This window comes from Eptesicus fuscus, chromosome 2 (genome assembly GCF_027574615.1).
Source record: "Eptesicus fuscus isolate TK198812 chromosome 2, DD_ASM_mEF_20220401, whole genome shotgun sequence".
In the NCBI taxonomy this organism is placed as follows: Eukaryota; Metazoa; Chordata; class Mammalia; order Chiroptera; family Vespertilionidae; genus Eptesicus; species Eptesicus fuscus.
In genome coordinates, this window is record NC_072474.1 from 598,943 (window position 1) to 670,422 (window position 71,480).

At 46.2% G+C, this 71,480-nt stretch overlaps 2 protein-coding genes across 4 annotated transcripts in view; both read left to right on the top strand.

Moving 5' to 3' along the window:
- The first annotated feature begins 1,410 nt into the window (after nt 1–1,410).
- On the top strand, nt 1,411–30,243 carry HEXA (hexosaminidase subunit alpha). 3 transcript variants are annotated; one of them, XM_008151376.3, is made up of 14 exons: nt 1,411–1,712; nt 19,334–19,426; nt 20,328–20,393; nt 21,908–21,954; nt 22,649–22,759; nt 23,660–23,761; nt 24,248–24,380; nt 24,980–25,160; nt 26,130–26,216; nt 26,468–26,540; nt 27,251–27,434; nt 27,608–27,698; nt 28,324–28,428; nt 30,037–30,243. In XM_008151376.3, the coding sequence occupies exons 1-14, from the start codon at nt 1,460–1,462 to the stop codon at nt 30,098–30,100; spliced, it is 1,590 nt and encodes a 529-aa protein (XP_008149598.1). In that variant the 5' UTR covers nt 1,411–1,459; the 3' UTR covers nt 30,101–30,243. The 3 variants fall into 3 exon arrangements, with proteins under 3 accessions (XP_008149598.1, XP_054581113.1, XP_054581115.1); XM_054725140.1 differs by lacking the exon at nt 1,411–1,712 and adding an exon at nt 17,018–17,069; XM_054725138.1 differs by lacking the exon at nt 19,334–19,426.
- Nucleotides 30,244–65,050: 34,807 nt separating this feature from the next.
- The window catches only part of CELF6 (CUGBP Elav-like family member 6), a 48,215-nt gene continuing 41,785 nt past the window's right edge, over nt 65,051–71,480 (top strand). The window contains exons 1-2 of the mRNA XM_054725143.1: nt 65,051–65,312; nt 68,942–69,024. Coding sequence (XP_054581118.1) covers nt 65,051–65,312; nt 68,942–69,024 — 345 coding nt within the window. The remainder of the gene's footprint in view (nt 65,313–68,941; nt 69,025–71,480) is intronic.

The following is a 71,480-nucleotide window of genomic DNA, read 5'->3' on the forward strand; positions in this document are numbered from 1 at the left end:
TTCGGATCTATTTTATTCATCAGTTTATTTTGTTCATTAGATTCCACATATGAGTGAGATCATGTGATACTTATCTTTCTCTGATGGGCTTATGAGGATTTTAGCATCTATGTTCATCAGGGATATTGGGCTGTAATTCTCTTTCTTTGTCGTGTCTTTATCTGGTTTTGGAATTAGGATAATGCTGGTCTCATAAAAAGAGCTGGGAAGTGTTCCTCCCTCTTGGATTTTTTTTTTTTTTTGAATAGTTTGAGGAGTGTAGCTGTTAGTTCTTTGAATGTTTGGTAAAACTCCACTGTGAAGCCATCTGGATCAGGCTTTTGTTTGCTGGAAGTTTTTGTTTTGTTTTGTTTTGTTACTGCTTCAATTTCATTATTTGTTATTGACTGTTCAGGTTTTCTGATTCTTCCTGATTCAGTTTTGGAAGACTGTTTTGCTAGGAATTTGTCCATTTCCTCCAGATTGTCCAGCTTGTTGGCATGTAGTTGTTCATCTGAGCCCTTTATTTTGAAAGGTTCATTTTCCTGATCTTCACACTTTTTCTAATACTAAAATAAAACTTTATGATTTAAGAAACTTATGTACCAACCAAATAATGCCACACAATAGCATTATTTTATTCTCCTTTTTTAGTCTGTGACTCAACCAAAGTCTGATAATATAACGGTGAGAAGGGAAGACAGTGTCCCTGCCTCAGGTCTCTGGGCTCCCAGTGACCAGCCCTCAGCCTCTCTCCATCCGCCCCGGGCTTCCGACACCCACCATTCCCGGTCTACAGCCTCCTCCTTCCCCCCTGCTGAACCTCAGCTCTCCTCGTCCAAGTTTAAAAAAACCTAACTGGAGTCTTATTCATCCAACTACCGGACGTGAGGGTTCTAGAATGCAGATATCGGGTGGTTTTCGGTTGCACACAGAACCGGTCCGGGCCTTGGACTTCTGTGCACGCTGCTGTGGGGCCAGGCCCGGGCTTCCCGCCGGCATTCTCCACACGGAGCCGACCGTCCACGGCTCCCACGGCGGCGGTGCGGGGCGTGCGACCCCGGGGGTGCGGGCCGGAGGGAGCTGAGGGGCCGCTCCGCGGAGATCACAGCCGGCGGAGAAGAGCCGAGGAGCGGGGATGCAGCCCCTCGGGCTGGCCCTGGGAACACGCAGCCCCTGTCCTAACGGAGACCTGACGTCCCCGGTCCCCGGTCCCCGGTCCGGGAGGGCCGCGCCCGCCGCCCGCCCCAGCCCCCGGCATCCCAATCGCACTGCGGCTCCGACCCCGCGTCTGCTCCCCGGGACGCGCACTCCCCTCGGGATTCGGCCGGGAAGGCCCGTCAGGACCTTCGGACCGGACCGCGGGGGGGGGGGGGGGGGGGGGGGCCCGCACCCGGTCACGTGGCACGCCGGGCGTCACGCGGGCGCCGCTCAGCGGACGGCGTCACGGGCGGCCCGCGGGACCGAGGCGCCGCGGCCCATGGCAGGCGCCGAGCTCTGGCTGCCGCTGCTGCTGGCGGCGGCGTGCGCCGGGCCGGCCGCGGCCCTGTGGCCCTGGCCCCAGTCCGTCCGGGCGTCCGACGGCCGCTACCCCGTCTCCCCGCGCCGCTTCCAGTTCCGCTACCACGACCGGTCGGCCGCGCAGCCGGGCTGCTCCGTCCTGGACGAGGCCTTCCAGCGCTACCGCCGCCTGCTCTTCGGGGCCGAGTCCGGGCGGCGCCCTGCGCGCACAGGTGAGCCGGCCCCCGCCCCCGCCGCAGCCCCGGGTCAGTCCACGGTGCCCTTCACCGCCCCGACTCCCCCCTCCGGCCGTGTGTCACCCAGAACGCCTGCTGAGGCCCCGGTCCGGTCCGGTACCGGCCCACCGACACCCCGGGCCAGCAGGCCTCTGAGCGGATCCCTCCCAGTGCCCAGGTCCCGGGTCCCCGTGAGCTGTGGCCGGAGCGGGCAGACACCCGGCTGACACCCGAAATTGGTAGAACAAAACGGGAGGGACGTACGACCTGCGCAAAAGCGCAGGACAGCGCCCGACGCAGCAGACGAGGGGAATCGCGGAGCACCTCCGTGGGATGGGCCCGGGCCGCCCCCGTGTGCGGCGACCGCCCCCGTGTGCGGCGAGGACCGCCCTGGGCCGGAAGGAAGGCGCCCCGGCCGGCCCCAGAGGGCGCGGTGGTCTCCCCGGGGCTGGGCTGTCTGCGGTGAGGCAGGGGCTCGGGGTGGAGATACAGTGGGATTGAATGAAAAGTCAGGAGTGCTTTGGATATTGGCTTTATCAAAATTAGCAGGGGTTAGCAATTTTCTTTAAGGCAGCTGCTGAAATGTGTTTGAGGATTATTATTTTAAAGCAAATTAATGAGTGCAGTCATCAACACGAAGGAATCAAATTCTATTTTATGCATATAAAATTTAGAGTTCTGAACATCTGGGCTCTAGTTCTCTGGTGGTGAGTGTAGGTGTTTACGAGTGGAAACCATATTTTGGTTGGGCCATATGGTAACATCATTTTGAGTGATAGTTCACCTGTGCTTAAATTACTTTCACACAAAAATTTCATTTGATAGAGAATTAAAAGCCTGTAATTAAACAGATGACAGTTAGAGAATGACAGAGTCTTGGCCTCAAGGTGAAATGCATTAGGCTGGGAGGATAAAAGGCCTGCTATGGTTGTGTGGTATAACACGTATTTCTCTCATTACTTTGTGACAAATATTAGAATGCCTTACACAGGATTGGCACTCAAAGTATGTTTAGTTTTATATAGAACAGTTAGGGCCTGGCTTGTGCAAAAAAACATAGATCCGTCATGTAATTGTTTGTGCCTGTCCCAGTGGTGGGCACTATGGATGTTATAAGAAAAGTAGAAGACCTAGGTTCAAGCTTTGCAGTCCAAGTGGGGAAATATGAAGCAAAAGGACACAATGTATTATAAAATGCTCAAAATGTGGTAATTAGGATGTTTACTACTATTGTATAAATTAGGATAATCCTGTACTTCTAAATTAAGCCTTTACCTCCATTACAGTAGAGCTACAGTTTAATCAAGAAAATAGAAACCATGGTTATGTGACAGTAGGATGCTGTAAATTCCTAATGAAATAGATTTGGAGGCAGATAAGAAATTAAATAAAGTGTTTATTTCATATTATTACCTTTTTGTGAATGAATTTACTCTGCTAGTTGAGGAGTTCTTATCCATTGAAAGATAATAAAAACTGGTTTGGATGAACATTACCAAAGACATATGAGTAACTTCTTTCTCTGTTGTTCTTCCCATGGAGCCTTCCCTTTGAAACACAGTTTTCTGGGGAGGCTTTCAGATGACTTGAGCTATAATCCTATTTCTGGGGAGGGGGTAGGAATTGATGGAGGGGAAAGTACCATCAACAAGGCCCAAACAAAGGTATATTTCTCCTGGGGGCTGATTTTAGTAAAGAAAACAACATAGGCAAGTTAAATCTTAACTAGCTGCTTTTCATCCCGTTCCTCCAAATAACTTCCTTGTAGTTGTAGGCCAGTGTTTTTCTTAATGCAGCACAACTTCTGGTTTTGATCTGAACCTCGAATTCAGTGAGATTCATACTTCCCTTTTCTGAAAAACAAGTCTAGTACTGAGTTTCCATTCTGTTCTGAATTCACCTTCAAGGGTTAGCCATAGCCCTCCAGCTGCTAAGTGATCTGTGGAGATGTTGAGGATTTGCTACCTGTCATTGAGGGGTGTTTCTGTCAACTGGAGAGTGTGTGCTACATATTGTTAAACCTGTTAAATGGAGTTATTTTAGGCTGTAGATATCTATTTCTGTGTTTTGTTATTAAGCCACATCATGTTTGCAAATCAAAGATCTGATCATTTGGGATGACACCCATCTAATGTTGCCCAAATACTTTTTTGGGTGATTAATGGAGCTGATAAAGCCCTAATTTCTCAGGATAAGTGGCTAAATCTGATTATGTCATTTGCCTGCTGTCTTCTTTGCTTTCCCTGAAACTAGTTGATTGAAGCCATAGTATTTAATGGCTGGAGAGAAAGAATAATGCTGATTAGTTTTCTCCACTCTAATTGGACTAGTAGCTGTGTACGCTTTAACCTTTCCCATAACAAGGACAAGGCCAAGTTAATAATGATTAACTTGATTTCCACTAAGTTTCTTCTTTTAAAAGCAAAAGAGGAAGAAAACAACATAGAATTCTATAGTAGAATTATTTTTCTTGTGAAGGAGAATAGAGGGACACATAAAGGAGGAGAAATAATAAGATTTGGAAAGGAGACAGGTAGAAGGATCTAGTTTTTAGGAGCAGAATAATTGTTGTGCCTCAATCAGCCTCTCCCTGTTTTTTTTCTTTACTACTAGTTTGTAATGCTTTTTCGATAACCCTGGATAGCACTGAGCCCAGGGAGCTCTGCTTGATCAAGATGCGTGTGGTAGTCTGGACCTGGTTAGTGAAAAATTAAGTCTTATTTCCTTGAGCCATTGTTGCTCCCCCTGCCTTGTATTTTCTGCTTGAAGACTGTATACAGTGGAGTACTTGATCTGGAGCATATTCAGGAATCAGCAGAGAATGTTTACTAGTCACTTATTTAACTACTAGAGGCCCGGTGCATGAAATTAGTGCACGGGTAGGGTCCCTAGGCCTGGCTGGTGATCAGGACCAATCTGTGGGGCAAGGGCAGGGCAATTGGGCTCCCTCCCTGCCCCCCTGCTGGCACCCGCCTTGGCTGGCCGGGGGCCTGTGGGCGGGGGGCAGCTCCTGTGTTGAGCATCTGCCCCCTGGTGATCAGTGCACGTCATAGCTACTGGTCATTCCACTGTTCGGTAGATTTGCATATTAGGTTTTTATTATATAGGATGTGCCCACAGGCAACCTGCCTAATTTCCAAGCAGCTACTGCTGCGTTTAAAAAAATAATCTGCTTATGTTCCAAACATTTCTGAAGATAACAAGGAGATAGGGATGAATGTCTTTCCATGTAAGTAGAAGGAAGAACTCAGTGATTGTAAAATAAAACAAAAATAACAAGTCAGTCCTAGTTGTCCCTCCTGCCCTTTCACCCCACTTCCTCCCACCAAACGAGGGAAGCAGGGCATTGTAGGGTCTTGCCTGTCAGTACCTTCTTTTTTTGGTTTGTTTTTGTTTCTAATCGCAGGTATAGGCTTTTTTTCTTTTTTTCTTAGAGCTGTACAGCCTCTTTCTGGGGCTTGTTGTCCATATATTAGCCTGTTAAAGGCATAAAACTAGTCCTTTTCCTGTTGATTATACAAAAGGAAAGTTTTACTGCCTAACCAATGCTTCTTTTAGAAATGAAGGAGGTCACTGATATGTTTCTGCGTTTTGGTAAATTTCCCTTTCTGGCCCTGGAAATAAGTGATAAGAGTAGAGTCAGTGTGCACCATCAAGAGGTTTAACCAGTTGGAGTAAGTAGGACCTTTCTCCCACTTTGTGGGGCACCGACAGCAAGTCAGCTGAGGAGAGGAGGTTGTGTCTGTGGACGTGAGGTAGGTTTTTGTGGAATGGTTTTCTGTGATCTGCCTCAAGGTTTATGGTCTGTAGTTCATTGTCATAGAGAAATTCTCTTCTCTATTCCTGGTTCTAGCTAATAAGATCTGTTATTGGGTCAGGAACTTCTCTCTTTCATTTCCTTTGCTTCTGTTTTAAGCTGCAGTTATTGCTTAACCAGCAGTCGCCAACCTTTCAGACCTCATGGATCACCAGTGGTCTGTGGACCACGGGTTGGTGACCGCTGGAAGCTTCCTGGCCATGCACTCTATCCTGATCTCCACCAATAGTGGTGTGCTGTCATTGTGGCCACACTTGAGGTTGGTTGGGGTTTGGCTATAGTGTAGAGCTCTTTGCTTTGGACATGTGTGCTCAGATGTAGAATTTGGGCATTTGCCAGCTCAGGTGTCAGTAAGTAGTCTCCCCTTCTTTTGTAAAGCTTTAGAATGGGAACAAGGGAAATGGCTTACCAGGTACACTGAAAACTTTTAAATTCTGTCCTGTTTGACTTTGTTCTGATGGTAACTTGTACTGGGATCCCACATTAGTAGCTTTGATCTTTTGATTGGGGCCACAGTCCTAGTTTGAGGCAGATTCAGAGTACCAAGCTTATGTTCCCCTTATATGTTTGTCATACAAGGTGGCATCACACAGCCATGGAGCCTTCAGGCTTCTGAAAGAAGTTCATGAAACACTCCTGGGGAAGTTGCTGCTAATGGTATGGTTATCCCACAAGGCCCCCAGTCCCTGACTTACGGGGAAAATGGAAGTAGAAAATGGAAAGAAACTAGCATTTATTGAATGTTTGGCACTTGCTGTATATTATGCCCTTCATAACAATTCTGTGAGATTGGTATTATCTCCAACTTCAAAACTGAAACTCACAGAGGCTAAATGATAGGTCCAGGGTTACACAGCTGGCAGTAGTGGAGCAAAAATTCCAGTCAGGCCTGTCTGACTACAGATATTGTGCTCTTTTTACTGTGCAGTCGTGGGGTAATCAACTCATAAGTATCTTCATCAAGTATTTTACCAATTAGAGATTTGAATCACACTTCTAACATCTAATTATTTAATCACTAGCACTCAGGCTATGAGTATTTTGATACCTGGCCCATCATGATCAATATTCCAGGAGTATTTCTGGCTGGCTTCTTTCCTTCCATCCATTAGGATTGTAAGCAACTATAGTTTTTAGTACCAGTAGGATTTTAAGCAACTATAGTTTGTCAGTAGCTCTGGTGCAAAGAATATTGATTGAACTGCCCCCATCCTTAAAGAATTCACAGTCTCTGGGAGTGGGAATTCAGGCATACAAAGAAGTGTGATTTTTGCTGGTAATTGAAGTATAATGTGCTTTGGGAGCACCTGAACCAAGTGTGTGGGCATTTGTAGGTACATTTTGAGAGGCTTCCATAAAGATCTGTCTAATGAGATCTGAAAGTAGGAGTTGGTGGAGATGGAGGTAGTAATCCACATAAAAAGAACTGCATGTGGGAAAAGCCTCCAGGAAAGAAGCTTTCATGCCATATTAAAGGAACTCGAGGTCAGTATGGTTGAAGCAAACAGTTCCAGGGTGAGCCAGCAATTTCTGAAGCTAGAGAAGTAGACCCAAATCATCTGAGAAACACTCCAGATTTATGATGTAGCAATTTGAATGTCTTCTGCTGCCATTTACAAAGATATGGAAAACAACAGGAAGGGAAGGGAGGGAGGATGGAATGAAAAGAGACAGATACTGATTAAGAGGTGAGAAGTGGGGTGAGAAGAATAAAAAGTGAGTTTGATTTTGGACCTGTTAAGTGTGAAGTGTCTAGTTTCTAGCAAACAGCTACATGGAACTGAAGCTTGAGAGAATGAGTTGGAGCACTCCCAGGGCACAAGAATTTCCAAAAGGTGACCATGTGGGGTGGGGGTAAGGAGGAAAAAGGTGTTGGATAACTGCTAAGCCAGAATGTGGGTTAGTTCTTCTTCTTGAGTAGTAAAATCATCTGGGATAATAGCAAGCTTTAGGATGGGGAGGAAGATCCAAAGTCTTGGGTAAATAAAGAAGTAACCAGGAAGTTGCAGACTGTTGTGACAAGAAGAGGCCCAAGATTTTACAGCTGGATGGCATGAGCCACAGAAGAGCATTTTTTTTTTAACATATATTATTGATTTCAAAAAGGAAGGGAGAGGGAGATATAGAAACATCAATGATGAGAGAGAATCATTGATCGGCTGCCTCCTGCACACCCTCTACTGGGGATTGAACCCAAAACCCAGGCATGTGCCCAAACCCGGAATTGAACCGTCACCTCCTGGTTCGTAGGTCGATGCTCAACTACTGAGCCACACCAGTCAGGTGTGTTTTTATTTTGTTTTTACTTGATGCTAGAGGGCCTGACAGCAACCCCAGATCCCAACCTGAGGATGTGAGAAGGAGCCATCTCAGAATGACTTGTAGGAATGGTAGCATTCCTAGGAGAGCCAACTTCCATTAAGGAGGAAGTAGAAAAGACTGAGGAGCGGGTGACATGTAGTACAGGTGGTTTGTGGAGGAGAGCAAACACTTAGACAGGAATGGGAGTGTGGGTCCAAAAATGAGCAGAGGCAATTATATATTGGGCAGAGTGACAAAAGGTGATAGAAATATGACTTCCCTGCCTGTAAGTTTGCCAAGAAAATAAGTTCCAGAAATAAGTAAGAGTTCATATATACATGAAAACTTAATATGTGATACAGAATGAATGTCCAATTAAAGGTGAAAAGATAGATTAGTCAATAAATGGGTAGGGATTGCCTATTATCCATTTGGAAAAAAATTAAATCTTTACCTCATATCAATCACAAAAAGAAATTCCAGGTAGGTTAAAGATCTAAAGATAAAAGGTATGCCATAAAAATATTAGAAGGAAATAAAGGAGACTATTCATATACTCCTAAGGGTAGAGGAGGACTTGCTAAGCCAGCAAATAAAGGAAACCATAAAGGAAGAAATGAACAGATTTCACTGCATAAAAGTAAAACAAATAACCCATAAGATTAAAAAATAAAAGTCATGCCCTGGCCGGTGTGGCTCAGTGATAGAGTGTTGGCCGGTGCACAGAAGGATCCTGGGTTTGATTACCTGGGTTGTGGGTTTGTCCCCGGCCCTGGTTAGGTCACGGGTGGGAGGCAACCAATCTGTGTGTCTCTCTCACATTGATGTTTCTCCTTGTCTTTCCTCTTCCCTCTCTCCCTCCTTCCCATTCTCTCTGAAAATGAATGGAAAAATATCCTCAGGTGAAAATGAACATGAATGAATGAATGAACGAATGAATGAATGAATGATAGAATAAAAGTCAAAATAGAGTGAATATTTGTAACTTTAGAAGACAAGTTTAAAATCTAGAAAGACCTTTACAAATCAATCAAATAAAATTAACCAAAAAAAGTACAAAGAATACGGACAGTAAATACAAAGCAGTGCTCAAATTTATTCATTATTAAAGAAATACAAATTTTAAAACGATACGTTTATCAGGCTGGCATTAATGAAAAAGCATTGAGACAGTCTAGTTTTGGAAGGATGTGAAGAGATGGGATCACATATGTTGGTTCAGATGTAAATCAGTGCAGTAATTTAGGAAGAGTAATTTGGCAGTATCAAAACAAAAATATTTCATATCTTTGGCTTAACATTTTCACTTCTAGGAATTTTCCTACAGAAATCTCACAACCACTTTTTAAAAAGGCTACACACAACTATTTACTAGATATTGTTTATTGTGTCAAAAACTTAGAAGTATGTCCAGATGTCAACAAAGAGGAAAGAAATTAGGACTCTAAATCTTTTTTTTAAATATTTTTATTGATTTTTTTATAGAGAGGAAGGGAGAGGGATGGAGAGTTAGAAACATCCATCAGCTGCCTCCTGCACAACCCCTACTAGGGATGTGCCCGCAACCAAGGTACATGCCCTTGACCGGAATCGAACCCGGGACCCTTCAGTCCGCAGGCCAACGCCCTGTCCACTGAGCCAAACCAGTCAGGGCAGGACTTTAAATCTTTAAAGTATATCTCAAAAATGGGATTCTATTCAGCATCTAAAAATGATGTAGTTTTATATATGTTGATATTAAAAAGATCTGCAGGTCATTTTGGTAAGTGGAAAAAAGTTACTAATATCTATTAGGCTCTCTTTTTGTTTTAAAAATTAATAATCTATGTCTTTTCAAAAATTGAAAGACTGCAAAATGTTAACCAGGTTATCTCCTGGAATGTATAATTACAGGGAGATGTTTTCAATGGGGTCATAGGGGAAGAGGAGGAGAATACATCTTTTAAAAGTAGAGGGAAAAAGAAAACTTTTAACTACAACTTTTACAAAAGAAGATGGAAGGAAGAGCATCCAAGATTCATCTGTGGTCTGGACCAGCTGCACTTCTGAGTAGTAATTAGACGTCTCTGGAGGATGCACAATCTTGGGACGCGGGAGGATGCACCATGGTCCAAACTGAATTCAGCAGCACTATGGAGGGGCTCCGAGCTCAGGGCAGCTGGTTTCTCAGACTCCTGCTTTACTGGGATAAGAAGTTTGACAGGGTGGCCTTGCCTTTTTCCCCAACCACGCCAGTGTACTTTTGCACTAACTGCTTCCCAGGCTTTGGAGTTCCTCATCCCCTCTTGATGGCCTGGCAAACACCACCTTGGGGTTCAAGGTTCCTGGTCAGACGTTCCCTCCAAGGTTAAGCCTGCTTCCCTTTTTGGAGCTAGCTGTGATATCTACAGCAGTCCTTATCGCACCGTTTTGTAATTGTTGTTTGTATTTGTCTCTCCCACGAGTCTGTGAGCTCCCCAAGGGCAGGGACCAGGGCTTGTTTTTCTTTTTAACGGCCCAGCACCTAGCACAGTTCCTGATGCACAGTAAGTGCTCAGTATATTTTGGTTGGAATGAAAAAATGAGTGGGAAATGAATTATTTCAAGGGTTTTTATTAGGTTGAGTATCTGGAAAGGAAGCCTGGATGTTACGTATATAAAGGAGTTGGGGGAGGGGAACAGAGTGTGCGTGGAGAACCAATAACATTGGCACCAACCCAGGCAAGTACAAGGAGATGTAGGGCAGGGTAGCCCTGGAAGAGTGGGAAGGTGCCAAAGGCTGGGTTGACTTTCCTAGTTTCCGCTCCAGAAACCAAACCAAATGCCAATTTTTAACCAAAATGAATGTGTTTTCTCCATGCTGCTAAGATTCTGTGAATTAAACACATCAATATGATAGAAATGTTTTGATTGAGGGCGGAGAAGGGCTGGTGGAGGGAGAGGCTATTGTGCATTGAGGTAAAGACAGAGTTTCTTGATACCTTAATGTAGCAATGAGTTGTCCTGTCTAGAAAAGTGAAAAGTCATGAATCTTTAGATGTATGGACCCCTTTTCAGAGAAGTGTCTAAAAAGGTACTTTCTGTATGCCTGTATATCTTCTTACCATCTCCCACCCCAGTCCCCAAAATACTAGGTTTGGGTGTATAAAAGTAATCTCTACATTAACTGTTGTCATTTATACCTGATTATCATGTAGCCTAATCATTATGCATATATAACATTAAGTATGCATTTTTAAATTCTAGCATCATTCATTATTTTCAGGAAATATTTATTGTGTCAGGTGCTGGGAATACAAAGACACTGAGATTAGTCCCTGCTGTTGAGGAACTCACAGCCTCAGTGAGGAAATGGACAAACAGCGTATATTAAGATAAATGTATATTAATATAAATGTCATGGAAGATGTGTGTATGTATTGATTCATGATCACATAGGGAGGTTTCTTAGGATAGGGTGGGGGCCTAATAGCAAAGCTTTATAAAAGGAAACCCAGCGCTGTTTCTTAATCAGGTGAGATGTGGAACAATGCAAATTTGTTTCACTTGGAAGAAGCAATGTGTGCAAAGAAAAGTATGGAGAAAATTGGGGGTATTCAGGGTTCTGTAAAGAGTTCATTGTGCTACTGTGAGAGTTTCTATACAGAGTTTCTACAACAGGAAAAGACACGGCTGGAGTTTATTGTCATCCAGTGGATTCTGGACTTTATCCTGAACGCTATGGGAGCCATTGGAGGACTTTGAGCAGAGATTGTCATAATCTGATTTTCATATTAAAAGGTCACAAAGGATAGTAGATTGAAATGGGGTATATATATATGGAGGCAGGGAGAGACCACCTGGGAGATTTTTTTTATAGTCATCCAGGTGAGAATTTATGAGAGGCTGAATTAAGGCATTGACCAATGGAAGTGGGAAGATGATGATGATGTTGTGATAATAAGGATTTGTAGTTATAAGACTTAATTGGATTTTTCTTTTCCACTGTTGTAATCTCAGTGCTTAGCACAGTGTTTGACACATAGTAAACATACAGTAAATATTGAATGAATTAACTTGAGAGCTACTTAAAAAGGTGGGAGGAGGAGGAGGAGGTTTATGGTCTGGGTTTATGATCTATTGATTTAATAGATGGTGCTGTTATCAAACTGAGATGATCATCCAAGAAAAGGAATGAAGAGTTGATTCAGTTCTGTATTTAAGCTTCAAGGTGCTTTTGAGACATTTGAGCAGAGGTGTATGAGTCTAGAGCTTCAGGAGGTTTGGCATAGAAAGTAAGGTTTAAGAGTCATCAGCCTACGTGGGAGTGGATGGGATTGTCCAGGGAGAGCATAAGTGAGGAGAAAAGAGTATAGTGTGTGACTTGGGGAACACCAGCACATAGACATTGGTGAAAAAAAGAAGAATGATGAAGCTTATTCAAGAAGTTAGAAGGAAAACGAAGAGAGAGCAGTGTTTCCCAAGCCAAGGGAGTTTAGTTTTAAGAAGGTCTGGGATGCTTGATGCTGCCATGAGACCTCAGAGGGAGTGAATGGTTACTAAAATATTAGTTCTATGACAATAGGGATTTTTGTTGTTTTGGTCACTGCACTATCCCCAGCACTTAGAACAACCTGGCACATATACACTCAATAAATAACTGTTAAATGAATGAATGAATTGAAAAATGGATTTAGTCACAGAATCACAGTACCTTGGTTAAGGCATTTTCACACTAGTGGTGGAAGGAAGCCAGATTATAGTAGACTGAGGAGTAGATAGGATGCCAGGAAGTGGCTACAAAAAGAAGACTTAGGATGGCCATCTCCATGAGCACTTATCATGTACTAGACACTGAGCTAAGCACTTTACATGCACTCTTTTAATCTTCCCAACAGCCCACTAAAGTAGGCATTGCTACAATCCCCATTTTACATATGAGGAAACTATAGCTCAGAGAGGAAAAATTACTTGCCCATGGTCCCACAGCTAGAACAAAATGTAAAACCACGACTTCCACCCAGATCTGTCTGACTTTGTCAGCACCTCACTGTTCAGGCTACATTTCCTCCAGAGTTTCTTTGTGACTGAATGGCAAGTGAAAGAGTGACTGAGATGACATACAGTTGAGACTTGCAAATATTTTAATGCTAATGGGAAAGAATCACCCGAAAGAAATAATGTGAAGATTTTGGGGGGAAAGGGAAATAATTTATACAAGAGGAGCCTAAGGAGAAATCTAGAGTGCAGGTGAAAGGAAATCCCTTCTACCAGGGTAGGAAGAGGAGAAGGTGAAGACCAAGTGTGTGTTGTACCGTATTTTCCGGCGTATAAGACAACTGGGCGTATAGATTTTCCTGGGTTAAAAAGTCGTCTTATACGCCAGAAAATACGGTAGATATTTTTGTCAGGGAGGAGAGAGGAAGGTAGGGATGGATGAGAGTTCTTCTAATTGTCCTCTGAGAGTAACAGAGGTGGTGATCAAGCTATGGACTTGAAAGTTGTATTGTTAATAGTGAATGACGCCAGATGTTAGACCACAGTCCTTGAGTTTTGGCTAAGAAAGAATTCAAGGCCAAGACTCAAATATAAGCAAAAGTTTATTTAGAAAGTCACAGAAGTAGAAGTGAGCTGTGGAAGAAGTGAGGTCCATGGGCTCAGGAAACAAATTACAGAGGCAAAAGAAGGGCCCTTGGACCTAGGAGAAAGAAAGCAAAGGTATACACCTTGAGGGAAGAAAGGGGGAGGAAAGGCAGATGGGATCGAGAGAGGGAGAGAGGGGAACAGAATGTTGGGGAAAGAAGGGGGTGGAGAAAGACATGGTGGGTTCTTTTTTTTTTATTTTTTTATCTGAGGATATTTTTTCCCCCATTAAATTTCAAAGAGAGTAGAGAGGTAAAAAAAAAAAAAAAAAAGGTGGGGGGGAGAAAGAGGAGAAGGAGGAGGGGGAGATAGAGAAACATTGACCAGGAACTGAATCTGTGACCCTTGGATGAGCAGGCTGACCCTCTAACAACTGAGCAATACTGGCCAAGGCAATGCTGGGTTCTTAATCTGAAGGGTTTTAAAGGCAGGGATTGGCTCTAACTGGTTTCACTCAGTGGATAGAGCATCGGCTTGGGGACTGAAGGGTCCCAGGTTCGATTCCTGTCAAGGGCATGTACCTTGGTTGCAGGCACATCCCCAGTAGAGGGTGTGCAGGAGGCAGCTGATCGATGTTTCTCTCTCATCAATATCTCTAACTCTATCCCTCTCCCTTCCTCTCTGTAAAAAATCAATAAAATATATATTTTAAAAAAAATAAAGGCAAGAATTGTAGGCAGAGTCTCAAGGGAGGATCTCAAGGGAATATTCATCAGTTTTTCTAGGTGTGTTCTTTTAGGGTCATGGTCTCCACTGATTGGTCAGTACCAGGACAGGGGGTCATTAGTCATCACAGCTGATCCTGCTGTCAGCCGTGATGGCCACCCGTGTTGGCCTTGCTGCTTTTCTGGGCCTGGTGCTGAAACACAACTGAGGTCTAGATGGTATCTCTAGTGTGGCCAAAACTCTGTCTCTGTGGTCAACAGACAGAGGCTTTGTTCCTGAGATTATTTTTTTTTAAAATATATTTTATTGATTTTTTACAGAGAGGAAGGGAGAGGGATAGACAGTTAGAAACATCGATGAGAGAAACATCGATCAGCCGCCTCCTGCACACCTCCTACTGGGGATGTGCCCGCGACCAAGGTACATGCCCTTGACCGGAATCGAACCTGGGACCCTTCAGTCCGCAGGCCGACGCTCTATCCACTGAGCCAAACTGGTCAGGGCTGTTCCTGAGATTATTTGATGAGGGCCAGAACCTCATTGTCCTGAGGGCAAATTAACCATCACTCCGCTACACCCACAAGCCATGCCCACAAGCCATGCCCACCAGCCAATCAGGAGCAAATATGCAAATAAATCCAACCAAGATGGCTACAGCTACAGAGAGCAGGAGGGAGGCTTGGGTTTCCCCGGCAATGGAGAAAGCCAAGCTTTCCGCCTGCCCTTGCCGGCCTAAGCCTCCACTCAAGGCTACAAAGTTTCAATGATAGAAGATACATAAATCCAAACAGAAATGGCAGCAGCCACGGAGCACGAAAGAGCTGGAGGCTAGGGTTGCCCCCGGCAATGGAGGAAGCCAAGCTTTCCACACACCCTGGATGGCCCAGGCCTCCGCTTAAGGCTACAAAGTTTCAATTATAGAAGATACATAAATCCCAACAGAAATGGCTGCTGCCAAGGAGCAAGCAGAAGGCTTGGCTCCGCTCCAGGCTACAAAGTTTCAATTGTAGAAGGTAAATAAATCCCAGATACTAGGGCCTCCACTTGGGTTGCCAGAGGGCATGGCCAGCCTGCAAACCACCACAGGACCCTCGCCCAGACCACCCCACGCCCCAAGGGAACCCCCACCCTGATCTGGGACATCCTTCAGGGCAAACCAGCCGGCCCCCACCCATGCACCAGGCCTCTATCCTATCTAATAAAAGAGTAATATGCAAATTGACCATCACTCCAACACACAAGATGGCTGCCTGTGCCACGCCAGCACAGCCAAGGGTTCGGCGAGCCTGAGGGAGGTGGTGAAGGATGGAGAAATGATAGACAAAGAGAAAAGGCTGGGTCTAGGTGGATCTTCTGTGCCTGGCTGAGGCCACAGAACAGATCCAGACTGCAAAGCTGAGGCTTTATTTATAGTCAGGGGCAAACAAGGTAATTTACAATGTCCTTGTAAGTTTCACTTGTTTTGGCAGCACTTGCTGCCCTTCCCACAGCCCACTAGCTACCCAGGAAAGATCTAGGGAGCAGTTACAAGATCAAGCTTAATTCTGCTTAGAGAACCATGCCCCCCAAGCTGGGACTTGTTTGCGACTTTGCCAGCAGGTCAGTCCGAGGCTTAACCCTATAACCGCTTTCTACGGCTGCCCCCATGTGGACACAAGATGGCCACCACAAGATGGCCAGCAGGGGAGGGCAGTGGGGAGGGACCAGGCCTGCAAGGGAGGGCAGTTGTGGGTGATCAGGCCAGCAGGGGAGGGCAGTTGGGAGGGACCAGGCCTGCAAGGGAGGGCAGTTGGGGGCAATCAAGCCTGCAGGGGAGGGCAGTTAGGGGTGACCAGGCCTGCAGGGGAGGGCAGTTAGGGGCAAACAGGCTGGCAAGGGAGCAGTTAGGCATCAATCAGGCTGGCAGGGGTGACCAAGCCGGCAGAGGAGGGAAGTTGGGGGCAACCAGGCCTGCAGGGGAGGGCAGTTAGGGGTGACCAGGCCTGCAGGGGAGGGCAGTTAGGGGCAAACAGGCTGGCAGGGGAGCAGTTAGGCATCATTCAGGCTGGCAGGGGAGTGGTTAGGGGGTGATCAGGCTGGCAGGCAGAAGCGGTTAGGGGCAATCAGGAAGGCAGGCTGGTGAACAGTTGGGAGCCAGCAGTCCTGGATTATGAGAGGGATGTCCGACTGCCCGTTTAGGCCCGATCCCAGCTAAACAGGCAGTCAGACAATCCCTCGAGGGGTCCCAGATTGGAGAGGGTGCAGGCTGGGCTGAGGGACACCCCCACCCCGTGCCTCTAGTTGTGAGAATAAACAAGTCATCTTTTCTGTCAAAGAACAGTTTAGACAGCCGCCATTTTGGACTGCGTGACTTGGCAGACACTATGTTGGCCGCATGGCTTGCAACTCCCCTGGGGTCTCCATCTTGAAACAGCAAAGGCCAACCCCTCCCTTTGGATTAGCCAATTGCAAAAGACTGTGCGCCTGAGCTCCAATCAAGAGCAAGAGACAGATCACATGCGTCAGGGGTTATAAATCCTGAGCAGACCACCTGCTCGGTGTGTGTGGGCTCCCAGACCATGTGTGCGCACCCTTCTATGTAGAAGTAAAGATTTTGCCTGCTGCCTGGCTCCTGAGTATGTTTTGTGTTCTACCAGGACCCCCGACTTGAGGGGCTCGCCATATTTCTTACATCATGAAATGAGGCCTGGAAGACATGATGTGGTCTCGCCCTGTCATTGTTTCCATGGGAGGAAATGGGAGCCTGAGATCCACTCAGCCTGGCACCAATAGAACCAGAACCAGAACCTAACCTTTCCTGATTTCCCAGCTCCTTGTTCTGTTTTCCAGGCTGCTTCCTGAGCTCTTGAGGCTTCAGGATTTCCTGCTGTCCCCTCTGGGCTTACTGTGAATGTGCCCATGAGATTGCTGCTGACGGGCTGTTTCCTGTCCTATGCCTCCCACACTTGGGTGCTTCTCTGTGCAGTCTGGTGGGTATGTGTAGAGGTGGCTAGCCTATTCCCTGCCTATTTTCTTCTCTCGGAATAGCAAGTTGGAGGTGGAAAACCACAATGATACTCTATTTACTTCCTTTTAAAGTGACCAGTGTCCCTCCTGTTTTGCAGCTCTCACACCACCATCTCCCCCAGATTTCCCCCCTCAGCTTGTTTAAGCAGCAGCCCAAACCCAGATGAGTCACTGAGGGCACTTAGGACAGGGATTCTTTACCATGAGATTAGTGGCATGAATGGAGGGATGAGCCCTTAATTTTCATTAGATCTTCAAAGGAATCTGTGACCCTCTTCCTGAATGACTATGCATTTAGAGAGTAGAGTGCAGATGTGTTTTAGAAAAATAAGATAGAGCAACAACAACAAAAATTAGTTGTTTTCTTGTCTTCAAGTAATAATTCAGATAAACTTGGTGTTTGTACAGTCTCTCTTGTCCCTGGGACAGGGACCATGGCAGTCGCATACAGATTATTTGTGATTTCTCCTGTTGGATAGTTTGAGTGAGAGCCAGAGGATTAATACTAAAGCTAATGACTTTGCCCTCTTTGGGAAGGCTGCCTGGGTAGATATGCGGATGCACTCTCCACATAGTGATATTGAGGCTCTGAGATATGTGACCGAGTGGACTCAAGGAGGTACAGGATGAAGGCATAGTACAAGGAGGGATATTCTTTTATAGTTTCTTCACTACCACCTCTCAGTTGAGTCCTCCTTTGAGATTGATCCCGGCCCTGAAAGCCTGATTGTCCTTCTGTGTTTATGGGTTGAGTTTTTAGGATTTAAAATGGAGTTGTGAGTTGGCCTGGCCCAGAGTAACCTCAAATTCCTTTTCCCCGCAGAGGTTAGGTAGGTATTAAAGTGAGGATACAGGCTGTTCATTGGGAGGGAAAAGAATCTTTTTGTTCAGGATAGTTGGAAAGGGCCCTTATTGTTCCTTCTTGGCAGACCAGAGAGCTCAGATGCAGCCGGGGAGTCATACTCTGGAGGGGTGAGCAAGCTTTCCTTGAGATGGTTCAAGGCTCTTAGGTTCCTTCTGCCTAGAGACAAATAACATTTGCTATTCCAACTTGGTTCTGGATTCTCTCTCCCTGCCTTCTGCCAGGCCATTCTGTCCCTGACTTTGTAGCCCCATAGGAATCATAGATACTGTGGAGCCAGGGCCAATGCATGTGGCTCCAGAAAGGAGAGAGAGAGAGAGAAAGAGAGAGAGAGAGAGAGAGAGAGAGAGAGAGAGAGAGAGAGAGAGAGAGAGAGAGAGAGGGATCATTGACCCTTTGTATGACATAAGCCTCTGTAGATGCAAGGATGGTTTCCATTTTGGACGGTGGCAGTTCACTGGTTGAGGCTCAGGCTTGGGACAGTACAATCGCAGCTGCCCTGACGGTCACAGAGAAGAGCTAGTGGGAGGGCGAGAAGAGACAGCATTGGTATCTTGTCTTTTTTTCACTGTGTACGGGGTTTGTAAGACTCTGTGATAGCCTGTTGGGCTCACTGATGGGAAAGAACCCGGATAGAGAAGAGGAGGGAAGGAAGCAGAATGGGCTGATGACCATACGCCTTTGCTAGGACACCAGCTGGATCGTCTCAGGCCTCCTTCGCATAGGAGATGCCCTGTCTTCATCTGCTCACATTAGCTCCCATGTTACAAGGTTGGAAAGTCTTCATTTGGAGCCTTCAAGAGCAGTGCTACCTCAAGTGCCAGTCTGCAATGCGATGGGAAGCATACATACCAGAATGTGAAACTGTTCCCTTCATCAAGACCTTGCTGTGAAAAAAATGTTGGAACTAGCAGTGTGTTTGTTCTGACATAATTGACTTACATCTGGCATCATATAAGCTTCTTGTCTGGTGACCAACCAGTAACACGGTGTGCGGATCAGCAGCTAACCCGCAGACCACACTTTGAGTGGCAGTGCTCTAGAGCTGCCTCTAGTTTCAAAGCAGTTGCTAGGGCCTTAAAAATGTGTATTTGGACTGTGTCCAGCCAGAAATATACAGTCCCGGTTACAGAGGGCTGACTAGATCATTCAGACATAGTGAGAGGGGGGCACAGCCAAAGTGAAAAAGCTGCACAGATGACCAGGCAGCGCATGTGCCAGGGGTGCATGCCCTGCCCTGCCTCCCCTCTGGCCACAGGCCGGCAAACTGAAGGGACTAGAGCTAGGGACCCTCCTTTGGGGTCTGGTTTTGCCTGCTGCCTCAGGTAGCAGGTCAGCCACATGAAGTTGACACTGTCCTTGCAGGAGAACAGCATACTTTGGAGAAGGAGTCACTGGTTATCCTGGTGGTCACTCCTGGATGCGACCAGCTTCCTTCTTTGGAGTCAGTAGAGAATTGTAAGTACCCTGTTCCCGTTCTGGAAGAGCAAGCACTTGTCTGGAGCCGGAGCTCTGGGTGGCCTGGCTCGAGTTGCTGAGGCTAGGCCCGGAGCCATCCATGACTGTGGGGACTAAGGGCCACTAAATGCCAAGAGCCATACACGGTGAGCTTTTCCTGTGCCCTCTACCCAGTGCCTGCAGGCTGACTGGACTGTCACACTGGCTGTTAACTGAGTCCCAGAGTACGCCTACCTTCGAGACTGAGCATAATTCTTTTGCCATTCTAGGAATATGTGTATACTTTGCTGATATTGTCTAAGAGATCTCACACAGAAAAGAGGAGGACTTGGTCATTTGAATTGAGATGAGGTCGAGTCCTGTAACTACCTGTCTTTCCTGGTCAGCAGCATTTGGGCACTTCTCAGTCTCCAAAGTGAAATTCAAGTCTTGGCTTCTTCCTCACACTCTGGATGAGGTAGCTGAAGCTTGGAGAAAGGAGGGTGGTTACAAAGTCTTTGTGAACATCAGAACCTGCACTCACCCTCCGAACATCACTGTTCCTTCCCCAGCATCGCTGTTCCTTTGCCACCAGGAGACTTCATACTTCCAGCTAAAGGATGGCAGGAGTTCATGTTTTTTGGGGGAGAAACTGACCCACAAGCAGGTGGTGGCTTGTAGAGGACTCTGCTGTAGCCTGACCCTCGTCCTGTGTCATCTCCTAGGGCCTGCAGAGCCCCAAGTAACCACCCCTCCACTCTGGCCTCAGGCCTGGCCGCCTTGCAATTGCCCTGCTCTGGGGATGTCTCCTCTTTGAAAGAAAAAGAAAGTGATCTTGCTGTTGTCTTTTAATACAGAACGTGTGGTATGTAATCTGAGAGTAGAAATCTTTAACCACGTCGGGTCATTTCTGTCATTCCAGACACCCTGACCGTAAACAATGAGCAGTGTTTCCTTCTGTCTGAGACCGTCTGGGGAGCTCTTCGAGGTAACACGGTGGAGCTGATGCTGGGGGAGAGACCAGCGGTGATGTGGGACAGTTGGCATTGGTGGGGTGGGAGGACAGGACTGGGGACCCAGTGACTACCCGCATACTCGCATTTTCAGAAGCTTTCTTTGTAGAGGGCAAGTAGAATATTCTCTCCCCCCCTCTCCAGCCCCCCAAAGAGTGTTCTTACAGCTTTCCCGGGAAGTTGACAGGTTTTACCTGTGAGTGGCAGCAGCTCCCCTGAGCGGGTGCTCTGGGGAAACAGTGGGAGACCCTGCAGGCTGCTGTTCAGGGTGCCAGTGGGGGATAGGGAGCTGAGGAGAGGGGCGACTGCCACAAACACTGCCTGTCCAGCTCTCATTGAAGACACTCAGCTGGCCAGGCTTTGTAAAAAGGAAACTACATCAAAGAAATAAATGTAAAAAGAAAGCCCCTCCTCTTGGTTTACTGAAAAGGAATTTGGTCCCTAGATACAGACTTAGCCCAATACCTCTACTTTTGTTAAAACACCTGCTAGTAAAGGATGAGGGACATTCTCAGAGAATTCCAAACCTGGGTTGGGTTTGTCTTTATTCCTTTGCCTCTCCTCTCCCCTCTCCTATGTTTTGGAGAAACAGCATGCCAACTCCCGTTCTGCCCTCTTGTACCCTTTGTGCAAGTGCTAATGATTACTTCGGTCAGACGGGGAATCTGTGACTCCAGAGCGCTGGGCGTCAGAGTCAGAGTGGAGAAAAGCCAAATAGTGTCCTAGCAGTCTGCTCAAATTAGGTGCTGAGTGACCGTGGATTCTCTCATTCTGAAAATTTGAGACTCTGGGATTCCTTCGTGGGGCCTCCAGCTGTTGAGAATATACAATGCTCTGGACTCAACTTGCCTTCCCTTGGGCCTAGCCAAAATCTAGGAGTCTGTGTCCTGTGGACTGGAGTGGCTGCTGGCCTGCTACACCTCAGACCCATTTAGCTGGGTCTCTTCTCAATCCCTGAGGAGGAAAGGGGAATGATTTTTTGTAGGTCCAGATGTGGACCCAGATACTTTGGAAATCAATCTTATGATCATATTTTCACAGTTCAGTGTAGGAGATGTGAAGGGGCAGCAAACCGGGTATTCTCTTTCTCAGCTCCCTTAGCTCTTCTGAGTATTCCCTTTAGAAAGCCTCAACCTCTTGCAGGCCGACTGTTTCTGCATCTGTCCTTACAAGCACACGTCTTTTTAATATTCTTGTGAGTTCACACCTTTGGAAATATGGGTAGGAGGTGTGTAGGTTTTTAGGCTTAATGTGTTTCTAGAAGGGGCACTAAAACCCCTTATACAGCCACCTTCCAAAATAAAATAGAGTAAAAATTGATACTGGCATCCTAATATCCCCCTTTCGTAGTGTTGAGAATCATCAAGCCTCCATTACACCCACTTTAACTTTATGCCCCGATGTCATCCCCTGCCACATGGGGCACCTCCCACATGGATCCATCTTTTCCCACCTCCTGGAGTCTTTATTTTGCCTCTACTTCCTGTAGGTCTGGAGACTTTTAGCCAGCTTGTTTGGAGATCTCCTGAAGGCACAGTAAGTGTGGGCCCTCAAAAAAGGGCTCCTTTCAAAACTTGGGTTTGCTACCAATGTCCATAGTCCTGGAAATCTTATTTTGCTTTAAGACAAAGTCCTAAAGGCTTGAAATGGCCTCAGCAAGAGTGTACAGCGTGGAAACTGGTTTGGTAGATTTGGCCTGTTTGGAGTCACTGTAATTGAGTTATTATTTAGTAATGACTTGAGACTTACACATCGCTCTGAAGAAAACAGCGTATTAATAGTGAAAATGTAGACTCTATAGCAGGCGTCCTCAAACTACGGCCCGCGGGCCACATGCGGGTGTTTTTGCCGTTTTTTTTTTTACTTCAAAATAAGATATGTGCCGTGTGCATAGGAATTTGTTCATAGTTTTTTTTAAATTATAGTCCGGCCCTCCCACGGTCTGAGGGACAGTGAACTGGCCCCTGTTTAGAAAGTTTGAGGACCCTGCTCTAGAGGCTGAGGTTGTGGGACAACTGCATTTAGCCTGGGACAGTGGCTCTCTGGCCAGGTTCCTGCTATGGTCATTGGGGTGGAGGTGTGGGACATTTGGGGAGGCACCTACCCTGCAGCATGGCCACAGGGTGGCTTTTCAGAGATCTTGGGAGACTTTTCCTCATCCCCCACCCCACCTCTCCCTCATAGTGAGTTCCCTTTGAATCCTGACATGTTTACTGTTTGGCCCACACAGTTCTTTATCAACAAGACGGAGATTGAGGACTTTCCTCGCTTCCCTCACCGGGGCTTGTTGTTGGACACATCTCGGCACTATCTCCCGCTGCAGAGCATCCTGGACACTCTGGTACCCAGGCCTTAAGGCCTTCTTTGTGGTGATGGGTCAGGGGATAGCCCAGGTGCCATATTCCTCAAGAGTTGGAGAGTATAAGTAATTTTATGGGCTCCTAGGAAAAATGTGAAGGCTGGTGTGCTCTAAAAGTCAAAAACATAACAAGGGTGATTTAAATTTACCCCCTGGTTACTGTGGACCAGTGTCCAGCCTGTCTTCTGGGATGCAGACGGTGTTATGGGATTGGCTTCTTTGTCCAGCTGAGCCAACTTTAGTTTAGTTAGGACAAGGTCGTAGGGAGGAGATGTGCCAAAGCCTTACCTGGGACGTTTCTCACTATCTTGAGTTTGATGGGCAGTCTTATCTGACAGTTGCTGATCCAACTCAGGTGTCTGCCTTTTCCTTTGCTCCTCTGGTGGAATCATAGGAGTGGAGGCGTCCATCAGTCTTGGCTTCTGAGATTTATGGGTTATGGGGCTACTAAATTCACAATAGACCGCACAATTTGGATAAATACTAGTCAGTTTGGGAGCAATTTGTTTATTTACTTGCTTGTTTGTTTTTTATCACCCAGAACAAAGGGCAGGAGGAAGTGTTAGTCTTCGGGGTATTTGGGAGCTTTTGGAAGACTCCAGGGGGCCTCCTCTCAGTGTGGCTACAGCTTATCTCAAAAAGAGGAGGCTCTGGTTGTCAGCGCCTTTGGTTGTGCGCTGGGGAAAGAAGAAATAAGCCATGTCTTCCCTCCGTGTCAGGCACTCCCTGATGGGAAGGTGTGATAGATCCTATTAACACTTAACCGGACGCCGGGGCTGGCTGAGGGTCTGGGGAGCAGCCCGGAAGTCTGCCCAGTTTCCCAGGCTAGAGGCTGAGTCTGGAAAACCTGTGGTGAGTTCACAGTGATGCTCTAACTTACAGGACGCCATGGCATACAGCAAGTTCAACGTATTCCACTGGCACCTGGTGGACGACTCTTCCTTCCCATACGAGAGCTCCGCTTTCCCAGAGCTCACCAGGAAGGTATGTCTGATTTCACCCTGACCAAGCTTATGGGGTGATGTTTGAACCCAGCTGTGGAGCTGATGGCAAGGCACTAGCTCTCCTCCTACCCAGCCATTTGTAGGGACACACTGACATGGGAAGGGCACTGGATTTGAAATCAGGAGACCTGAGTTCGAGTCCAAGCTGTGCCATTAATTTGCTCTGTAACCTTCAGGAGACAATCTCTTCTGGTCTCATTTTTGTTGTTGTTGTTTTTGTTTATATTCTGTCAGCTGGGCATAATACCTACCTTGTTCACTCCACTGGTGTTGTGGTACACAAATAAAACAATATATGTGATAACTTGTGGGAATTTATGAATAAGTTCTATAAAGATAGTCCCTGATACCAAAGGGCTATGGGTAGATTTTCTGATATCCAGCGAGTCCTGGAGGCATTGTTAGTATCCACTAATATATAAGCCTTCAGGAAATAAGATCCTTAAGGATGTCTTGTGCCTTTCAGGGGTCCTATAACCCTGCCACCCACATCTACACAGCACAGGATGTGAAGGAGGTGATTGAATATGCACGGCTTCGGGGGATCCGTGTATTGGCAGAATTTGACACTCCTGGCCACACTCTTTCCTGGGGACGAGGTAAGAATAACGTCAGGGGTTGGAGGAAGTCTGCTGGTCCTGCCCTCCTTGGGGCTTTAGGGCATTAGCGCCATACCTTCTCCTAGAAGGATGTTTTCTGTCAACCTCTGCCACCTGGGAATTAGATAGGCAGAACTTACTTTGGGCGAAGGAGACCACTTCTTAATATTAAAATATGGGCAAATTCTTCTCAGGTGTCCTTGTCTTAATGAATCCCTTGTGGGTGGTCATGCCCTAGAGTGGGAGGAAAGATTTTGCCAATTTGGCTGAATTGGCTCTCTGCTTTTCCTAAAGGCAGTTTGAGAGCTGCCATTGGGAGCGAGGGTGACCTCTGCTGGAAGCAGTGTGTCAAGGCAAGAGTGTGTGCTGACAGTTTGACTACCTGCCACCCTCTATCTGTCTGTGATTGTGGATATAGATGTATTTCTTTGATTGTGACTAAACACTCATGATTACCAGTGTCTTTGAGTCCCTGGGTGTTTCTACCTGTGTGAGTATAATGTTTATTATACTTAGTGTGACTTAATTCCTTATATATATGGCTGGGCAAGGGAGTCTATGTATTTGTGATACTTGTGTGGGGTTCTCCACTGGTTTAGGTGTCTCTGGATTATTGACTCCTTGCTACTCTGGGTCTCAGCCCTCTGGTACCTTTGGACCAGTGAATCCCATTCTCAACAGTACCTATGAGTTCATGAAGACATTCTTTTTGGAGGTCAGCTCTGTCTTCCCGGATTTTTATCTTCACCTTGGAGGAGATGAGGTTGATTTCGCCTGCTGGTATGATATTCCCCTCTCAGCCTGATGAATTACTTGCTCAGTATAGAGATTAAGCCCTGACAGGCTACCTGTCTCAGGTGCTGCTCAGGGACTAACCTCTGAGACAGCATTCTTTCTCAATCTAGATGGCTCAGGTCTTGGGCCTTTCCCCTCTCCAGCTACAGAGGGGCCCTGCCTGGTTTTAGCAAGGCTGTGAATGTGAAACTCCCCCTTCCTCTTGTCATATCCTTGAGATATTTATGGGAAAACCAGCTCTAGGCACAGAATTGTTTTGTTAAAATCCAGGATAGGGGAAAATAATTTATGCCTTTGAAGGCTTAAAATAGTCTGGTTGAAGAGGCAAGACACGGATGAATTTGAGACTAATAGATGGCAGTGTTAAGTTGTAAGTTCCAAATCCTCAGATCTACTTAGCTCAAAAGAGGTTGAAGGGCTTCTCTGAGGAGTGGGCACTAGAACTGGATCTGGGGAAGTAGTTTGGTTTTTTTCAAGACATGGAAGAGGAGAAAAACTTTCCAGGAGAAAATGTGAGCAAAATACAGACATTGTGGGGCAAGGGAGTGGCAACAACACTTGTATCCAACTGGAATAAAGAACCAATAATAAGAGAAAAACAAAATATCCTAGGGTGGGGGTTAGAGAGGGAAGCCAGAATCCAGTGTGCCAGAGCCCCAGGTCAAGACCTCAGAGCTACATGCCACCGTCCAGAGAGATCAATATGTGTTCTCTTAGAGAGTTTGAACTTAAAGCTGTTCAGGTCCAGGCTCAAACTTTCTCAGCCTATATCAGTGGCCCCCTTCATACGGCTTTGTTCAGCAATACCTTCCATATTTGGGGTCTCTGAGATCCTCAGTTGATTATTATTTCAGGTGTAAAGGAAGTTGTAGGAAGCCAGGTGACTAATCCCCAAGCTTTGGAAGGCTTTTAGGATGGTGAAAGAATTAATCTTCATTTTCTCTTGGGATTTAGGAAGTCCAACCCAGATGTCCAGGCCTTTATGAAGAAGAAAGGCTTTGGTAATGACTTCAAACAGCTGGAGTCCTTCTACATCCAGACGTGAGGAAGGAAGGAGGGCGGGCAGGATCCCTTGGGTCACCTCATATGGGTGACCATACCAGGCGAGGTCCTTTCTTGACAAACTCTCTGAGCCCCTGAAAAGAGTCTCTTGTCTTAGCGTGGTCCTTTCCAAAGTGGGGACGACACTGTTTAATCAGGAATGGGCCCCTAGCCAGGCTCAACCCCCAGATCACTGGCACCAATAGCCTAGAGCCTCTCTGAGCTGAGCAGACACTTTCTTTACTCTTCAGGCTGCTCGACATCGTCTCTGCCTATGGCAAGGGCTACGTGGTGTGGCAGGAGGTGTTTGATAATAAAGTAAAGGTGAGCCAGGGGCAGGGGGAGAATGAACCACCTTCAGTGCCTCCCTCTGGTCTCCCAGCCCTTCCCTGCATAGCCTGGTCCTCCTGATTTGGAGTAGGCTTTAATGTTCAGAATACGAGGACCCATCTCCTCTTTCCCCTCTGGAAAGGTTGCAGAGATCTGGGTGTGGTTTTGGAGCCTCTCTGTAGCTTCCCTCACTACAGATTGATCAAGAGTTATTTCTGCTGCTAGGTAACTTGGATTCCCAAGACTGGCTTAATGGGTTAGGTTTTTCTTCCTGAGTCATAGACTAAAGTCTTACAGGTCTGCAAAAGCAGGGTTTCCCTCTCCTTCATTGTTCATCAATGAGATCCCAGCTTCCTTCCACATGCCAGGGCTCCCCAGGAACCTTGTCCCATCCTCAGAAATATCTAGAGACTCGGACATGGTAGCTTCCAGTGATTCTGCTGGGCCTCACTGCTTGCCTCCCTTAGCTCACAGCCAGTATTACTATCTCAGACGGGGACGAAGCAACAGGGAGCTCTCCGATGGCCTGTGGAGTCCTTGACCTCTGCACTGGGCTAGGAGCTCGTGGTTCAGAACCACAGAGAAGTACTTTGCTGCTGGAAAGCAGAGGGAGTACACACCCCTTGGCCTGTTGCCTGTATAACAGTGTGGCCCAGGAATCTCCTCAGCTTCATACCATTACCACCCTTTGACCTTTGTGACAGGTTCGGCCAGACACAATCATCCAGGTATGGCGAGAAGAAGCACCAGTAAGCTATTTGAAGGAGCTGGCACTGATCACCGAAGCCGGCTTCCGCGCTCTGCTTTCTGCCCCCTGGTACCTGAACCGCATAAGTTATGGCCCTGACTGGGAGGACTTTTACAAGGTGGATCCCCTGTCATTTGAAGGTGAAAGCAGGGTGCTCTCCTTCCTGACCAAAGGAGGCTGGGCTTGGGCATAGGGTGGAAGGCAGAAGGGTCTGGGCTGGGTATTTGAGGTTAGGAGATGAAACAGCCTATCTGAGGAGAAGGTGGTTGAAGGGGAACCTTAGAGTTACCTGTTGTTGCTTGTTTTCCCATAGGTGGTCCCGAGCAGAAGGCTCTGGTGATTGGTGGAGAGGCCTGTATGTGGGGAGAGTATGTGGACAGCACAAACCTGGTCCCCAGGCTCTGGTAAGGGTTTCCTGAGGACATGGAAGTTGGGATTGTGGGTATAGGGTCTCCCGTACAGACTCAATCCTGTCTAGCCACCCCCAGACTAGTATCCTTCTTTCAGGCCTGAGAGAGGGGCATTGCAGTGATCCTTCTGTTTGTAGTAATATCCACCTCTCACCTGACTTCCACCTGTGCTTCTCCAACACCAGTTAGGCATGTAGGACAGAAAGAGATACTGAGGCCTGGTGAGCACAGATGATTTGCTCAGGATCCAGCACGGGAGTCCATGATTCCTATAGCAAGACTTTCCTAGACTGCCTCAGCGGCCTCACCAAGCCGGGAGGGTATGGAGTTGATATTCTCACAACACCTGCCACTGCCGATACTGTCAGTAACGTGATGCCTTTAAGACTTGCTCTGGTTCTCCGGTCTGTGGGAGAGAAGAGTGGGATCACTTGCCACATTTAATGAAGATAGAGCTGAACCTTGAGGTCCCTGGGAGCCCTTCAGCCAGGTTGTCGCTCTGAATGGGTGTTGGTCACATCCCTTGGCCCTGAGGCTAAACAAGAGGCAACAGCCCGTGGGTGCCCCGCCTCCTCGCAGGGAACCCCGGGAAACCTGGTGCATGTCCTCTGTCCTCCAGGCCCAGGGCAGGGGCTGTCGCAGAAAGGCTGTGGAGCAACAAGGAGGTGACTGACCCGGACTTTGCCTTTAAACGTTTGGCACACTTCCGCTGTGAGCTGCTGAGGTAAGGAGGGGAGCAGGGCAGGGGGTTGGGACCCCTTACTGACAGGAAAAGAACACAATAATCGCTAACACTTACACTGGTAGAGGCTAACTGGTGGTAAACTCTGTGCTTAACCTTTTACAGGCATTATTTTGTTGAGTCTTCACCACAACTCCATATAGCAGACATAGCTTTATCCTCATTTTGAGATAGGCATCTGAGGCACAGAAAGGTTAAGGAACTTGCCCAAAGTCGCTTAGAATCAGGATTTGAACCAGGCCAACTTTAGAGACTAAGCTATGCTTTCCTGGGCTCTCGTGACCCCTTTGCCCCTCTTGGGGATAAGACTATATAAGATGGTTATTTCCCTGATCGATTAATTGATGAGGTGTTGAGGACCTAAGGGATTCAGCCTAGTGCAGAGCAGAGCCCCAGGCTGAAAGCCAAGCGTCTCAACTGTCTGTAATTCACTGGGTGACTGAGCTAGTTCCCGACCGTCTCTAAGCACATTGCTTACTTGGATAATGAAGGAGTCATGCCTAGAGGTGAGGCTGAGAACTAAGGACAGATTTTCATGCCTGTATAGATTGGGTAGCATCTCAGTCCCCTACCTCCACCACATTCACAGTATTTTAGAACCCTTAAAGGGGGACTCAGTGGGCCAGGAATACTGCATACCCGTCAGGCATCTACTTTTTTCTAAAGGACCGGAGTATTACGGACTGGGGTACCAAGACAGACAGGTCGGAAATAGGGAGGTGCTGCCCTGGCCAGGAAGCTCAGTTGGTTAGAGCGTCGTCCCGGTTCGCCAAGGCTGTGGGTTCAATCCCTGGTCAGGGCACATGGAAGAATCAGCCTATGGATACATAAATAAGTAGAACAACAAGTCAGTGTTTCTCTCTTTCTCTCTCTCTCTCTTTCTTTTCTCTCTAAAATCAATCAATAAATAAAAAATTTTAAATAAAATAAATTTATAAAGAAATAGGCATTCCCCAAAGGCCAAGGGAGGCGGACTTAAGGGTGGGTGGAGGTGGGCAAAGGGGGAGGAATGGGGACACCTGCAATTAGGTCAACATTAAAATTTTTTAATAAAAAAAGCTCAGTATCTAACAAAACTTTGCTACCAAATTAATATTAATTCATATCCCTTTGAAAATCAGTAGTATCTTATAGACCACGGCAGAGTGCGCATTAGTTCACATCGTTATTATAGCAAAAGCATGTATACATTTTAGATTCTACAGATGGAACGGATTATTGTTGAAAATGAACTATTTGACTAGGACTATTAATCTTCACAGAGTAATAAAATGGTCTTTAATTATTTGGAAAATAATAAAATAAATTTTAAAAGAAATATGGAGGTGTTCCCCAAAGTTCCCGGGTGTCCCTGTATCAGAATCATCTGGAGCACCTGTTCAGAATGCAGATTCTTGCCAGCACTTGGCCCCACCCGAAGTGAGAATCTCTCGAGGTGAGAATCCAAGTAATACTGGTAGACAGTGACAGTTTGTGACACACTGAAATGTGGGAAAGGAATACTTTATTGTGGTGAGGTGTTGCTGGGGCCTAAGACTGACCCCCTTCTGAATGGCTCATCTCATCCTGTTTCTACATGTCCTCTTGCAGACGAGGTGTTCAGGCCCAGCCCCTCAGTGTAGGCTACTGTGAACAGGAGTTTGAACAAACCTGAGCGAGCAACCCAGGCACTGAGGAGGGTGCTGGCCCTAGAAGAGTGACGGCGGGTCGTAGCCCCTTGCCCACGTGCCACTGGCTGGAGAGAACAGGTCTGGTGCTGTGCTGGCTTTCAATAAAGAGTGATGGTGACATTTTCAACCATGAACATGGATTATCTGTGTAAAAAAATGTGAGTGGCCCTGGGGGAGGGGAGCTGCCAGGACTGGAGTCTGCTCCTGAGTGGTGGGACTCAGTAGGGCCCAGCCAGGTTGGGCTCAGTATCTGCCCCTGGAGGGATCTTGTAAGTTGAAGACTGAGAATGAAACCCATAGCATTTGTGCTGTCCTGTCTCTCCACGCTCACACGTAGTCCAGATACATACCCCCGTCCTCTAGATACTTCCCTCCAAGTGGGGAGGTCACTTAGACCTCCAAGACTTCTGTATATAAAGACATATAGGGGTTCAAAGAAATTCTGGCAGTAGTGAGGGCTCCAGACCCAACCTGGCCACAGAATAGCCCTGCCCCATGCATGTTCACATACTTCTCTCCTAAAGCTTTTCTTCTGCTTTGAGTTTCTTGTTACTTCAATTTTATGCAACCATTATTTAAATGTTATAGAACACATATGGTCTTGGCACTGTGGTAGGTATTGAATATGAAGGACTTGGTCCCAAGAGGCCCCCAAAGCCAACGACTTCCATCCTCCCACTCATTTTCGGCCCAACTACATCGTTTAGAGAATTTATGGCACAGCTGAGACCAGGAGAAGAAAGCCTCGGGGGTCCAGGAGGTGGGCATATTACTCTGGAAGAAGGTCTTTGAACAAGTGACCAGTTTTCTGTAGGAGGAAGTGGCTCATGGTGGACCCAGTCTGTCCCCTGGAGGGGTTCATGTTCAGAGGTGACAGTGCAGCCCAGAGGTAGGGGCAATAGTGCACAGCAACAGTTTTAGATAAGGATTTCTTTGACCATTACTGACATTCTTTTACCTGGTCCTGGTCCTGAGAGGTTCCCAGGCATTTCTTTCAGAAAGTTTCCAGTCTGGCGGACTCAGAAGCTTGGGGAAGGCAGGACTGAGAAGGGATCTGAGTAAGATTTGGTCCTTAAATAGCATCCTTCAGTCCCTCAATCATTTTTCTTTGGGGACCTGGTTGGAGGTACACCAGCCCTGCCTTCTTGTACTATTTCTGTAAGGACTGGGTAGGCACCTTTTACCTGCAGAACCCTTTTGGGGGTGGGGTTTTCACACAGCCCAGAGGAGCCATGACTAGGGCTCTGGCCTAGAGGAACACCACGTGCACCCACCAGGGGAACCCCTTATGTCCATTACCCAAGAATCCTGTGGGGTGCTTCAGTCAAGACCTTCAGTGGCGGGATGTGCTGTTGGGCCCAATGATCATGAGGGCATTTATCAGAAGATCATCAGACCTCAAATTGCTGACCACAGCAACCACCCAGTTGCTCCCATTGCTTCCCCACCTCAGCTCCTTCCACATGGGCTGTGGATTTAGTGCCCCACCCTACCCAACCTGCCTGTGTTCTCTGGGCACCATTAGGGATGGAGAAATGCCCAGACTTATTTGCTGGTTCCAGTCATCTTGTGGCACAAAGAGTCTGCCCCTCTCTTTCCTGTGAATCTCCTAAGGATGCAAAGCAGGCCTAGTGGGAATACAAGTAAAGGAGTGCATGGAGGCTGGGAACACATCCAGGCCCCCTCTCCTTGGTAGAAGTTGAGGCCATGTGCCAGGTACCCACCCCTTCTTGGAATCTGGTATTTTCAGGTACATCTCAGTGGATTAGCACATGTATGGGGAGCAAAGGACTAGGGCACAGGTGCTCCACAACACTAGAGATGGGGCAGCAAGGGGGTGATGAAAGGCAAATGTACTAGGAAAGGGTGCAAAAGAAATTATATGGTTATAGACTAAATTTATATAAATGTAGACATACATGTCTGTTGACAACATTAGCACTCTAAAATTTAGATTTTTATAGTTTTGTCAATTTAATTTGCAAAATTAATCAATACAGGCCATGACAATTGTGTATCATATACATTTTCCTTTTTTTCCCCACTACAAAAGTAGGAATTGGACCCAGCCAGTGTGGTTCAGTGGTTGAGTGTTGACTTACGAACCAGGAGGTCACAGTTCAATTCCTGGTCAGGGCACATGCCCAGATTGCAGGCTCAGTCAGTGATTCTTATCATTGATGTTTCTGTCTCTCCCTCTCTGAAATCATTTAAAATATAAATATATATATATGTATATATTTTTTTAAGTAGGAATCGGGTGCTTTGTTTATTAGAATCATTCTGTATGTTTTTCTTTGTAAATAAATAAACTCTGAAAGTTTGAAAATTACTGTCCTTTTAATATATGTACAACATAAATCCATATTAACTAGTTTTAGTGAAATGTTTTCTAGATATATATAGTCCCCAAAAATGTATACATACACTTTGAATAATTATAAAGGTGATGTTTATTAAAATACATAAAGTGTGTGTGTGTGTGTGTGTGTATGTGTGTGTGTGTGTGTATTTTGGGGGGACACCCTTCAGTCCTGACAGTTGTTTTTTAAAAATCCTTTTTAAAGCAGTCCTTGTGTATTGTGTGTGTATGTTCGTGCATTTTTCAATGAGACCTTTAAAATGAAACTATCACCCTGCTGGTGTGGCTCAGTTTGGGCAACATCCCTTGCACAAAAAGGTTGCTGGTTCAGTACCCCACAGGGCACATGCCCAGTTTGCTGGCTGTATCCCCAGTAGAGGGCATGCAGGAGGCAACTGATCAGTGTTTCTCTCCCTCTCCCTCTCTAAAAATCAATTTTAAAATCTTAACCTTTTGCACTCAGATGTCGAGTGTGACTCGACACGGTTAGCATCGGTAGCAGCTCGTATGTCAAATTGTATTGAATGTATCAATAATTTGAAATATAAAAAATCCAAATAAATAAGTTTGTATGAAAAGAAACTCCAGTTTTTTATTCTATTGCCGTGCTTTGTAAAATCTGGGGTATTTAAAAAATTAAATCCCGAGTAGAATAAAGGAATCGAGAAAAAAGCAAGCGAGTGCAAAGGGTTAATAAAGGTTCAGCTTGAAAATGGCGGCATAGGTAAACACCTGTACTTGCTGCCTCCCACAACCACATCAAAATTACAACTAAAATACAGAACTATTAACCAGAACTGTGGGAAAGTTAGCTGAGTGGAAGCACTACAACTAGAGAGGTAAAGAAGAAATCACATTGAGACTGGTAGGAAGTGCGGAGGCACGAAACAGGGTGTGCCGCTTTTTAATCGGAGGGAGATACAAGCTCCCGCTTGCTCTGAACTCCAGTGCTGGGCAAGACTCTCAGGGACCCAGATACATACAGGAAGAAACTGAACTGTCTGGCATCGGGGCAGGAACATGGGGGCAGCTTTCTTTCAGACAGAGGTGCTCGCAATGGTCATTGTTCCTGTGCTGGGACCTCCCTGGTGCAGGGCTTACTGGCAGCCATTGCTGTTTCCTCTGCCCTGGAGATTCCCTGAGACCCCGCCCCACCCAATTTACAACCCCACCCAAGCTGCACACAGCAGCTTTTGCGTATGAATGGCCTGTCCTTTCTCAGCCTAAAACTTGTCAAACAAGCTGCAGCTAGGTCAGGGAGCCTCAAAGCTATCAAAAGAAGGCCCAAGGCTGGCACCAGCAGCAGCCTGCCTTGCTTCACAGCTGGGCCTCATCTGGATAATTTCAAACATGATACAAAGAGGAGAAATCTGCAGATCCCTCTGTAGCTCCTGCTGGGTGGCCCCAGGCAGTGGCTGACTTTGCATTTCCTTGGAGATCCAAGAGCAAATGTAGCCTGTGGTCAGTGTGAGACCATACCAGATTACAACTCTTCACATCCATAAGTGATACACTCAAGGGGCAGACTCAGTGAGCACCAAAGCCCCACTGAAGCAAGTCCTGCCCCATAAGGGTGTCTCCTGCACAACAGATCTTCCAGTGTAGACACAGCTGGTCCTCACAGCCAATTGGCCTGGAGGTCAATTCCTCCCAGTGACACCAATAGCAATCAAGGCTCAACTACAACAAGACTGTGCACACAAAGGAGTACACCAAGAGTGTCCACCTCAGGTGACTGGGGAGGCTGATCCACTGGGCCCTAGAGGACACCTACCACACAAGGCCATTCTATCAACTCAAGGAGACTTAGCAGCTACCCAGTACATAGAAACTAACACAGGAAAGCAGCCAAAATGCGGAGACAAACATGTCACAAATGAAAGAAATGGAAGAAAGCAAAATACTGGATATAGAGTTCAAAACCACAGTTAAAAGGTGACTCAAGAATCTTCTAGAAACCTCCAAGGAACTTATACCTTCAAGGATCTTAGTGAGAATGCCAAAATGGAAAAGGACCAGTCAGAAATTAAGCACACACTGACTGAAATAAAGAATATACAGAGATTCAACAGTAGACTAGAGGATCCTAAGACACAAGTCAAAGATTTGAAATACGAGGAAGCAAAAAACACCCAACTGGAAGAGCAAAAAAGGAAAAAGAATCCAAAAATATGAAGATAGTGTAAGAAGCCTCTGGGACAACTTCAGGTGTACCAACATCCGAATTATGGGGGTGCCAGAAGAAGAGAGAGCAAGATATTGAAAATCTATTTGAAGAAATAATGCCAGAAAACTTCCCTTACCTGGTGAAAGTCCAGGCAGTGCAGAGAACCCCAAACAAGAGGAATCCAAAGAGGACCACACCAAGACACTTCATGTTTAAAATGCCAAGGGCAAAAGACAAAAGGGAATCTTAAAAGCAGCAAGAGAAAAACAGTTAGTTACCTACAAGGGAGCACCCATACAACTGTCAGCTGATATCTCAACAGAAACTATGCAGGCCAGAAGGGAATGGCAAGAAATATTCAAAGTGATGAATAGCAAGAACCTAAAACCAAGGTTACCCAGCAAAGCTATCATTTAGATTAGAAGGTCAGATAAAGAGCTTCACAGACAAGAAAAAGCTAAAGGAGTTCATCACCACCAAACCAGTATTATATGAAATGCTGAAAGGTATTCTTTAAGAAGAGGAAGAAGAAAAAGGTAAAGATAAAAAATTATGAACAACAAATACATATCCAGCAACAAGTGAATCTAAAAATCAAATGAATAAAAAATCTGATGAATAGGATAAACTGGTGAATGTAAGAGAATCAGGGTCATGGAAATTAAGCGGACAATTCTCGGGGGAAGGGGGTATGGGGAGTGTGGGAAAAGATTGGACAAAGATATTATATGTGTATATGCAGTACCTATGGACATGGACAGTGAGGTGCCGAGGGCCTGGGGTGGGGTGGGAACTGGGTGGAAGGGAGCTATGGGGGGAAAAAGAGGGACATCTGTAATAATCTGAACAATAAAGATTTAAAAAATGTTTAAACCTTAAAAAAATAAAAGTAAAATAAAAATTCCCATGAACCTTGCCTACTTTCACAGCAATCATTGTACTCTAACCACAATCATGTTATGTCTTCCCTACCACAGTAAATACTCTTATCTTTAATTAGTTCAGATATTTCAAACAAAAATATACAGAATAAAATAATGAACACAGTATAACCACCACCCAGCTTTATCACATCTTAATAGTCATATATTTTCAGATATTATTTAGCTGAAACATTATATATGCCCCCAGTCCCTTCCCAAAATAAGAATTTATTTTAATTTTCATTTCCTCAGGCTGTCCGATACTTAGCTGTACTTTTTCTTTATTGTTAAATTCTTTATGACTCACTATATAGAAAATTGCAAAGGGATGTTTTAGAATCAACTCAAAAATTGTGTTTGTGAGAGGAGACAGACCAGTTGGCAGGCAGACGGGCTGGGAAATGGGGCATGTCTGTGCTGTGTTGGTGTGCTGCTGATCATGAGAAGGGACATAATGGGGGTATCTGTGTAATCTATAATAATAAAAGTGTAATATGCTAATATGACCAGACAGCCAAAGACCTCCCGGATGTCATTCTGGGCGTCCTTCCAGATGAAGCTGCCATGGCGGGGGCTGGGGCAGAAATGGTTAGGGGCAATCAGGCAGGCAGGCAGAAGGATTAGGGGCAATCAGGCAGGCAAGTAGTTAGGGGAGATCAGGCAAAGCGAGTGGTTAGGGGTGATCGGGCAGGCAGGCAGGTGAGCAATTAGGAGCCAGCAGTTCCAGGTTGCAAGAGTGATGTCTGACTGCCAGTTTAGTCCAATCTTGGGATTGGGCCTAAACTGGCAGTCAAACATCCCCTGAGCGGTCCCAGATTGGGAGTGGGTGCAGGTTGGGCTGAGGGATCTGCCCCCTGCACACATTTCGTGCTCCAGGTCTCTAGTCTATTATGATAAGGTATTCAAACATGAAAATTCAGTGAAAACTATGTAAGTCAGAAATTTGAATGAAGGTATTTGTGGAGATACATCCAGGGGAATGAAAACTGACATTTTTATGTGCTTGCTCTTTCAGGCACTGTTATAAGCACTTTATTTGACATTAACTTCTTTAATCTTCATCCCAATCACTGATATAGGTATCAGTATTTTCTTCATTTGACATATAAGTAAATTGATATAGAAAGGTTAAATGACTTGTTCATGGTTATACAGCTAGGCTGAGTTAGAATTGGTACTCAGGAAATATGGAATCAAGCTGTGGATGAAAAGAGGCCACATGCTAAATTGACTAGCTCAGAGACCGAAAGTAACCACAAAAAATGAAATTAAAACTTTTTTGCCGAAACTGGTTTGGCTCAGTGGATAGAGCATCAGCCTGCAGACTGAGGGGTCCCAGGTTCGATTCTGGTCAAGGGCATGTACCTTGGTTGTGGGCACATCCCCAGTAGGGGTTGTGCAGGAGGCAGCTGATCGATGTTTCTCTATCATTGATGCTTCTAACTCTCTATCCCTCTCTCTTCCTCTCTGTAAAAAAATCAATAAAATATATTAAAAAACAACAACACTTTTTTTAACTAAAAGCAGTTTATGGTGGCAGTCATGTCCTAGGCTTATATCTTTCTTGACGAAAGTCAATCTTTACCTTAACTGAGCCTGTCTATGTTGTCTATGATAACATATTGTTGTAATGTGAAAGTAATTTACCTTTTTCTAAACCCCTCAAAGCACAAGCACTGCTCTGGAGAGACCACAAATCCCCTCATGTTATTGAGTTAATTGTTAACTATCCTGTACCTATCTAAATAAAGGAAGTATGTGTCCATCATTTTACTTTTAATCCAATCCCAGAGGTTTCCCTGCTTTGCTCTCTCCTGACTCCCTAATCTATTACCAAGGGGTTTCATGTAACCAACATATATCTCCTCTTTTAATTGTAATCATAAAATAAGGTGCAAAACTGCCATTCTCCATAGCATTATCTCAATCCATTGAGATTTTGCTTCCTGGCAATTGTTGACAGTTTGACTCAAATAAACTCACAAAATGGGTTGAATATGTCTTACGTTGACAAAGCTCATCTAGTTAATTCTGCCCTGTACCTCACTGGGCCATCAGCCATTTCCCACTCTGCACCAGACATCTTGCTCTTAGACATTGCACTCAGACATGGAATGAAGCTGGATTCTCAGCTATATCTGAGCTCGTGTCCTTTTCCTCTCAAAACACTTCCTTTGTGAATGGCTTCTTTTTTCTCAGCACACAAATAGGCAAATATCCCCTATATTCAAGTAAATTAAAAACACAATCCTGCTTTTTCTCAGTCAGGTTGCCTGAACAATTTCAAATTTGTGTCCACTTCCCATCCAGTCTTCATGAAGGCACTCACTCAGGCCAACAATAACAGACATGTTGCCAATCAAGGGACATTTCTCAATAAGAGTGTAAAACATGAGAAAGAAGATGGCGGCCGATGGGAAGGAAGACTGCAAGATAGTGTGTGAGTGAGGAAACAAAGGGAGAGTGTGCGGTTTCATGGGGAGTGTTTGTTGGTGAGTTGAGGGACAGCTATACTCCAGGAGACGGTGGGGGACTGCCGTACGGGGCTCTCCCGAATGAGCAGCACCCACTGCTGCTGGGTTCCCTCCTGGAGCGGCCGGCTTGGACGCAGAGACCGCGCCATCTTGAAGGGGAAAGTGGATGTTATCGGAAGCTTGAAAAGCCCAGGGAATCTACAACTACAGCACCCACTAAATGCTGCAAACCCGAGAACACTGGTCCCCAAGTGGCACAAGCACGTGGATTTAGAGGAGTTCTACACTCCCTCACAGAAAGGAGAGGGAGAAATACATAACCAGACACCCAGAGAAGAGAGATCCTGGGGAGACAAAGAAACAGCCTGCATATGAAAGAAAAGCCGGCAACACCAGAAAAGGAAGTAAACTAAATGGAGGCAAGCAAACTGTCAGAGAAAGAATTCAGAGAAATGGTCATAAGGTGGATGAAAAGAATGGAAGACAAATTTGACAATATGTGTAAGAACCAAGATGAAATGAAGAAGCATCAAGAAGAAATGAAAAATGACATTGCTGCTGTAAAGAACTCAATAGAAAGCATCAAGAGTAGACTAGAAGAAGCAGAGGAACGCATCAGTGAGCTAGAAGACAAGCTAGGAAAAAATACCCAAGTAGAGCAGCTTCTAGGAAAAAAAAATTAAAAAGCAGGAGGAGAGCCCAAGGGAACTTTGGGACAACACGAAACAAAACATCCACATAATAGGGGTTCCAGAAGGAGAGGAAACTGAGCAAGGAATAGAAAACCTGTTTGAAGAAATAATGACACAAAACTTCCCTGATATAGGGAAGAAAAACCCCCACACAAATCCAAGAAGATCACTGAGTCCCAAGCAAAATGAACCCCAAAAGACCGACGCCAAGGCACAATATAATTAAATTGGCAAACACCAGTGACAAAGTAAGAATCTTAAAATCGGCCTGAGAGAGACAGAAAGTTACCTACAAAGGATCCCCCATCAGACTATTGACTGATTTCTCAACAGAAACTCATCAGGCCAGAAAGGAATGGAATAAAATATACAAAGTCCTGCAAAGGAAGGGTCTGAATCCAAGAATACTATACCCAGCAAGGCTATCAATCAAAATTGAAGGTGAAATCAGGAACTTCACAGACAAAAAGGGACTAAGGGAATTTATCACCACCAAATCAGCAATGCAAGAAATGCTAAAGGGCATGCACCTGGGTCTGGGTGAGGCCATGCACCCCTGGGTCCGGGTGAGGCCACGTGCCCCGGGGCCCGGGTGATGCTGGGTCCCGGGTCCAGGTGAGGCCGCGCGCCCCTGAGTCTGGGTGAGGCCGTGACCCTGGGTCCAGGCGAGACCAAACCAGAGGGAGTCGGACCTGCATTACCACCATTTGGCCACCATCCAGAGCTGAAAAGTCAGTGCCGACACGTACACATAAGGAACTCGTGGACATTGAAATTCGGTCTCAAAAGAACTGTTGGTCCAGAAAGAAACTCACTACAGACTGATTCATTTGCCTGTCAGCATAACTATTATTGCTCATCTCACATTCGGTTCTTATATTTCTAGTAACACATGATCTCACTCATCTAGGAGAAATGATGAACAACATAGACTGATGAACAAGAACAGACGCAGAAACAAGGAGGCATTGATCGGACTGTCGGGCCTCAGAGGGAGGGTAAGGGAGGGTGGGGGTAAAGGGGAGAGATCAACCAAAGTTCTTGTGTGCATGCATACGAGCCTAACCAATGGTTAAGGACAACAGGGGGGTGGGGGCATCCGTGGGGAGGGGTGTGGGATGGGAATGGGGGGATGAGGACAAATATGTGACACCTTAATCAATAAAGAAATTTTAAAAATAAATAAAAAATAAATAAATAATAAAAATCAAGTGAATAAAAAATCTGATGAACAGAAAAAAAAAGAAATGCTAAAGGGTTTGCTGTAAAAAAAAATAGGAAGCAAAGAAGGAAAACAGGGGTAAAGAATAAAAATGGCGACAAACAAGTACCTATCAATAATAACTTTAAATGTAAATGGATTAAATGTCCCAATCAAAAGACATAGGGTAACGGAATGGATAAGAAAACAAGACCCATATATCTGCTGTCTCCAAGAAATCCACCACAGAAGAAAAGACGCACACAGACTGAGAGTGACGGGATGGAAAAAGGTTTTTCAGGTGAATGAAAATGAAAAAAAAGCTGGGGTAGCAATACTTATATCTGACAAATTAGATCTCAAAGTGAAGGACATAAAAAGAGATAATGAAGACCACTTCATAATACTAAAGGGAACAATCCAACAAGAAGAAATAACTCTGGAAAACATATACGCACCCAATACAGGAGCACCCAAATATGTAAAAAAAAAAAAAAAAAAAAAAAAAAAAAAAAAACACTGGAGGATATCAAGGGAGAGATTGACAGCAATAAAATCATAGTAGGGGACTTTAATACCCCACTATCATCATTGGACAAATCCTCTAAAAAAAAATCAGCAAAGAAACATCAATCCTAAATTGCTGGGAACCAATTCCAGCATGTCATAATTATGAGAGTTTCACCAAAAGCTTAGTGAAGCTTGGGCAGCTCAACAAGGGTGGGTCACATATGTAGTTTACCTGTTGGAAATGGCTAAATGGCACTTCCCCCAAACCTGAATAGGATTGTCTGCTGCCAGACAACTCAGGGCATTTTATTGCCTCCTGTTGGCCAAACACCTGAACAGCTGTAGGCTATTCCCCAAACTGATAATGCTTCTGTAACCATACCCTTTGAAGTGTATTATCTCCACCTTGCTTTAGGACAAATTGTGTTAATAAAAACAGGGTCCTGAGTCGAGGAAGTAGTCTTCAGTTCCTCTGACCCACAATGCCTTTCAAAATTATCTTTCGTCTCCGGACTCTTTAATCATCTACACATCAGCCCCTTTCTCCAGAATACTGAACCCTTTGTAAGGCTGGGGAAAGAACCCCGGCACTAAATGACTCACTAGACCAGATGGAATTAATTGACATCTTCAGAACATTTCAACCCAAAGCCACAGAATATACATTCTTCTCAAGTGCACATGGGTCATTTTCAAAGATAGACCATAAGCTGGGTCACAGGCAAAGTCTCTTCAAATTCAAGAAGATAGAAATTATATCAAGCATCTTCTCAGATCACAGTGGCATAAAACTGGAAATCAACTACAATAAATACAATCCAAAGAAATCAAACACATGGAGACTAAACAGCATGCTATTAAACAAGGACTGGGTCACCAGAGAGATCAAGAAAGAAATAAAAAATATCATGGCAACAAATGACAATGAAAACACAACAATCCAAAATCTATGGGACACAGCAAAAGCAGTCTTGAGAGGGAAGTCCATAGCTCTACAAGCCTACTGCAAAAAACAAGAAACTATGATAATAAATCACCTAACCCTACAACTCAAAAAGTTAGAAAGAGAGCAACAAGAAAAGCCCAGTGTAAGCAGAAGGAAGAAAATAATAAAGATAAGAGTGGAGATAAATGAAATAGAGACCAAAAAAAAAAAAAATACAAAAGATCAACAAAAACAAGAGCTGGTTCTTTGAAAGGATAAACAAGATTGATGAATCTCTAGCCAGGCTCACCAAGAAGCAAAGAGAGAGGACCCAAATAAAATCAGAAATGAAAAAGGAGAAATAACAACAGACCCACAGAAATACAAAGGATTGTTAAAAAAAATACTATGAACAACTCTATTCCAACAAACTGGACAACCTGGAGGAAATGGACATATTTCTAGAAAAATACAGCCTTCCAAAACTCAATCAAGAAGAATCTAAACATCTCAATAGGCCAATAACTATGGAAGAAATTGAAGCAGTCATCAAAAAGCTTACAGCAAATAAAAGCCGGGGCCAGACAGCTTCACAGGGGAGTTTTACCAAACATTCAGGGAAGAACTAAAACCTATCTTCCTCAGACTATTCCAAAAAATTCCAGAGGAAGGAACACTTCCAAGCTCCTTCTATGAAGCCAGCATCACCCTAATACCAAAACCAGATAAAGACAACACAATAAAAGAGAATTACAGGCCAATATCCCTCATGAACATAGATGCCAAAATTCTCAACAAAATTCTAGCAAAGCGGCTCCAGCAGTACATCAGAAAGATCATACACCATGACCAAGTAGGATTTATCCCAGGGATGCAAGGATGGTACAATATTTGCAAATCAATAATCATGATACATCACATAAACAAATTGAGAGATAAAAGTCACACAGTCATATCAATTGATGCAGAAAAAGCATTTCACAAAGTCAAACACCCTTTCTTGATAAAAACTCTCAGCAAGACGGGAATAGAAGGATCATACCTCAACATCATAAAAGCTATATATGATAAACCCACAGCCAACATCATACTCAATGGGCTAAAACTAAAACCATTTCCCCTAAGAACAGGAATAAGACAGGGATGTCCACTCTCACCACTCCTGTTTGACATAGTACTGGAAGTATTAGCCATTGCAATTAGACAAGAAGAAGAAATAGAAGGCATCCAAATTGGAAAAGAAGAAGTATGTGTCCTTATTCTCAGATGAAATGATACTGTACATAGAAAACTTAAAGACTCCATCAAAAAATTATTAGACTTAATAAATGAATTCAGCAATGTAGCAGGATACAAAGTTAACGCCAAGAAATCTATGGCATTTCTATACTCCATTAGTGAACTTACAGAAAGAGAGACTAAAAAAGAAATCCCATTTATCATCACACCAAAAAAAATTAAGATACCTAGGAATAAACTAAACTAAGGAGGTAAAAGACCTATACGTGGAAAACTACAGGACTCTGGAAAAAGAGATAGAGGAAGACATAAACAGATGGAAGAACATACCATGTTCATGGATTGGTAGAATCAACATCATTAAAATGTCCATACTACCCAAAGCAATCTATAAATTTAATGCAATCCCCATTAAAATACCAATGAAATATTTCACAGACCTAGAAAGAACTCTCCAAAAATTCATCTGGAATAAAAAAAGACCCCAAATAGTCACAGTAATCCTGAGAAAGAAGAACAAAGTAGGTGGGATCTCAATACCAGATTTCAAGCTATATTACGATTTGCTAGAATTTTGTTGAGGATTTTGGCATCTATGTTCATGAGGGATTTTGGTCTATAATTCTCTTTCATTGTGTTGTCTTTATCTGGTTTTGGTATTAGGGTGATGCTGGCTTCATAGAAGGAGCTTGGAAGTGTTCCTTCCTCTTGAATTTTTTGGAATAGTCTGAGTAGGATAGGTTTTAGTTCTTCCTTGAATATTTGGTAAAACTCTCCTGTGAAGCCGTCAGGCCCCGGACTTTTGTTTGCCGGAAGCTTTTTGATGACTGCTTCAATTTCATCCATAGTTACTGGCCTATTAAGCTGTTTAGATTCTTCCTGATTGATTTTGGGAAGGTCATATTTTTCTAGGAATATATCCATTTCCTCCAGGTTGTCCAGTTTGTTGGAATAGAGTTGTTCTTAGTATTTTGTAACAATCCTTTGTATCTCAGTGGGGTCTGTTGTTATTTCACCTCTTTCATTTCTGATTTTGTTTATTTGGGTCCTCTCTCTTTGCTTCTTGGTGAGCCTGGCTAGAGGTCCATCAATCTTGTTTATCCTTTCAAAGAACCAGCTCTTGGTTTTGTTGATCTTTTGTATTGTTTCTTTGGTCTCTATGTCATTTATCTCCACTCTGATCTTTGTTATTTCCTTTCTTCTGGTTACACTGGGCTTTTCTTGCTGCTCTTTTTCTAACTCTTTGAGTTGTAGGATTAGGTAATTTATTACCATTGTTTCTTGTTTTTTGCAATAGGCTTGTAGAGCTATGAACTTCCCTCTCAAGACTGCTTTTGCTGTGTCCCATAGATTTTGGATTGTTGTGTTTTCATTGTCATTTGTTGCCATGATGTTTTTTATTTCTTCCTTGATCTCTCTGGTGACCCAGTCCTTGTTTAATAGCATGCTGTTTAGTCTCCATGTGTTTGATTTCCTTGGATTGTATTTATTGTAGTTGATTTCCAGTTTTATGCCACTGTGATCTGAGAAGATGCTTGATATAATTTCTATCTTCTTGAATTTGAAGAGACTTTGCCTGTGACCCAGCATATGGTCTATCTTTGAAAATGACCCATGTGCACTTGAGAAGAATGTATATTCTGTGGCTTTGGGTTGAAATGTTCTGAAGATGTCAATTAATTCCATCTGGTCTAGTGAGTCATTTAGGATTGATGTTTCTTTGCTGATTTTTTTTTTAGAGGATTTGTCTAATGGTGATAGTTGGGTATTAAAGTCTCCTACTATGATTGTATTGCTATTAATCTCTCCCTTGATATCCTCCAGGAGTTTTTTTATGTAGTTGGGTGCTCCTATATTGGTGCGTATATGTTTACCAGAATTATTTCTTCTTGTTGGATTTCTCCCTTTAGTATTATGAAGTGGCCTTCCTTTTCTCTTGTTATGGCATTTACTTTGAGGTCTATTTTGTCAGGTTTAAGTATTGCTACCCCAGCTTTTTTTTTTTTCATTTCCATTTGCCTGAAAGATATTTTTCCATCCCTTCACTTTCAATCTGTGTGAGGCTCTTGTTCTGAGGTGGGTCTCTTGTAGACAGCATATATATGGGTCATGTTTTTTTATCCATTCAGCTACTCGATATCTTTTGATTGGAGCATTTAGTCCATTTACATTTAAAGTTATTACTGAAAGGTATTTGTTTGTAGTCATATCTATTTTTGTGTCTGTATTCCTTCTTACCTGTTTATTTCTTCTTTTTACAGTATTCCCTTTAGCATTTCTTGCATTGCTGGTTTGGTGGTGATAAACTCCTTAAGCCTTTTTTTGTCTGCAAAGCTCCTGATTTCCCCTTCAATTTTGATTGATAGTCTTGCTGGATATAGTATTCTTGGATTCAGTCCTTTGCTTTGCAACACTTTGTATACCTCCTTCCATTCAGTTCTAGCTTGTTGTGTTTCTGTTGAATAATCATTTGACAATCTGATGGGTGTTCCTTTGTAGGTAACTCTCTGTCTCTCTCTTGCCGCCTTTAAGATTCTCTCTTTATCATTTATATTTGCCATTGAAATTATGACATGTCTTGGTGTGGGTCTTTTGGGGTTGATCCTGCTTGGGACTCTCTGTACTTGTGTAACTTTTATCTTTCCCATATCCGGGAAGTTTTCTGTCATTATTTCTTCAAATAGATTTTCTAATCCCTGCTGCTCTTCTTGTCCTTCCGGCAGCCCTATTATACGCATGTTACTTTGTTTCATGTTGTCCCGAAGCTCCCTTAGACTTTCCTCCTGCTTTTTAATTTTTTTCTTCAATTGCTGTTCAGATTGAGCTTGTTTCTGTATCTGATCTTCTAACTCACTAATTCAGTCCTCTGCTTCTTGTAGTCTACTGTTGAAACTTTCCATAGTGTTTTTGATTATAGCTATATCAGTTTTCATTTCTTCCTGATTCTTGCATAAGTTGTTGATTTTCTCATCCATCCGATGTATAAATTCCACGACCATTACTCTGAACTCTTTTTCGGTCATGTTGCAAGCTTCAGTTTCACTAATTTCCTTTCTTTTTTTTCTTTTTTTTTTAATTTCTTTATTGATTAAGGTGTCACATATTTGTCCTCATCCCCCCATTCCCATCCCACCCCTCTCCCCACGCATGCCCCAATCCCCTGTTGAACTTAACCGTTGGATAGGCTTATATGCATGCATACAGGTCCTTTGGTTGAACTCTCCCCCTCCCCCCACCCTCCCCCTACCCTCCCCTATCCTCCCTCTGAGGCCCGATAGTCCGATCGATGCCTCCTTGCTTCTGGTTCTGTTCTTGTTCCTCAGTCTATGTTGTTCATCATTTCCTCTAGATGAACGAGATCATATGTCACTAGATATATACTAATAAGAACTGAATGTGAGACGAGCAATAATATTTATGCTGACAGGCAAATGAATCAATCTGTAGCGAGCTTCCCCCTGGACCAACAGTTCTTTTGAGACCCAATTTCGATGTCCAGTAGTTCCTTATGTGTACATGTCAACACTGACCCCTCAGCTCTGGATGGTGGACAAATGGTGGTAACGGAGGTCCGACTCCCTCTGGTTTGGTCTCGGCCGAACCCAGGGGCACGGCGTCACCCGGACTAAGGGGCACGTGGCCTCACCCATACCCAAGGGGCGTGTGGTCTCACCCGGGCCTGGGACCCAGCCTCACCCGGGTGGATCCAGGGGCGCACGGCCTCACCCGGACCCAGGATCTGGCTTCACCCGTACCCAGGGACGCTTGGCCTCTCCCAGACCCAGGGGCACGTGGCCTCACCCGGGCTTAGTTGCACAAGGCCTCACCTGGATCCAGGGACACATGGTCTCTCCCGGACCCAGGGACGCTTGGCCTCTCCCAGACCCAGGGCCACTTGGGCTCACCCGGGCCTAGGTGCACGAGGCCTCATCCGGATCCAGGGACGCATGGTCTCACCCGGACCCAGGGACGCTTGGCCTCTCCCAGACCCAGGGGCACATGGCCTCACCCGGGCCTAGGTTCATGAGGCCTCACCCGGATCCAGGGACACATGGTCTCACCCAGACCCAGGAACGTTTGGCCACTCCCCGACCCAGGGCCACTTGGGCTCACCCGGGCCTAGGTGCACGAGGCCTCACCCAGATCCAGGGACACATGGTCTCACCCGGACCCAGGGACGCTTAGCCTCTCCCAGACCCAGGGGCACGTGGCCTCACCCCGGCCTAGGTGCACAAGGTCTCATCCGGATCCAGGGACACATGGTCTCACCCGGACCCAGGGACGCTTGGCCTCTCCCCGACCCAGGGCCACTTGGGCTCACCCGGGCCTAGGTGCACGAGGCCTCATCCGGATCCAGGGACGCATGGTATCACCCGGACCCAGGGACGCTTGGCCTCTCCCAGACCCAGGGCCACTTGGGCTCACCCGGGCCTAGGTGCACGAGGCCTCACCCGGATACTGGGACACATGGTCTCACCCGGACCCAGGGACGCTTGGACTCTCCCAGACCCAGGGCCACTTGGGCTCACCCGGGCCTAGGTGCACGAGGCCTCACCCGGATCCAGGGACACATGGTCTCACCCGGACCCAGGGAAGCTTGGCCTCTCCCCGACCCAGGGCCACTTGGGCTCACCCGGGCCTAGGTGCACGAGGCCTCACCCGGATCCAGGGACACACGGTCTCACCCAGACCCAGGAACGTTTGGCCACTCCCAGACCCAGGGCCACTTGGGCTCACCCGGGCCTAGGTGCACAAGGCCTCACCCAGATCCAGGGACACATGGTCTCACCCGGACCCAGGGACGCTTAGCCTCTCCCAGACCCAGGGGCACGTGGCCTCACCCGGGCCTAGGTGCACGAGGCCTCATCCGGATCCAGGGACGCATGGTCTCACCCGGACCCAGGGACGCTTGGCCTCTCCCAGACCCAGGGGCACATGGCCTCACCCGGGCCTAGGTTCATGAGGCCTCACCCGGATCCAGGGACACATGGTCTCACCCAGACCCAGGAACGTTTGGCCACTCCCCGACCCAGGGCCACTTGGGCTCACCCGGGCCTAGGTGCACGAGGCCTCACCCAGATCCAGGGACACATGGTCTCACCCGGACCCAGGGACGCTTAGCCTCTCCCAGACCCAGGGGCACGTGGCCTCACCCCGGCCTAGGTGCACAAGGTCTCATCCGGATCCAGGGACACATGGTCTCACCCGGACCCAGGGACGCTTGGCCTCTCCCAGACCCAGGGCCACTTGGGCTCACCCGGGCCTAGGTGCACGAGGCCTCATCCGGATCCAGGGACGCATGGTCTCACCCGGACCCAGGGACGCTTGGCCTCTCCCAGACCCAGGGCCACTTGGGCTCACCCGGGCCTAGGTGCACGAGGCCTCACCCGGATACTGGGACACATGGTCTCACCCGGACCCAGGGACGCTTGGACTCTCCCAGACCCAGGGCCACTTGGGCTCACCCGGGCCTAGGTGCACGAGGCCTCACCCGGATCCAGGGACACATGGTCTCACCCGGACCCAGGGACGCTTGGCCTCTCCCCGACCCAGGGCCACTTGGGCTCACCCGGGCCTAGGTGCACGAGGCCTCACCCGGATCCAGGGACACATGGTCTCACCCAGACCCAGGAACGTTTGGCCACTCCCAGACCCAGGGCCACTTGGGCTCACCCGGGCCTAGGTGCACAAGGCCTCACCCAGATCCAGGGACACATGGTCTCACCCGGACCCAGGGACGCTTAGCCTCTCCTAGACCCAGGGGCACGTGGCCTCACCCGGGCCTAGGTGCACGAGGCCTCATCCGGATCCAGGGACACATGGTCTCACCCGGACCCAGGGACGCTTGGCCTCTCCCCGACCCAGGGCCACTTGGGCTCACCCGGGCCTAGGTGCACGAGGCCTCATCCGGATCCAGGGACGCATGGTCTCACCCGGACCCAGGGACGCTTGGCCTCTCCCAGACCCAGGGCCACTTGGGCTCACCCGGGCCTATAATTTCCTTTCTTGGCGACTCCACATTTTCTTTCCTCTGTGAGTTATTTTGTTTCCCCATTCTGACTATCACCAGAAAGCTCAAGCTTCAGTTTGCGTGGACCTGGGCCATGTGCTGTGGGACTTCGCTCCACCCGAGTTTCACTGAAGTGCTCTGACACTAGGATGTGTGGCTGCCTTTGGTTGGTGGGAACCAGGCTTGCCCAGGGTCAGTGTCCCCAGTGTTCCGTGTGGTCTCGTGTGCACACTTAGAATCAGGGGCCCTGTCTGCACCACACTGTTGGTATGTGCCGAAAATGAGATCCTTAGCATGTGCCAGGAGTCAGACTTTCCCTGTGTCTGCACCAAGAATAGAGTGTCAGAGTCTCTGTTGCCTCGTGTGGTTTCTCATTGAGAATCAGGGTCCCTGTGTGTGCATGCACCAACAATTGGGGTCACTGGCTCTTAGTGTGAATGCGCTGTGAGTCAGGGATCCCAAGCAGCTGTGTCCAGTGTGCCAAATTCCCTGAGGTGGAGCTGCATCCTGTGTGTGCTCTCTCTACTGAGTCAAACCAGCTAGGGCTTCGCACACTCTCAAATTCCTGAAGGGGAGCTGCCTCCGTGCACTCTCCCAGATTCCCCAAAGGGAGGCGGGGTCCATCCTGAGTGCCAAATTCCCCAAAGGGGAGCCCCTCTGTGTGGGCTGTCAGATTTCCCCGAAGGGGAGCTTTCTCTCCCGAGCGCCAAATTCCCTAAAGGGGAGCGTGTCCGTGCACAGGCACTCTGCAGCTTGGGCGAGGGGTGGGTCTATCAGTTACTATGGCGCTATCCGTGAGCCTGCGGGGAAGGGGGTAGGCTCTTTGACTCACGGAAATCTGCTGCCGGGAAGTCAGGATTCTTGTTGTTTGTTGGTCTGAAGCTGTGATAGCAGTTCTCTGTCCCCAGTGGCTGCAGGGTCCTGGTTTGTGTCTGAAGCCAGGATCCTAGTCTCAGGCAGCTCTGTTTCTCAAGATGGCATGGTCTCCACATCCGCAGCAGCTGCGGAGAAGTGTCCGCTTTGTGCGCGGGACTCCGCCCCTCTAGGACTGCCCGGTTAGGCAGCCTCTTGGAAGACCTGCAGAATCTAACTGACCCTAGCTCATACACTCACACACACACAAACACACACACCACACGTCTACACTCTCCTCTATGGGTTCCTCACACTCTCTCTCTCCCTACCTTCCTGCCGGTCGCCATCTTTTCCCAATCACTTTTTAATAGCATGCTATTCAGCTTCCAAGTGTTTGAGTGTTTTGGATTGTTATTATTGTAGTTTATTTCTAATACTAGCTTTTCCGTTGCAGGAAAAATCCTGCAATAGGATTTCCTGCTGCACTCTACCCCACCTCCGTTCCTCCCTTGTCTCCTGCCTCACCTTCTCCTCCAGCCCGCCCGCATTTCCCTTCGCCCCCCGGCCCCGCCTCAGCCCCACCCTTGTCACCCGCCCCACCTTCTCCTCTAGCCCGCCCACGTTTCCCTTCGCCCCCCCCCCGCCTCCGCCCCGCCCTTCTCCTCCCGCCCAGCTTGCTTGCTTCTTCGAAGCTTTACTCCCTTCTGCAGTTCTTGGCTTCTTTGGACGCTGTCTTGATATGCAAATTAGCCGCCATCTTTGTTGGGGTAATTTGCATACTCGTCCTGATTGGCTGGTGGGCGTGGCTTGGCTGGTGGGCGTGGCTTAGGTGTATCGAAGGTGTGGTCAACTTGCATATTTGTCTATTATTAGATTAGATTATGCCATTGTGGTCTGAGAAAATGCTTGGTATGATTTCAATCCTTTTGAATTTGGGGATACTTTACTTGTGACCCAATATGTGGTCTATTTTTGAAAATGTCCCATGTGCACTTGAGAAGAATGTATATTCTGCGGCTTTGGGGTTAAATGTTCTGAAGATGTCAATTAAGTCCATCTGATCTAGTGAGTCATTTAGGATTTCTGTTTCTTTGCTGATTTTTTGTCTAGAGGATTTATCCAGTGATATCAGTGTGTATTAAAGTCCCCTACTATGATTGTGTTGTTGTTGATCTCTCCCTTGATAACTTCCAGGAGTTTTTTTATGTATTTGGGTTTTCCTGCATTGGGTGCATATATGTTTACCAGGGTTATATCCTCTTGTTGTATTGATCCCTTTAGCATTATGAAGTGCCCTTCCTTATCTCTTATTATGGCCTTCACTCTGAGGTCTATTTTGTCAGATATAAGTATTGCTACCCCAGCTTTTTTTTTTTTATTTCTATTTACCTGAAAGATATTTTTCCATCTTTTCACTTTCAGTCTGTGTGAGTCCCTTGTTCTGAGGTGGGTCTCTTATAGACAGCATATATATGGGTCATTTTTTTTATCCATTCCACCACTTGATGTCTTTTGATTGGAGCATTCAGTCTATTTACACTTAAAGTTATTATTGAAAGGTACTTGTTTGTAGCCATTTTTACTTTTTGAGCCTGTGTTCTTTATTACCTTTTTATTTCTTTTTACAGCATTCCCTTTAGATTTCTTGCATTGCTGGCTTGGTAGTGATAACTCCCTTAGCCTTTTTTTTGTTGTTGTTGTTGTCTGTGAAGCTCCTGATTTCCCCTTCAATTTTGATTGATAGTCTTGCTAGATAGAGTATTCTTGGATTCAGTCCCTTGCTTTGCATCACTTTGTATATCTCCTTCCATTTCCTTCTAGCTTGATGTGTTTCTGTTGAGAAATCATTTGATAATCTGATGGGGGATCCTTTGTAGGTAACTCTCTGTCTCTGTCTTGCAGCCTTTAAGATTCTCTCTTTGTCATTAACATTTGCCATTGTAATTATGGCGTGTCTTTGGTGTGTGTCTTTTGGGATTCATCTTGCTTGGGACTCTCTGTACTTGTGTAACTTTTTTCTTCCCCATCAGTGAAGTTTTCTGTCATTATTTCTTCAAATAAATTTTCTAATCCTTGATGCTCTTCTTGTCCTTCTGGAAGCCCTATTATTCATATGTTATTTCGTTTTGCATTGTCCCATATCTCCCTTAGGCTCTCCTCCTGCTTTTTAATTTTTTTCTCTAGTTGCTGTTCAGATTGGGTTTGTTTCTGTACTTGATCTTCTAACTCACTAATTCAGTCCTCTGCTTATTCTAGTCTACTGTTGAAGCCTTCCATGGTGTTTTTTATTGTAGCTAAATCATTTTTCATTTCTTCCTGATTTTTGCATAGGTTGTTGATTTTCTTGTCCATCCGGTGTATGAACTGTATGACCATTACTCTGAATTCTTTTTCTGTCATGTTGCATGCTTCTGTTTCACTTATTTCCTTTCTTGGCAATTCCTCATTTTCTTTCCTCTGGGGATTGTTTCATTGTCTCCCCATTTTGACTATCACCAGAAGGTTCAAATGTCGAGTTGAGGGGGCCTGGGCCGTGTGAAGTTGGAGTTTTGCACCCCCTAAGTGTCACTGATGAGCTCTGACACCAAGACGTGTGGCTGCTGTGGGGTGGTGGGAGCCACGCTTGCCCCGGGTCAGAGTCACAGGCGCTTAGTGTGGCCTTGTGTGCACACCTAGAATCAGGGACCCTGCCTGCACCACGCTGAAACAGAGAACCCGCTGGCGTGTGCTGAAAATCAAAGTCCCCTAGTGTGTGTCAGGAGTCAGAAGCTCCCTGTGTCCACACCGAGAATCGAGTATCAGAGTCTCTGTTGCTTGGTGTGGCCTCACACCGAGAATCAGGGTCCCTGTGTGCGCATGCGCCAAGAATTGGAGTCGCTGGCTCTTAGTGTGAATGTACTGGGAATCAGGCCTGTGTGCGCATGCGCCAAGAATTGGAGTCGCTGGCTCTTAGTGTGAATGTACTGGGAATCAGGCCTGTGTGCGCATGCGCCAAGAATTGGAGTCGCTGGCTCTTAGTGTGAATGTACTGGGAATCAGGGATCCCAGGTGCATGTAATGAGAAACAAAGTCTATTCACTGGTGCTCATTGCTGCCTCTTGCGTGGAGATTCAGGGTCCTTGATCTGCTTGGGAGACCAGTTTGCACAGTCACACTGTGTCGGCAGGAGATCAACTCCTGCCCTGCAGAAAACAGCCTTCTGTGTGCACTTGCCCTGAATCAAAGTCAGATGGCACTGCAGCCCAGTGTGGGTGTGGGGTCTGGTCACGCGGGTGTGCACTGCAGAAAACAAACTCCCCATGTCCATGCACCCAGGCTCATATTCAGTGCTGCCTCCCTGTGTGGGCATGGGGTCTGGTCGTGGGGAACAAACTCCCTGAGTTTGCATGTTTAGGTTCAAATTCAGTGCAGTCTCCCTGCTTGGGTGCAGGGTCTGGTCATGGGAAACAAACTCCCTGGGTTCACGCCCCCAGGCTCAAATTCAGTGCTGTCTCCCCGCATGGGTGCAGGATTTATTCGTGGAAAACAATCTCCCCAAGGTCGCATACCTAGGCTCAAATTCAGCACAGCCTCCCTGCCTGGGCACAGAGCCTGGGCAAGGGAAACAAACTCCCTGAGTTCACACATCCAGGTTCAAATTCAGCACAGCCTCTCTGATAAGATGCAGGGTCTGATTATGGGAAACAAACTCCCCGGGTTTGCACCCCCAGGCTCAAATTCAGCACTGTCTCCCTGCGTGGGCACAGAATCTGGCCGCAGAAAACAATCTCCCCAAGGTCACGCACCTATGCTCAAATTCAGCACAGCCTCCCTGCCTGGGCACGGAGCCTAGTTGCAGGAAACAAATTCCCTGAGTTAGCACGTCCAGGCTCAAATTCAGCGCTGTCTCCCTGCCCTGTGTGGCACAGGATCTGGTCACAGAAAACAATATCCCCAAGGATGCACACCTAGGCTCAAATTCAGCACAGTCTCCCTGCCTGGGCGTGGAGCCTGGTCACGGGAAACAAACTTCCTGTGTCTGACACCAAGGCTCAAAGTCAGGTAGAGCTGCCGCTGCTGTGTGTGTGCAGAAAGTCTTATTGTGCGGCCAGGGTCTGGTAGTTCCTATGCTGCTGCCGTGGGGGTGACAGGGAGGGGGATTGGCTTTGTGACTCACAGAAATCTGCGGCCAGGTTGCCTGGAGTCTTGGTGTCCCTGGGTCTTCAGCTGTGGTTGCAGGTCTTTTACCAGAGTGACTGTAGGGTCCCGATTTGCTACTGAGACCAGACTGGGTGGTGGCAAGGCTAAGATCCTAGTCTCAAGCAGTTCTGTTCTTCAAGATGGCGTGGTCTCTGTGCCGCCAGTGTCCTCCCTGGACTGTTTGCAGCAGCAGCGGGGTTTTTCCATCTAAGACTGCCTGGATTGGCAGCCCCTTGGAAGACATGCAGGATCTAACTGTCTCTATTTCACTCACACACACCCACACACATCCACACAGACCTCTATCACTCCCTCACTCTCTCACACACTCTTCCTCCCTACCTTCTTGCCAGTCGCCATCTTTTTTTTCAAAGCTAGGTAACTTTTATACACTTTACTTCAACTGGTAAAATATCAACACCACTAAACTATGATAAGATATGTATGTTTTCTGTACCTACTAGAGGCCCAGTGCACAAAATTCGTGCATGGGTAGGGTCCCCAGCGGCTGCTGGCTATCGGCCGGGGCCCCCTTTGCACCTGCCTTGGCTTGGTGCCACCTGCTCCACCATCTTGTCGCGGTCCCAGTCTCGTTGGGGCCCATCAGGGCCGGCAGCACTTCCACTGCTGCCCACAGCCAGTGCCGCATTGCCGATGCCCATCATGCTCTGCACTGCCCCTGGTGGTCAGCATACATCTAACTCCTGGTCAGTCAAACTCCTGCCCATAGGGACAAGGGCTTTTCATATTAGCCTTTTATTATATCTATAATAATCAAAGCATACTATGCAAATCGACTGAACAGCAGAACAACTGTCCAGATGACCTTCCAGACAACCACGCTATGACACACACTAGAGCCAGGCCAGCCAAGTTGGGTGTGATGAGATTTGTTGGGGGGCCTTGCCATTGTCCCACAATCACCCCCTTTGTGGGGTGATAGATGGGGGAGCTCCGTGATCTATCTCCCCAAAGAGGGAGGCCCAGGCTACCCAGCCAGTGGCCACAGAGGGAGGTCCAGGCCACCCAGCTGGCAGCGCTGCAGCGGGTGGTTGGGGGCTCCCTCTGCGAGACAATCGATCTGGGGTCCCTGCAATCGATTGCCCCACAGAGTGAGGCCCAGTCCAGCCAAGGGATTGCACCCCATACCTGTCAGGCCTGCAAAGGGAGGTGACTGGTGGCAGGGGGTCAGGGGGCAGCGCTGCACAGATGGCAAGTAGTGGCAGCGGTGGGGGCGGAGCCAGCTGCTGGAAGCCAGGGGAAGGAAAGCTCCAATAGGCCCTGATCACCAGGCAGGCCTAGGGACCCTACCAAAGGGGTCCTGGATTGTGAGAGGGCACAGGCCAGGTTGAGGGACACCACCACCCACCTACCTCCATGCACAAATTTCATGTACCGGGCCTCTAGTAGGATTATAAGAAACAAGTAACCCATAGGAAGGCAGAAAAAAATAAAACAGAAAAATGAACAGAGGGAAGAAAAAGAAAATAAAAAGTGTCAGATTTAAGCCCTAACATGTTGATAATTATATTAAATGTAAATTGCCTAAATACAATAATTAAAAGGCAAAAATTGGTGCCCTGATTTTTTTTTAATGACCCATCACAGCCAGTGTTGCTCAGGGGTTGAGCATTGTCCCATGAACCAATAGGTCACTGGTTTGATTTCCTTTCTGGGCACATGCCTGGGTTGCAGTCTCAATCCCCAGTAGGAGGCATTTAGGAGGTAGCTGATCAATGATGTTTCTCTCTCATCAATGTTTCTACCTCTCTCTGTCCCTTTCTCACTCTCTAAAAATTAATAAAAACATATTTTAAAAATGACCCATTATATACTGTCTAGAAGAAACTCATTTCAATTATTTAAAGATGGCGGCATAGGCAAACACCTATACTTGCTGCCTCTCACAACCACATCAAAATTACAACTAAAAGGCAGAACAACTACCACCCAGAACCATGGGAAAGCTGGCTGAGTGGAAGTTCCAAAACTAGAGAGGTGAAGAAAGCGCAGGGAGACTGGGAAGAGGTGCGGAGGCGCAGAAAGTACTGGCACCTAGATGTGCTGCTCTTTTAATCGGGAGGGAGATACAAGCTCCTGCCTGCTCTGAACTCCAGTTCCGGGCGAGACTCTGGGGGACCCAGGCACATACCGAGAGAAACTGAACTGTCTGGCATCAGGACAGAATGTGAGGGCGGCTTTCTCTCAGAGGTGCTTACAGCGATCATTGTGCTTGCACAGGGGCTTGGGACACGGAGACCCGGGGACCTCCCGGGTGCAGGGCTGACTGGCAGCTATTGTTGTTTGCTCTGCCCTGGAGATTCCCTGAGACCCTGCCCCACCCAGTTTACAACCCCACCCAAGCTGTGCACAGTAGCTTTTGCATATGAATGGCCTGTCCTTTCTCCACCTAAAACCTGTCAAACTGCAGCTGGGTCAGAGAGCCTCAAAGCTTCAAAAAGAAGGCCCAAGGCCCAGCAGCAGCAACCTACCTTGCCTCACAGCTGGGCCTCGTCTGGGCACTTCAAAACTCCATACAAAAAGGAGGAATCTGCATATGTTTCTGTAGCTCCTGCTGGGCAACCCAAGACAGTGGCTGACTTTGCACCTCCTTGGAGATCCAAGAGCCAGTGTACCCAGGGGTCAGAGTGAGACCATACCAGATTATAACTCTTCACATCCATAAGAGACACACTCAAGGGGCAGACTCAGTGAACAACAAAGACCCACTGAAGCACATTCTGCCCCATAAGGGTGTCTCCTGTGCAACAGATCTTCCAGTGTAGACACAGCTGGTCATCACAGCCAATTGGCCTGGAGGTCAATTCCTCCCATGACACCAACAGCAATCAAGAGCGTCCACCTCAGATGACTGCAGAGGCTGAGCCACTGGGCCCTATAGGACACCTACCACACAAGGCCACTCTATCAACTCAAGAAGACTTAGCAGCTACCCAGTACATAAGAACAAATACAGGGAAGCAGCCAATATGCAGAGACAAAGAAACAAGTCACAAATGAAAGAAATGGATGAAAGCAAAAGACTGGATATAGAGTTCAAAACCATGGTTATAAGGTTACTCAAGAATCTTCTAGAAACCTCGAAAAATTTAGTGAGACCCTCAAGGATATGAAAAAGGACCAATCAGTAATTAAGCATACACTGACTGAAATAAAGAATAATATACAGAGATCTAACAGCAGACTAGAGGATCCCAAGAATCAAGTTAAAGATTTGAAATACAAAGAAGCAAAAAACACCCAACCAGAAAAGCAAAAAGCAAAAAGAATCCAAAAATATGAAGATAGTGTAAGAAGTCTCTGGAACAACTTCAAGCGTACCAACATCCAAATTATGGGGGTACGAGAAGAAGGGAGAGAAAACCTATTTGAAGAAATAATGCCAGAAAACTTTCCCTACCTTGTGAAAGAAATATACTTACAAGTCCAGGAAGTGCAGAGAAACCCAAACAAGAGGAATCCAAAGAGGACCACACCTTTGCCCTAACCGTTTTGGCTCAGTGGATAGAGCGTCAGCCTGCAGACTCAAGGGTCCCAGGTTCGATTCCGGTCAAGGGCATGTACCTTGGTAGTGGACACATCCCCAGTAGGGGGTGTGCACGAGGCAGCTGATTGATGTTTCTCTCTCATCAATGTTTCTAACTCTCTCCCTCTCCCTTCCTCTCTGTAAAAAACCAATAAAATATTTTTTTAAAAAAAGAGGACCACACTAAGACACATCATAATTAAAATGCCAAGGGCAAAGACAAAGAGAGAATATTAAAAGCAGCAAAAGAAAAACAGTTTGTTACCTACAAGGAAGTACCCATACAACTATCAGCTGATTTCTCAACAGAAACTATGCAGGCAAGAAGGGAGTGGCAAGAAATATACAAAGTGATGAATAGCAAGAACCTACAACCAAGATTACTCTACCCAGCAAAGCTATCATTTAGAATTGAAGGTCAGATAAAGAGCTTCACAGATAAGAAAAAGCTAAAGGAGTTCATTACCACCAAACCAAGTATTATATGAAATGCTGAAGGGTATTCTCTAAGAAGAGGAAGAAGAAGAAAAAGGTGGAGAAACCTAGATGGCGGCATAGGTAAACACCTAAACTGCTGCCTCATGCAACAATTTCAAAACTACAACTAAAAGACAAAACGGACATTATCCAGAACCACAGGAAGGCTGGCTGAATGGAAATTCTACAACTAAAAGGAAAGAGAAAAGCACACTGAGACTCACAGGAGCTGTGGAAGGAAGGGGTACAGAGGCACGAGCGTGGAGAGGACTGGCAAATGAGTACGCGTCTGGCTTTCTCAATCAGGAGGGAGACAAAAGCTCCTGACTGCTCTGAACTCCAGTTCCAGGCGAGACTCTGGGAACCCAGACTCATACGGGGAGATACTGGACTGTCGGGCAGCGGGCAAAACTTGAAAGCAGCTTTCTCTCTCTGAGGTGCTTGCAGTGATTACTGTGGGGCACTGAGACCCAGGGGCCTCTTAGGGCAGGGATGATGGGAAGTCATTGCTGTTTGCTCCTCCCTGAGATCCTGCCCCATGAACCATTGCAGTATGCTCCACCCTGAGACTCTGCCCCATCCAAGCTGAGCACAGAGGCTTTTGCACATGAATGGCCTGGTCCTTTGAAATCTAAACTTACCTAACAAACTGCAGCTGAGTCAGTGAGACCCAGAACATTCAAAAGAAGACCCAAGGCCACGCATCTGCTTGCATTGTTTCACAGCTGGGCCTCATCTGGGCACCTCCAAAACCCAAACAAAGAAGAGGAATCTGCAGATCTCTCCGTAGCTCCTGCTGGGTGGCCTCAGGCAGAGGCTAAATTAGCACCTCCTAGGAGAGCCAAGAGCCAGTGTACCCAGGGGTCAGAGTGGGGCCATCCAGATTACAACTCGTCAGATCCATAAGGGACACACTCAGGGGGACGACTCAGTGAGCACCAAAGCCTCACTGAAGAAAGTCTTGCCTCATAAGGGTATCTCTAGCACAGAAGTTCTCACAGTGTAGACACAGCTGATCCTCACAGCCAATTGGCCTGGAGGTCAATTCCTCCCAATGATACCAACAATCAAGGCTTAACTCTAACAAGACTGTGCACACAGCCCACAAAGGGGTGCACCAAGAGTGTCCACCTCGGGTAACTGGGGAGGCTGAGACACTGGGCCCTATAGGACATCTAGCACAAAAAGCCACTCTATCAACTCAGGGAAGCAGCCAAAATGCAGAGATAAAGAAACGGGTCACAAATGAAAGAAATGGAGGGAAGCAAACAACTGAATATAGAGTTCAAAACCACGGTTATAAGGTTTTTCAAGAATTTTCTAGAAAAGCTGATAAATTTAGCGAGACCCTCAGGATATGAAAAAAGACCAACTAGAAATTAAGCATACACTGACTGAAATAAAAAAAAAATAGTAAACAGAGATCCAACAGCAGACTAGAGGATAACAAGGATCAAGTCAAAGATTTGAAATACAAAGAAGCAAAAACACCCAACCAGAAAAGCAAAAAAAAAAAAAAAAAAGAATTCAAAAATATGAAGATAGTGTAAGGAGCCTCTGGGACAACTACAAGCGTACCAACATCCGAATTATAGGGTTGCCAGAAGAAGAGAGAGAGCAAGATACTGAAAACCTGTTTGAAGAAATAATGACTGAAAATTTCCCCCATGTGGTGAAAGAAATAGACTTATGAGTCCAGGAAGTGCAGAGAACCCCAAACAAAAGGAATCCAAAGAGGACCACATCAAGACACATCATAATTAAAATGCCAAGGGCAGAAGACAAAGAGAGAATATTAAAAGCAGCAAGAGAAAAACAGTTACCTACAAAGGAGCATCAATATGATTGTCAGCTGATTTCTCAACAGAAACTATGCAGGCCAGACGGGAGTGGCAAGAAATATTCAAAGTGATGAATAGCAAGAACCTACAACCAAGACTACTCTACCCAGCAAAGTTATCATTCAGAATTGAAGGGCAGATAAAGAGCTTCACAGATAAGAAAAAGCTAAAGGACTTCATCAACACCAAACCAGTATTATATGAAATGCTGAAAGGTATTCTTTAACAAGAGGAAGAAGAAAAAGGTAAAGATAAAAATTATGAACAACAAATACATATCTATCAACAAGTGAATCTAAAAATCAAGTGAATAGCACAGCAATTCTTCCATTATAGACACAGTGGGTCCTCACAGCCAATTGGCCTGGAGGTCAATTCCTCCCAGTGACACCAACAACAATCAAGACTTAACTACAACAAGACTGTGCACACAGTCCACAAAGGGGTGCACCAAAGTGTCCTCCTCAGGTAATTGGGAGGCTGACCCATTGAACCAATAGGACACCTAGTACACAGAGCTACCTAACCAACTCAGGGAAGCAGCGAAAATGAGGAGGCAAGGAAACAGATCCAAAACGAAAGAAATTGAGGAGAATAGATGAATGGACATAGAGTTCAAAACCATGGTTATAAGGTTTTTCAAGAATTTCATGGAAAAGGCCAATAAATTTAATGAGACCCTAAAGGATATGAAAAAGGACCAACTAGAAATTAAACATACACTGACTGAAATAAAAAATATTATACAGAGACCCAACAGCAAACTAGAGGAACGCAAGAATCAAGTCAGAGATTTGGAATACAAAGAGGCAAAGGACACTCCTCCAGAGAGGCAAGAAGAGAAGAGAATTCAGAAAGTTGAAGATAGTGTAAGAAGCCTCTGGGACAACTTCAAGCGTACCAACATCAGAATTATGGGGGTGCCAGAAGGAGAGAGAGAGCAAGACACTGAAAACCTATTTGAAGAAATAATGACCGAAAACTTCCCCCACCTGGTGAAAGAAATAGACTTACAAGTCCAGGAAGCACAGAGAACCCCAAACAAAAGGAATCCAAAGAGGACCACACCAAGACACATCATAACTAAAATGCCAAGGGCAAAAGACAAAGAGAGAATCTTACAAGCAGCAAGAGAAAAACAGTTAGTTACCTACAAGGGAGCACCGATACGATTATCAGCTGATTTCTCAACAGAAACTATGCAGGCCAGATGGGAGTGGCAAGAAATATTCAAAGTGATGAATAGCAAGAACCTACAACCAAGACTACTCTACCCAGCAAAGCTATCATTCAGAATTGAAGGGCAGATAAAGAGCTTCACAGATAAGAAAACGCTAAAGGAGTTCATCACCACCAAACCAGTATTATATGAAATGCTGAAAGGTATTCTTTAAAAAGAGGAAATAAAAGAAAATTAAAGATAAAAATTATGAACAACAAATACATATCTATCAACAAGTGAATCTAAAAGTCAAGTGGATTAAAAATCTGAGGAACAGAATAAACTGATGAACATAATAGAATCAGGGGCATAGAATGGGAGTGGATTGATAATTCTCAGGGGGAAAGGGGTGTCTGTGTATAGGGTATGGGAAGAGACTGGACAAAAATCATACACCTATGGATGAGGACAGCGGGGGGCGAGATGTAAGGGCAGAGGGGGGGTGGGAACTGGGTGGAGGGGAGGTATCTGGGGAAAAAAGGAGAATCAATTGTAATAATCTGAACAATAAAGATTTATTAAATTTAAATAATAATAATAATAAATAAATAAATAAATAAATAAAAATCAAGTGAATAAAAAATCTGATGCACATAATAAACTGGTGAATATAATTGAATCAGGGGCATAGAAAGGGAGTGGACTGACAATTCTCAGGGGGAAAAGGGTGTGGGGGTTGTGGGAAGAGCCTGGACAAAAATCGTACACCTATGGTTGAGGACAGTGCGGGAGGGCAGATAAGGGCAGAGGGTGGGGTGGGTACTGGGCAGAGGGGAGCTATGCGGGGGGAGGGGGGGAGAGGAACAATTGTAATAATCTGAATAATAACGATTTATTTAATAAAAGAAGAACAAAAAGGTAAAGATAAAAAATATGAACAACAAAGTGACAACAAATACATACCTATCAACAAGTGAACCTAAAAATCAAATGAATAAAAAACCTGATGAAGCCCTAACTGGTTTGGTTCAGTGGATAGAGTGTTGGCCTGCGGACTGAAGGGTCCCAGGTTCGATTCTAGTTAAGGGCATGTACCTTGGTTGCAGGCACATCCCCAGCAGGAGGCAGCGGATTGATGTTTCCCTCTCATCTATGTTTCTAACTCTCTATCCCTCTCCCTTCCTCTCTGTAATAAATCAATAAAATATATTTTTAAAAAAACACCTGATGAACAGAACAGACTGGTGAATGTAATATAATCAGGGGCATGGAAAGAGAGCAGACTGACAATTCTCGGGGGGAAGGGGTTGTGGGGTGCGGGAAGAGATTGGACAAAGAGCTTACACCTATGGACGAGGTCAGTGAGGGCAGGGGAAGGCCTGGAGTGGGGTGGGAACAGGTTGGAGGGGAGCTATCAAGGGAAAAAAGAGGAACATCTGTAATAATCTGAACAATAAAGATTAAAAAAAAACTAATTTCAAATATAACAGTTTAGGTAGGTTGGAAATAAAAGGATGGAAAAAATATACTATGCAAACATTAACCAAAAGAAGTCAGGACTGGCTATTAGATAAAATACATCTCAGAGCAAGAAATTGATCACAAATTCAGAGTGATATAGTATAACTAGAGGCTCAGTGCACGAAATTCATGCACAGGGGGGCGGGTACCTCAGCCTGGCCTTCACCCTCTCGCAATTTGGGTTCCCTCTTGCAATCTGGGACTGCTGGCTCCTAATCACTCACCTGCCTGCCTGCCTGATCGCCCCTAACCCCTCTGCCTGCCTGCCTGATCGCCCCTAACTGCCTCTGCCTCGGCCCCCACTGGGGCAGCTTTATCCAGAAGGACGTCCAGAATTATGTCCGGAAGGTTGTTCGGCTGTCCGGTCTAATTAGCATATAATGCTTTTATTATTATAGATGATAAAAGAAGACATAGCAATCCTAAATGTGTATGCACTAACCAACAGTTGAAAAATATATAAAGCAAAAACTAATATAACTGAAAAGAGAAATAGATAAATTCACAATTATAGACTTCAAAATCCCTCCCTCAACAGTTGACAAAACAACTAAACATAAAGTCAGCAAGAATATAAACCTCAACAACACCATCAACCAACAGATCTAATTAGCATTTACTGGTAAGAACACTCCTCTCAACAACAAAATATACATTCTTTTCAAGTAACAACAAAACATTAACCAAGATAGATCATATTCTGAAGGTCATAAAACCTCAAAAACTTAAAATAATTGAAATCATACAGAGTATGTTCTCTGAGCATAATGGACTCAAACTGGAAATCAGTAACAGAAAGATAACAGGAAAATCTCTAAATGTTTGAAAACTACAAATATATTTATAAATAATCTGTGGGTCAAAGGAAATTTCAAAACATGATGAACTCAATGAAAGTTAAATAAGAACTTTTATTAAAAGTTTAAAATAACTTTTTTAAAATCACAATTTAGCCCAGTCGGTGTGAGTCAGTGGTTGAGCGTTGACCTATGAACCAGGAGGTCATGGTTGATTCCTGATCAGGGTACATATCGGGGTTGCAGGTTTGATCCCCAGTGTGGGGTGTGTGGCGCTGATCAATGATTCTTATTCATCATTGAAGTTTTCATCTCTCTCTCTCTCCCTATCCCTTCCTTTCTGAAATCACTAAAAATATATTTTTGAAATCACAATTTATTTCTGAGTTTGAATTTTGTTGTGATAATATTGTTGATTCCAATTCTACTGCTGCTCTTGAGAAGTTTCTTAAAATAATCAGTGGACACAGGTTAGAAATTTTACTTGAAAAAAAGACACGAAAACATTTTCTAAAATAAATGTATAAATTGTTTATCTTTATCGTATTACTCCTCTGTCCAAACATCACTGGCCCAGACATGAGCAAGAGTAATAATATTCCATCAGCTTGAATATTTTGCCAACTTTGTCATATAAAAAACAGCTTTATATATTTTTTCATTTTTATTATGAATGCTTATTTGTAAAAATGGGAGACAAACATTTTAACTTGATTTACAACTTTTTTAAATCCTCACCTGAGGGTATGTTTATTGATGTAAGAGAGAGAGGGGTCGGAGAGAAACATCTCGGTGTACTCTTTTTTCAATCCTCACCCCGAGGATATCTTTTCATTGATTTCTTTATTTTTTAGAGAGTGGGAGGGGTGAGAGAGACATGTGGATTGGTTGCCTCTTGTACGCCCCCACCGAGTCCAGGCGGGGAGGAGCCTGCACCGAGGTACCTGCCCTTGACCAGAACGGAGTCCGGGACCTTTCAATCGGCAACCGAGGCTCTATCCACTGAGCCACACCAGCTTGGGCATGTCGGTGTGCTCTTCAACACACTGAGCCACCCAGGCAGGGCGACGACTTTTAAGTTGTGAACAGCTTGTCCATTTCCATGTCTCCTCCTGCCCTGGGCTCGGCAGATGGTGGGGTGGGCCTGACCTACATCTCCTTCCCGCAGAGCCTCAGCGTCCTCGCCTGGAAAGGCAGACCGCGCTCCTTAGTTCACAGGGCGGAGCGCACCGGACAGGGGCCTGGGGCTGATGGAAGGCCCCTCACTCTCCGGAGGAGAAATCGGTGTTCAAGGAGTGTTTTCGCAGTTTTCATTTTATTCAAATTTTTCTTTACAATTAAAAAAACGGGGGGGGGGGGTGATGCAGGGAAGACAAACGTGTTTGAGGCTTGTGGTAAGGAAATGGTGGAAGACACCGAGGTGAGAGAGGTGTGATGGGGTGGCGTGGGATGGCTCCGAGGAATGGGCCTTGGCCGTGGGAGTGGAGAAGAGCCCTAACGACCCGCCCTCCGGAGAGGCCTGTGGTCTGACGTCGGGGTGCCCGTGTGCGCAGCGTGAGACCCCCACAGCCGCCCCCAGGACGGAGCCGCTCCGCTCCTGCGCGCCGCGGCCACGCCCGCTCGCTCACCGGAGCCGAAGGGCTGGTTGCCACGGCGAGCAGGAGCGCGTGAGTCCAGCCGCCCCTCCGCCCCCAGCAGAGCCTCGTCAACTCCAGCTCTGATTGGCCGCCGCTTCCTGATTATGCAAATTATTTGCGTAGACTCCAAGGACCGCTGCCTGACGTCACCCATCACGAGCCTGGAGCTTAGGGCTGGGCTCCGGGAAAGCTCGGCGGGAGCCCCGAGAGCTCCCGACCGGGACCTCCGGCCGGACCCGGTCCCGCCAGCCCGGCCTGGGCCTGCCCCGCCCCGTGCCCGCCCCACCCTCTTGACGCCCCTCCACCAGGACCCCTCCCTGTGCGGCGTCCCCGCCCTCGCCTCCCTGCCCGCCTCCCTCCTGGGAGGGGTCGGCGGGACCGGCGGGACCGGCGGGAGGGAGGACTGGGCAGGGAGATGGCCGCGGCGCCCGGAGGGTCAGCGCCGCCCACCGGCCCCGGCCCGCGCGTGGGTTTCAGCACCGCGGACAGCGGCGTCGGCTTGAGCGGGCTGCCCCCAGGTCCTGCCGCGCCCAGGAAGGACCACGACGCCATCAAGCTCTTCGTGGGGCAGATCCCGCGGGGCTTGGATGAGCAGGACCTCAAGCCGCTGTTTGAGGAGTTCGGCCGCATCTACGAGCTGACGGTGCTGAAGGACCGGCTCACCGGCCTCCATAAAGGTGCGCGGGGGTCAGCCCAGCCCAGCCTTATCCAGCCCAGCCCAGCCCTACCCAGCCCTGCCCAGCCCAGCCCAGCCCAGCCCTGTCCAGCCCCAGTCCGATTAGAGTTCGGCCCAGCCCAAACTCCAGCCTCAACTGCAGCCCCAACCTTAGCCTTACCTAGATCCAGTCCTACAACCAGTCTAATACCAGCCTCACTTCAACCCAGTATCCTCCCCAGTTCACAGAGCCCCAAACCCAGAATTTTCTCTGACATGCTCCCTTTCATCATCCTTTTGATTCCCTGACATGTTCTGCACTCTAACCTCCAACTTCCTACATCCCAACAGTCCCCGCCTTTCAGTTGGACCTCCCTGCATCCCTCTCATCCGACATCCCAAATCCTGGAATTTGGAAACTTATTCCACCTTCTTGGTCTCTAATAACCTCAATTTCCCAAATGCTGGACCATATCATTCCTAAATATCCCTATCTGGTGCCACCCTATTCAGACCCAACAATCCATACACATATCTTGGACTTGCACCACTCATTTTGGCCTCCAAGCCCAGCCAACCTCCAGAGCCTTCTTTTGACTCTTAGACTGACAACCTGAAATGCCACAGGTCCAAACTCGACCCTTCTTCAGAACCCAGGCCTAGTTAACTCACAAAATTCAATCCTCCTAGCTCCAAATTCCACCCTCATGTTTAATAGTAAATCTCTCCTACCCCTGCCAGAATCACAACATAGTGTTCTGCTTCTGGTTTGAGTCCAGAACCCTGACCTCAGCTTGGAACTCCTGCCACCTTGTGCTCCCTCATCTCAGGTTTTCTCTCAGCTGAATCCACACTACTTTCATGCTCTAATCTCCCCAATCCTGTATCTCATCTTTGTCCCTCCGCAATCCTCCTGCAGCTTTCTGCTTTCCCTCCCCACAGTCTAGTCCTGGTCAGGTTGAAGAGGCAGAAAGGGGTCTTTTCCCTGCCCTTGCTAGAGAGACAGAGACAACATAGTCTTGTGCAGCCACACCCCTTTCTTCCCGAAGAGAGAAGGAGGAGGCTGTTTACATGCAGACAAGTCTGTCCAAGCTAGCTGGAGTAAGAGAGCCAGAGTCACATGTCGTACATGGGTGGGGGAAGGACATGATATGAGGAGAAACACCTTTATCTCTCCTTACCTTCACCATATTGTGGTTTCAGGATTTGGTGAAGAAGGCAATTTTACCTACTATCCTCTATGATCTTTTTGGGAAAGAAGTTGTGGGCCCTGGGTAACAGCTGAATGTACTTTCCTGAGGGCTGAGAGCTGTACTCAGGCTGCCACCTCTTTTCCACTGGGGCACCTTGGGGAGTTCCTAGGCACACCAATATAGGGGCTTCAGTAAAATAAATGCCCATAGAAGATCTAGGACCAGCTAGGTAGCAGTGTATCTTCTACCTTTTGGGCTGAGGTTATATTAAATGGGGCATAAAAGGACAAGACTATACCACCCAGATTTCTTCTAATTCAGTCCAGCTGCCTGGCTGTCCATATCCATAGCAATTTATTCTCTTATTTTCTAGACACTTATTTCAGTATGTAAGTTCAAGCTAATCTTTTAAGGCCATCTTTACAATAAGGGCAGTGTATGGAATACCTTTAATTCTCACTCTTTTCACCATCAGAGTCTCTGACTATTTCCTTATCCTCTCTCTCCCTCCCTCCCATTTTTCCTCCCTCCTCCTTTCTCTATTTAACTCTAATTCTTCCTGTTTTTCATTCATCTGTCTTTACATGCTTCCCTGTCTTTCCATCCCTCATTCTCCCATCCCCATCCCAGTAGTCCATACAGGCTCCTTTAGGCCACAACTGGGCCCCTGAACCTTTCAGACAGGGCCCCAGCCCTGCCCAGTTCCGATGTCAGCTGATGTGGCATGTTGGTAGAAGATGGAGCAGAGATGTAAGCAGAATCAGGTGTTTGGTGATTTAGCTCCAAACCAACCTGCAACTCTCCAAGACAGGGATGCCTTGCAAGATGATCAGGGAGGGTCTCCAAGTCAGCATCTTCCCCCACCCCCTCCCCAGCAACAGTGACGTCCAAAAGCCAGAGTGACTCATTTTCCTTTTGGTGGCTGGGTACAGAGGGAGGCAGCCACAGTGCTTTGAAAACAATCTTAGCTTAGGAGTTAAGAGACTCCAAATCCAATCCTGCCACTGACACACTCTCTGGGCTTCAGTTTCCCTATTGATACAATAAGTGTTTGTCCCAGGAGTTCTCTAAGGTTCCTTTCATGCAATACATGGCAGATATCCACCCACCTTAAGGGGCACCCAAATAGAAGACATAGAAGAAAATGTTCCCATTTGCCTTTCTAGTCTGCTGAGATCTAAGTGAAAAATTGCACCAAGTTCCTTCCCACATCTACTTTCTCTTCCTTCAGTCTTTCTCCTTCCTACACTCAAGACTCTCTCTAGAAACGTATCTTATGTCACAACACTGCTTAAAACCCTTTAGCAGCTCTCCACTGCTCCTAGGAAAAAAAGTTCAAAATCCAGACAAGATTATAGATGACCTGATCCCTGAATACCAAACTGTCCACTCTGCCCCCATTAACAATCTTCAACCTTACTAGCCTTCCATCCATTTCCCCAACACACTGAATTCTCAACTGAGTCTTCATATTTCCTCTGACTGAAATAATCACCACCCTTCTTGTCACCTGGTTAAACTCTATTTATTATTGAGAACACGATGTACTTTGAGACACTTCTCAATTCTTTGGACTCAGATGCATGCTCCTCATAATACTTTACATTATTCCCATGAGGGCGGAGAATGTGTCTGTCTTGTTGCCACTTTATCCCCAAGCCCATCATAATGCCCCATCAAAATAAGTGAGCGAGTGCTCAATGCCTGTTGGAAAGGAAGAGATCCTAGCAGGCTAAGGTTCTGAGGCTGAACAAAGAGGGTTAGGACTGACCCTTTGGTTCGATTCAGACTCCTCCTCTGCCCTATTTCTACTGGCTGTTTTAAAGAAGTCAGATTTGAGGCACAATAAGCCTTTAAGAGGCCCTATCTTGAAGACTTGGGAGAACTAACAAGATCAAGCTCCTTGGATAGGATGGGAGAGCACTGGAAGTTCTTACCTACAGGAAGCCCTTAAACCAGCCTCATCTTCCAAGCCTCAAATTAACCCATTCCTCAGCTTCAAACTTGGAGGAAGGAAGTATTAAGAAGTTGTGGGGTTCTGGGCTTGGACCCCAACCCTCCTCCTCCTCTTCTGCCTCCTCTCATTGAAAATGAGTTGGGAGACTCCGTATGATTCCAAAAAGGAAAGGGAAAGCTGGGGTTAAAGCTGAAGGCAAAGTGGCTTAGTGAGGTTTAACCTCAGCACGATTATGGCTTGAGTAGTGAGGAGAGATGTGGGATTGTATAAGCATGTGACTGGGTGTGACTACACATGTTCCCTAGGCAGAAGGCCAAGAGAAAATGAGAAAGAGTCAGAGGCACATGAAGCCCCTCCCTTCAGAGAAGGTAGGAGGCAGAGAAGAAGCAGTGTCTTTGGTTAAAGGAAAGTGACCTTGAGTTTGTCAGTTTAATGGGGTCTTTATAGGAAGAGCATTTGGGGGTTTCAGGAAATCCCCTGAGCCAGCCTCTTCCTCCCCAGGCTGTGCCTTCCTCACCTACTGCGCCCGGGACTCTGCTCTCAAGGCTCAGAGTGCACTGCACGAGCAGAAGACCCTGCCAGGGGTAAGTCCACCAGCATTTGGGGGTGGGGATGGGAGTCACCTCAGACTTGGGACATGCCCTACATGCATACCAAAGCAGCATGTAGGAGCTGGATTGGAACCAGAAATAGCAGCAGCAGCATCTTTGTAGAAGAGGGCTTGCTTGTGCCCTGAACAGCTACAGGTTCTTTTTTATATTCAGTCTTCTGGCTCAAAAAAATGGGCTCAAGACCCAAGCGTCCCACCCCATCTTTTAGGAGAGGCATCAGTGTTGTGGGCCATACAATTTGTCCACCTTGGCTGAAATCATGGCTTCTAGTGACACTTGTCACTGGTGTGAGCATGGATGCAGATACACAGTTTAGAGGCTCTGCTGGGCTGGTATTTCATGTCCTCCAGGACTAGGATCCTTAATGGCAGGTCCCTCTGGTCCTCTTCCTGTAATTTTTTGGGGATACTTTGACGCACCAAGATTATCTTCCCTCTATACCTTAAACAGTTGGCTAAAGTTAAGAGAGACATGATTCTACAGGCAGCTGGGACATTATATATCAGTGGCACCTAATATGGCCTTGGCTAATGGCTAATCACTGGCCAAAAGGCAAAGTGGGATCTATTGACCATGTGGCAGGAACAAAGTGGTGATTGTTAGGAACTAGCATAGATTCACCAAGATGCAGTAGTCATAGTACCCATCCTCATTTTCTCTTGTCCAAGGAGTGATGTGTCTAAAACAAAAGCACAATGAAATGCCCCTAGTCAGGTCTATCCTGGGACTATATCCAGTTCTAGGCTTCAGATTTAAGAGGGTCATTAGCCTACCCTAAAGAGACCATGATAGGACATAAAATATACTAATATATGGAATTATAGTTTGAAGAAATTGGAGATATTTAGCTGAGAAGGTAGGGTTTAGTCAGGGAGCTTTAATAGGGAGGCATCATAACGTAATAATTAAGAGTACTAGTTTTCTAGTCTCAAAGACCTGGATTTGAATCCCAGCTCTGCCATTTACCAGTTTGGTGTCTCTGAATACATTACATAGCTTCTTGAACTTCAATTTCCTCAGGTATAAGGAGTGGGTTATACTAACACTTAGTTCACTAAACTCTCATGAGAATTAACTGAGGTTTAGCAAAAGCCTATCACAGAGTACGATCTTGATAAACATTACTGTTAGGGGTGGGGATAACCACTTTCAGATTCTAAAGGGATTTGGTTTTTATGGGTAGCCCCAGGGGCCAGGATCAGGATCAATGGGTTTAAAGAACAGACACAATAATTTCAGTTCAGTATAAAGAAGTCATCCCTTTGAATTGCATATGCCAAGAAATGGGACAAGCTTTGCCTAGAGGTGATCAAGCTGTTAATGAGGGGTCAGATCCTAGAATCTATCTTAGTGATTGAAGCAACTTGAGCCTCACTCTTGAAGATTCAGTGTCAAGTAACACCAACATATCACCCTCACCAATCCTCTGTATGCAGGCTCTGGAGTCAGACAGACCTGGGTGTGGATCCAGACCCCACCACTCACTAACTCTGTGACACGGAGCAAGTCTTTATCTCTCTAAGCCTAACCTTCCTCTCTGTAAAACTGAATTCATAGGGATGTTATAATAATTAAATAAACTAAGTCATGTAAAGTGCTTAACACAGTACTTGGTAGACAGTAAGCAGTCAATAGTTAGCTGGTGGTAGTAGTGGTAAAATGGTAGCATTAGTTGAAGGAGTAGAAGAAGTCATTCATCCAACCATAGGAGTAAATGACTTCTGCTGCTCAAGTTAGAATTATCACTGAGGCGAACTGTAACATTTCACGTAGGAAACAGCATGGCAAAGGCGCAGAGACCAAAGGAACAGGGTGGGTATAAAATGGGGTGGGAAGCACGGAGGAGGGCCTATGGGAGCATGGGCCTGGCCACAGAGAAGATCCATAGAGGGCAGTGGTTGAAGAGGAAACGTTAGATGCTAGGCTGAGGAGTTTGGATTTTATCCTGAAAGCAAGTGAGAGCCCCTGGAAAGAATTAAGATGAACTTTGGGAGAATAAAACCCCTCCTCAACAAGCCATAGGACTCCACAAGATAAGGAATACCTAGAGGACTCTATGAGGCTGAGGGCACCTGATGTAAGACTACTGTGATAATTTCTGGGGGAGAAAAGAGAAATAAAGAAGGCAATATTTATTGATTCCAGAACTTTACATGTTCGAAGTCATTAATATTCTATGAAGAAGGTTTTGTTATTGGCATTCCCATTTTACAGGTGAAGAAATTACACATAGAAATTAAGTGACTTGCCCAAGGTCTTGTAGCTACTAATGGGAAGATCTGGGCATTGAGGCCAGCTAGTCTGGCTCCAGAATTCATTCACAGTTACCTGAGCCAATGTGGTGACAGACAGAAGTCTAAGATTCTGGAAGGGTTGGTGACTGAATACATCTGCCCCCCTCTGACCATTTCATCTGCAGTCTTCCAGTA

Excerpts from the sequence above, each read along its gene's own strand:
- HEXA (XM_008151376.3), top strand. The coding sequence starts at position 1,460 with ATGGCAGGCGCCGAGCTCTGGCTGCCGCTGCTGCTGGCGGCGGCGTGC. Across the intron at positions 26,541-27,250 it reads TGTTTGATAATAAAGTAAAG|GTTCGGCCAGACACAATCAT; the intron begins GTGAGCCAGGGG and ends CCTTTGTGACAG. Across the intron at positions 27,699-28,323 it reads AACCTGGTCCCCAGGCTCTG|GCCCAGGGCAGGGGCTGTCG; the intron begins GTAAGGGTTTCC and ends TCTGTCCTCCAG.